Below are 72089 nucleotides of genomic sequence, written 5' to 3' on the forward strand. Positions count from 1 at the left end.
CAAGCCTACCGGCGCAATAGGCGTAGATGTAAAAAAAAAAAAAAAAAAAAAAATTATTAAAAGAAACTTAAAAAAAAAAAACTATTTCATTTGACATTGCCAAAGATTTTTCCAAACCTGTAAGATGTAATGTGGGCATATCTGCATTATATGGGGAGGCAGTGGCTGAGTGGTTAGTGTGACGGCCCCGCGTTCAGGAGCTCCAGGAGGGAGGCGGGTTCGAATCCTGGCTACCGCACAGCTGAGGTTTTTCTGTCACTGCCGAGTGGCCTAAGACTACCCACATGCTGGCCTGAAGACCACCCATCAACCCAGGCTCTAGATAACCTCTTCAAAGAGAGGCTCAAAGATGAGTTCCGGGGGGTGGCATGAGCCAACACAAGATGGCGCCACTATAAACACTCGCCTGCGCCAGAACGGGCTGGGCTGACCATCAGGCCCCACCGGGAAGAAGCCTTGGACCGACCATCAGGCCCCACCGGGAAGAAGCCATGGGCCGACCATCAGGCCCCACCAGGAAGAAGCCTTGGGCCGACCATCAGGCCCCACCGGGAAGAAGCCTTGGGCCGACCATCAGGCCCCACCGGGAAGAAGCCTTGGGCCGACCATCAGGCCCCACCGGGAAGAAGCCATGGGCCGACCATCAGGCCCCACCGGGAAGAAGCCTTGGGCCGACCATCAGGCCCCACCGGGAAGAAGCCATGGGCCGACCATCAGGCCCCACCGGGAAGAAGCCTTGGGCCGACCATCAGGCCCCACCGGGAAGAAGCCATGGGCCGACCATCAGGCCCCACCGGGAAGAAGCCTTGGGCCGACCATCAGGCCCCATCGGGAAGAAGCCTTGGGCCGACCATCAGGCCCCACCGGGAAGAAGCCTTGGGCCGACCATCAGGCCCCACCGGGAAGAAGCCTTGGGCTGACCATCAGGCCCCACCGGGAAGAAGCCTTGGGCCGACCATCAGGCCCCACCGGGAAGAAGCCTTGGGCCGACCATCAGGCCCCACCGGGAAGAAGCCATGGGCCGACCATCAGGCCCCACCGGGAAGAAGCCTTGGGCCGACCATCAGGCCCCACCTTGTAAAAGCCTGCCGGCGCAATAGGCCACAACGAAAAAAAATAAATAAAAAAAAGGCATTATATACACAGTTACTTCAGGTCTTGCAGGGAGCTCAGAGCCTGTATCTTTGGGCTAAAATCTGTATGTAGTGCAAGAACTCATAAGAACATAAGAACATAGGGAAACTGCAAGAGGCCGGGTGGCCTACACAGGGCAGCTCCAGAATCCCCCCCACTACTCACGGTGGGTGAGGTGTAGTTACAGGGGTTACAGGTAGAGGCTTGATCCTCGTTATACCGGCGGTACCCAGGCACGCATCCAGCACCCCTTCACCTTACTGCACCCACACCTCACTGCCACCTGTCGTCCTCGTCCATGTAGCCATCCAGTCTACTCTTAAAACAAGCTATCGTCCCTGCACTAACTATGTGATTGCTGAGTCTATTCCATTCCCCCACCACCCTATTACTGAACCAATGCTTGCCTATATCTCTCCTAAATCTATACTTTTCTAATTTAAATCCATTACTGCGAGTTCTATTCTGCTGGCTAATTCTCAGTACTTTACTTATATCGCCTTTGTTGTAACCCTTGACCCATTTGAATACTTCTATCAGATCTCCCCGCACTCTTCGTCTCTCTAGTGAATGTAAGTTTAAATGTTTCAGCCTATTTTGATATGGGAGGTTCCTCAGCCCCTGAATCATCTTGGTCATCCTCCTCTGAACTGATTCTAGCAAGTTGATGTCCATTCTGTAGTGTGGGCACCATAACTGGACAGCATAATCTAAGTGTGGCCTAACTAATGCTAAATAGAGTCTGAGGATGACCTCTGCACTCCTGTTGGTTACCGTCCTGTTAATAAAGCCTAATACCCTGTTAGCCCTATTCCTCGCACTAATACATTGCTTCCTTAGTTTTAGGTCAGAGTTCACTAACACTCCCAAATCCCTTTCACACTCAGACCTGCCTATCACTGTGGAGTCTAAACTATTCCCGTGTAATGGGTTGCGTGTTCCTACACTAAGTACGCTACACTTGGTGATGTTAAAATTCATCTGCCTTTTCTCTGACCAAGCTGACAGTTTGTTGAGATCCTCCTGCAGTGCTCTAGCGTCCTCCCCTGCCCTAATAGTGCGACCTATTTTGGTGTCATCTGAAAATTTACCTATGTCACTAGTTATCCCATTGTCTATGTCATTGATGTAGATAATGAATAGAAGCGGGCCTAAAACTGAACCTTGAGGAACCCCACTGGTAACATTACCCCATTCGGATTTTTTACCGTTAATGGTAACCCTCTGTTTCCTGTCGGTAATCCACGCCTTAATCCAATCAAATACCTTCCCTCTTATCCCATGAGCCCTGACTTTATTTAACAGTCTCTGGTGAGGTACCTTATCGAAGGCCTTACTAACATCAAGATAAACCACATCATAGCTCTCATCATTGTCAGCTGCCTCGTATACTCTGTTGTAAAAGGATAAAAGATTAGTGAGGCACGACTTTCCTTTAATAAACCCATACTGTGAATCGTGAATTAAATTATGTCTGTCAATATGGTCCCTAATACTATCAGCTATTATTGGCTCAATCATTTTACCTATAACTGACGTCAAACTAATCGGCCTATAGTTCTCCATAGAAGATTTGTCTCCCTTCTTAAATATTGGAATAACGTGTGCCTGCCTCCATGAAACAGGCACCACCCCTGTGTCTAGTGACTTCCTAAATACTTCTGTTAACTGCCCACTTATTTCAGTTTTGCATTCCTTTATTACCCTGGGGAAAAGTTCATCTGACCCTGGCGCCTTAGTGACTTTAAGTCTATCTATCTGTCTAATCACGAGCTCCCTACTTATGTTGATGTCGGTTAATTCTTCTACCTCTTCTCCCCTCTAGATCTGTTCTCCCTCAGGTATATCATCTAATCTTTCCTTGGTAAATACAGTTAAGAAATATCTATGTAACGCCTCGCTCATTTCCTCATCACTATCAATCCGTGATTCTCCTGACTTAAGCGGCCCTATCTTATCCCTAACCTTGGTCTTATAAAGCTGAAAGAAGCCCTTTGGATTGGTCTTTGCTTCCCTGGCAATTCTAATCTCATAATTACGTTTTGGCATACGTGTGTTTTTCTTTACTGCTCTAGCTAAATCGTTGTAACTATCCTTTAGGTGAGTTTCCCCCCTTTTAATTCTAACATATAGTCCTCTTTTCCTTCCTATTTCAGTTTTTAGCCTGTCTGTCATGTCATGTCATGGTGTTGACCTGACTTCACTGTGAGGTATAAACTGTTTCTGTCCTAATTTAATCTCCCTGACCAGACTATTGTACTCACCCACCTGACTAGTGACCTCACCGGAGATTAACGCCCCTCCCTGCTCAGATCTCTTCCTTCTCCTGCAGAATCCACCACAACCAATTAAGTGTTACCAAGTGAGGCGAGGATGGCCCAGGGCACCACCACCACCATCTCCACCACCACCATCTCCACCACCACCATCACCACCACCATCTCCACCACCACCATCTCCACCACCACCACCACCACAGTCACCTCCAGAAAGCAACACGTACCGCATCAATTTTTCTTTTTTTACAGCTAAGGAATCAGCTCAAGGGCAACAAAAAAGGTATAAAAAAAAAGCCCGCTAATCGCTGTTCCCATAAAGACAATAGCGAAAAGTGGCCATAAAAAAGAGGTCATTTTTGGGTGGAGAGGTGTCTTGATACACTCCTTGGTTTGGTCTTCCCTTATACACTAATGTTTTGTTAGGTTAGGTTTGTTTAATTTTAGCCCGGTAGCAGCGACAGGCCAAATTTATGGCTTTACCGTGTAGCAGCAACGGGCCAAATTTGTGGCTTTTCCGTGTAGCAGCGACGGGCCAAATTTGTGGCTTTACTGTGTAGCAGCGACGGGCCAAATTTGTGGCTTTTCCGTGTAGCAGCGACGGGCCAAATTTGTGGCTTTTCCGTGTAGCAGCGACGGGCCAAATTTGTGGCTTTACCGTGTAGCAGCGACGGGCCAAATTTGTGCCATGATATAAACCCCTCAAAATAGATGATACATAAACTGATCACAAATGCTTTGATATATATTATGAAATGGTTTGTGTGAGGGGTGATTTTTTTCTCATTTTTCTCGCCATTAAGAAACATGATCCCCGCTGCTACCGGGTTAAGTTTAGGGTATGTTCAAACACATGATGGCCAGCACTTTACAGTACAAATCAACAAAGAATTATCTCACTTAGTTGTATAGAAAATCTCATTAGTAAGGAAGCATATATGAATTTTACGAGTCAAGACATATGGCTACTGTTTTGTTTTTATGTTAAGTTAGGTTAAGTTTAGGGTATCTTCAAACACATGATAGCCAGCATCTAATTGTATAAATCAACAAAGAATGACCTCATTTAGTTGTATAGAAAGTCTCATTAGGAAGGGAGCATATATGAATTTTCTGAGTCAAGACCTATAGTAACTGTTTTGTTTTTGTTATGTTATGTTATGTTAAGTTTAGGGTATCTTCAAACACATGATAGCCAGCACCTAATAGTATAAATCAACAAAGAATGACCTCATTTAGTTGTATAGAAAGTCTCATTAGTAAGGAAGCATATATGAATTTTCTGAGTCAAGACCTATAGTAACTGTTTGGGGTTTTGATAGGTTATGTTAGGTTAAGTTTAGGGTATCTTCAAACACATGATAGCCAGCACCTAATAGTATAAATCATCAAAGAATGACCTCATTTAGTTGTATAGAAAGTCTCATTAGTAAGGAAGCATATATGAATTTTCTGAGTGAAGACCTATAGTAACTTTTTGTTATGTTAGGTTAAGTTTAGAGTATCTTCAAACACATGATAGCCAGCACCTAATAGTATAAATCAACAAAGAATGACCTCATTTAGTTGTATAGAAAGTCTCATTAGTAAGGAAGCATATATGAATTTTCTGAGTCAAGACCTATAGTAACTGTTTAGTTTTTGTTATGTTAGGTTAAGTTTAGAGTATCTTCAAACACATGATAGCCAGCACCTAATAGTATAAATCAACAAAGAATGACCTCATTTAGTTGTATAGAAAGTCTCATTAATAAGGAAGCATATATGAATTTCTGAGTCCAGACCTATAGTAACTGTTTAGTTTATGTTATGTTAGGTTAAGTTTAGGGTATCTTCAAACACATGATGGCCAGCACTTTACAGTATAAATCAACGAAGAATTATCTCATTTAGTTGTATAGAAAGTCTCATTAGTAAGGAAGCATATATGAATTTTCCGAGTCAAGACCTATAGTAACCGTTTTGTTTTTGTTATGTTATGTTATGTTAAGGTTAGAGTATCTTCAAACACATGATAGCCAGTACCTAATAGTATAAATCAACAAAGAATGACTTCATTTAGTTGTATAGAAAGTCTCATTAGGAAGGAAGCGCATGAATTTTCTGAGTCAATCCCTATAGTAACTGTTTGGGGTTTTGATAGGTTGTTAGGTTAAGTTTAGGGTATCTTCAAATACATGATAGCCAGCATCTAATAGTATAAATCAACAAAGAATGACCTCATTTAGTTGTATAGAAAGTCTCATTAGTAAGGAAGCATATATGAGTTTCTGAGTCAAGACCTATAGTAACTGTTTTGTTTTTGTTAGGTTAGGTTAGGTTAAGTTAGAGTATCTTCAAACACATGATAGCCAGCACCTAATAGTATAAATCAACAAAGAATGACCATTTAGTTGTATTGAAAGTCTCATTAGTAAGGAAGCATATATGAATTTCTGAGTGAAGACCTATAGTAACTTTTGTTTGTTATGTTAGGTTAAGTTTAGGGTATCTTCCAACACATGATGGCCAGCACTTTACAATATAAATCAACAAAGAATGACCTCATTAAATTGTATAGAAAGTCTTATTAGTAAGGAAGCATATATGAATTTTCTGAGTCAAGACCTGTAGTAACTGTCTTGTTTTTATTAGGTTTTGTTAAGTTTAGGGTACCTTCAAACTCCCTTCCTTGCCCATTCCCTTGAGGTCATTTCCAGCAATATTTATTTAGCAAGAGAGCTTATAATATGGCCATAGATAAGTGCTTGCTTGTGCTTGTAAATTGTATGCTTTTCACTTTTTCTTCCTTCTTTTCTTTTTAACCCGGTGGTGGTAGCTGCGGGGATCATGTTTCTTAATGGTCCCTCCAAGCGAGAAAAATTAGAAAAAAATCATCACTCACACAAACCATTTCAAAATACATGTCAAAGCATTTGTGATCAGATTATGTATCATCTATTTTTGGGGGTTTATATCATGGCACAAATTTGGCCCATCACTGCTACACGGTAAAGCCACAAATTTGGCCCGTCGCTGCTACCGGGTTAATCTCTTTAATCTCTTTCCCCTCCTCCTCCTCTTCCTTCCTCCCTCCCTCCTCCTCCTCCTCTTCCTGTAGTATGTTGATTTGCCTGCATGAATCTCGCTATATGTATACTGTAAGACCTGCATATAAGATTTGGTTTGGCATGTTAATAAGTAGTCTGATGTCCTTCCTCTGTACCACACCTTCTCCCTCAGTATGTTATGTGGACTCTTAACCTCCTCCTCCTCCTCTTCATTCTGCCTACCTTCCTTTCCATTCATCTTTCTCCTCCTCTTGCCTGCTTTTCTGTTTATCTCTCTCCTCATCCTCCTCCTTTTTCTTCTCCTCCTGCATTCCTTTCAATTATTTCTTCATCCTCCTCCTCCTGCATCAGTTTGAATTTCATGCCTCTCTCTCTCTCTCTCTCTCTCTGTCTCATTCTAATTATGTCTTTCCCTATAAATTTACATGACCCACTCCTCTCTCTATATCTGTGATCAAGGTTGCAAGGATCTCTCATTCTTACCCTCTCTCTCTTATTCTCTGGCCTGGGCATGCTGGTTATAGTGGTAGCAATCTGCATTAACCCGTCCACTGTGATTGGCATGGATTTGCCTTTCACTGGTAGCCTGGTAACATACACTCCCAGGTCTTTCTCTGGCTCTGTGGTGGATAGTGGAGTGTTTCCCATGTGGTATTGGTGTGCTGGATATCCTTCACTGGTAGCCTGGTTACATACACTCCCAGGTCTTTCTCTGGCTCTGTAGCAGATAGTGGTGTTTCCCATGTGGTATTGGTGTGCTGGATATCCCTTCACTGGTAGCCTGGTAACATATAGTCCCATGTCTTTCTCTACCTCTGTGGTGGATAGTGGAGTGTTTCCCATGTGGTATTGGTGTGCTGGATATCCACATACATTCCCAGGTCTTTCTCTGCCTCTGTGGTGGATAGTGGAGTGTTTCCCATGTGGTATTGGTGTGCTGGATATCCCTTCACTGGTAGCCTGATAACATATAGTCCCAGGTCTTTCTCTTCCTCTGTGGTGGATAGTGGAGTGTTTCCCATGTGGTATTGGTGTGCTGGATATCCCTTCACTGGTAGCCTGGTAACATATAGTCCCATGTCTTTCTCTACCTCTGTGGTGGATAGTGGAGTGTTTCCCATGTGGTATTGGTGTGCTGGATATCCCTACACTGGTAGCCCAGTAACATATAGTCCCAGGTCTTTCTATGCCTCTGTGGTGGATAGTGGAGTGTTTCCCATGTGGTATTGGTATGCTGGATATCCCCTCCCAAGGTATAAGACTTTACATTTTTCTTCATTGAATTGTAGCAGACACTTTTTGTTAAATTCCTGTAGCTTGGTGAGGTCTTCTTGTAGGAAATCTAGTCAAGGGGTTAACGCCTCCCTCGACACCATTTCCTCAGCTCATATTTTTCTCTTTTCCTCTGGCTAATCTTACTCTATTCCTTATTACCTTTATCTGTTCCTCCTTTCTTCCCTTACTTTTGTCAGCTGTATCTCCTTACCTTTATTGATTCCTCCTTTCTTCCTTACCTCTTTCAATTCCACCTTTTTCTTCCTTCTAAAACTCCTCCTTCTTCTTCCCTTTTTATTTTCTCTTCTCCGACTCCTCCTCCTCCTCTTAATCCTGCATACCATTCACTTTTTTTTAGTTCCTTTCTCTTAGTTCTTTCTCTTGCTCTAGCTAGTCTTAACCTATTCTACCTTTTTCCCTAATAACTTAAGGTCTGACATCCCTCACACACACACACACACATAAACGAACACATAGATTAATTAACTCTTTATTAACATTTTCCCAGTACAAGACTAAACATAAGGTTCCATGGTGTAGATATTACCTGGCTCTTATGTTGCGGAAGGGGGGGTTGTAGGTAGCATGTGACCCGTCCGCTGCAATTGGCACGGATTTAGCTTTCACTGGTAGCCTGGTAACATATAGTCCCAGGTCTTTCTCTCCCTCTGTGGTGGATAGTGGAGTGTTTCCCATGTGGTATTGGTATGGTGGATATCCCCTCCCAAGGTGCAGGACTTTACACTTTTCTTCATTGAATTGTAGCAGCCACTTTTTGATCCATCCCTGAAGCTTGGGGATGTTGTCTTGTAGGAAATCTGCAGTCAAGAGGTTAACTATATAGTAGTGGGCTTTGTGCTGTAGTACATTATATCTATCTATCTATATTAGAGAGAGAGAGAGAGAGTCGGTCACAAATCTCTCTCGTACTATAATAATATCTCTGTCCCATACTATAACAATATAATATAATTCTTTCCTTAGGTAACTTCCTTAATTAATGCCTTGTGCTTTACCTGTCTATTTGAACGTGTGTGTGTGTGTGTGTGTGTGTGTGTAAGGCTGTCAGCTCTCTCTCTCTCTCTCTCTCTCTCTCTCTCTCTCTCTCTCTCTCTCTCTCTCTCTCTCTCTCTCTCTCTCTCTCTCATATTCACAGCACACAGGAGCACACAGGATGTCACCACACAGTATGTTTATATCTCACACAGTCGCAAGCCCCCCCAGTCACACATATATACAGCATTCGTCAGACAGCCTCGTCACCCTGGTCAAAACACGCTATCCCCAAGGCCCAAGGCACCAGCGAGGCAGCAAAGGAGTTCCCTGCGGTCATTCACAGAGGGATGCATCTTACCCCTTTGATTTAAGCAGTTATATTTGGACTTTGTATGCATGTATATTTTATTAATAAAAACATAATAACAAAATGTGTATAATTTCAACTCTACTTTAGAGATACGAGTCAAGTCTATAGCTGTGAAAAGAGGAAGCAGAGACGGATGTGATTAGAAAAACAGAAATAAGGTAACAACAGTAAAGACAAAAAGCATGAGAGACCCTTTACCATAGTCGCCATACACCAAGTTGGTCCAGAAGCCTTAAGTCCCCTCCTCTGTGTATCTAAGAGACCTGATTTGCTAGATTAACCCCTAAAGGTCGGCAGGTTTGAGCTTGTACGAGTTTTCCCCCCCACCTGCCCGCTACGCTAGAGTACGGCTGGGTGAGTGGAAATTGCTGATTGTCACTATTTCACACCGTGCTCACTCTTAACCTATATACTGTACTGACTTAGCAACACATTATTAGTTACCTTTAAGTCTTCCTCTTTCAAATGAGACCCACTAGAAGTCTCTGTGCTGCCTGTGTGCTGAGCTCAATGTTGCTCAATTGGGCAACAAATATATATTGACAGTATACCATGTCAGCCGAGCTTTACGGGTTGACGGTATACCACGTCAGCCGACTTTTAGGGGTTAAAGGAGGTCAAAATTAGCGGTCAATGTTACCTTGGAGGAGGAGGAGGAATATATATATATATATATATATATATATATATATATATATATATATATATATATATATATATATATATATATATATATATATATATATATATATATATATATATATATATAAACATGTCACACCTTTTTTTTCTACAGCGATGATGGCATTATTATTATTATTAGATTTATATATAATGCTCCTAAATAAATTAATTCATTAAGCATAAATGATAATATTAAGATATCTTAGACAATAACAATTCAGTACAAGATATACAATACATAACAAACAGAATTTCACAAATAAGTATACATTCAATACATAACAGTTAAGTTTTTTTTTTTGCAACCCTTCTTGAACTAGCCATGTAACAAAACCTAAAAATGTGGAATTGTTGCTACCTTACTGATCACTATACACTTAAAAAAAAAATATAAATAAATAAATAAATAAATATATAAATATATATATATATATATATATATATATATATATATATATATATATAAATATATATATATATATGTGTGTGTGTGTGTGTGTGTGTATATATATATATATATATATATATATATATATATATATATATATATATATATATATATATATATATACATATATACATATATATATATATATATATATATATATATATATATATTTATATATATATATATATATATATATATATATATATACAGACATATATATATATATATATATATATATATATATATATATATATATATATATATATATATATATATATATATATATATATTTTTTTTTTTTTTCAGTGTATATTGATCAGTAAGGTAGCAACAATTCCACATTTTTAGGTTTTGTTACATGGCTAGTTCAAGAAGGGTTGCCAAAAAAAAAACTTAACTGTTATGTATTGAATGTATACTTATTTGTGAAATTCTGTTTGTTATGTATTGTATATCTTGTACTGAATTGTTATTGTCTAAGATATCTTAATATTATCATTTATGCTTAATGAATTAATTTATTTAGGAACATAATATATAAATCTAATAATAATAGTAATAATAATAATAATGCCATCATTGCTGTAGAAAAAAATGGTGTGACATGTTTATAAATTAAGGCCGTAACATTCACTCATCTATATAGTTATGTGTGGACATACTGAGAATTGTAGCCACTAAATCATTAGCATTATCTCTCTCTCTCTCTCTCTCACACACACACACACACACACACACACACACACACACACACACACACACAGGCCTACCTGGATCTCAAAGGGCTTTCCTGAGGGTGGACGGACAGTGACAGGTGACAGTGAATCACCTTGCTGGATCAGGCACTCCTCCTCCTCCTCCTCCTTCTTCTCATCCTCCTGTCTTCTCCCCTGAAATAATGATAATGGTAATAAGAATAGTAATTAATAAAAATAATAACAATAATAATAACAAGAAGAAGAAGAATGAGGTTTAGTATGAAAGGGAAGGAAGGAAGGAAGGGGTGGAGAGAGAGAGAGAGAGAGAGAGAGAGAGAGAGAGAGAGAGAGAGAGAGAGAGAGAGAGAGAGAGAGAGAGAGAGAGAGAGAGAGAGAGAGAGAGAGAGAGAGAGAGAGAGAGTGTGTGTGTGTGTGTGTGTGTGGGGGGGAGGAGATGGGTGTTGAAACAAAGAGGGCCATTGTGCTCCCCTGTCTACCCTACAATCTGGCAGCGTCAACAAAATTTCAGGTGTCAAAACAGTGTAGCGTTGCCGAAAGTTGTTAATCTGCTTCCTTTTAATTATTGTGGGAGAACGGCAAATGTTTATAATGGAATTAAAATACCTGTAACTTTATTTTGATCTTAGAGGTGTACCAAGAAAATCTCAGGTCTCAAGCGTGCCTAACCTGTGAGTACTTTTGGGGCCGAAATAGACTGTCCTCCCTTGCCCTAGACCGAGGGAGCGAACTCACTCTTACATCAATTACCATTTACCGTTGATGAGGTTTGAGGCCCTGCTGCTCCGCTGCTGATGCAGCGCTCTACATCAACAATTACAACGTTAGCCTCAATAATAGTCTTTGTTGCACTTATTCTCAAACATCGTAGTGACTGTGTCTTAATTGCTTTCACGAATAATATCACATATAACAACTAGTTCAGTGTTCATGTCTAATATTTTCAAATAGTATCACAATTAAATATCCAATGATTATTTCCCACACACTGAACATCCATCACACACAATTTATCTTTGAGTATAAACACTAGTAATTAATAGCCATGATCGGTCATTATCATCATCATTCATCATTTCATGGACGCCTGCTCCTAGGAGCTCCCACCAGGGGATGGCCACAGCAGAAGAGCTTCCAACTTTCTCTATCCAGACACTCCCTCTTTGCCTGCTCAAAGTTTCTCAAAGATCTTTCCCCCCTCTCCCTAACGTACTCTTGCACCCTATCCCTCCATTTCACTGGAGGTCGTCCTCTAGCATTCCCTCCCTCTATCTCACTCACATACACCCTTCTGGTCATCTTACTCTCCTCCATTCGCTCCATGTGGCCAAAGCACTTTAAGGTCTGTCGCTTCACTTCTTCCACCACTCCACACTTCTTCCCTTCACCCCTGTGACACATTCCAAAATGCTTGTACACACTTTCATTACTCATTCCATCCATTCTACTCACACCAAAAGCACTCCTCAAATAACTCATTTCCACTGCCTGCACTCTAGACCTCTGACTTTCATTCCTGGCCCACGTTTCATTTGCATATGTGAGGGTTGGTACTATTATTGTATTTCTCAAATCTCCCTTTACCTCCATGCTCACACTTCTGCCATTCATGATTCGTCCCAAAGACCCTGCCACCCTTCTTCCTTGCAATGCCCTTTCTCTTATCTCACCCTCCATACCACTATAGTCCAAGAGCCAGCAAGGATTTATTTACCCCAAAGAGTGCAAATGGTTTGCAATTATTTTTTGTTTCTACATGGTATTAGAGTCTCAGAAAGGTGAGTCTTACAAAATTCCAGTGGTGGGTGTGGGTGTGATGACGTCATCAATATGGCGGCCGGGCTACCGCGAGCTTGCCACATTCTATAGAGCATAGCTTCTCAATGGTTTGTGATAGGAGGATAGGATTTTTTCCATAAGGTTGCTAATGAAATTCCCAATATCTTTTATTGATATGCATTTTTACCCAACTTTGATAGTTTTGTTGGAAATTACATTAAAACAAGAAAAAATGGTAATCTCGTTTACTCATTGTCTAGTTTAGCCTCTATGTACAAAGAAACCATAATACTTATGAAAAAATTGTCACGAACAAAAAAGTTTCCTTCTTTTGTAAGGATCAACATGATATATAACAATATATAATTTTAACAAAGGTTGATGGTAAAGAAGCATAATTCCTAACACAAAAATAACATCAAGCATCGAACATAAGCCCATATTGGATAATTATGGGAATTTAGCGTAAGTTATTAGTTATTAGTTTCCTTCTCAAAATAAGCTGAACACAATATTATATTAATACGTAGATTACAGGAATAGAGAATATGAACTGATTTAGAAATCACTGAAAGAACCTAAGTTTTATAGATTTTCCTCCTCACAGCTTTCATCGAACTGCTATCATCGGAACATGAGTCACTTTCTTCATTCTCTGCGGCTGGGTCTTTTCTATGATAGTTTCCAGGTTTTCTGGTAACATTGGACCATCATACCAATGTATGCGATACCTGTCATTTTCTACATGCCATCCATGTTTGCTAGATCAAGACCCATATCCGGTTTCCGACAAACTGCTCGCTTCCATATCCATGACTGCATTGCTTCTTCTAATTTTTGCAGCAAAACAGCTTTAGATGGAGGTATCATTGTTGGGTCCATTCCTTTCACTTTAGATGAAGATTGTTTGTTAGGGGTAGTTTTTCTCAAAAAGAAGCTGTATCTCACATCAGACACAGAAGATGATCCAGGCTTGCCTTACATTGCACATACAAATTTCTCTATCCCAACAATGACTTCATTACTTATAAGTGATATAGATTCACCAAGGTGACAGAAACATTTTTGGTATTTAGGATGTTTAAGCATGATTTCAAAGGGTTTCACCTTTCCTTGTCTTGCAAATGCTGCTGTGTAGTCAGATCCTGTAAATGCATGATAGGCAGGCAATGCATGAACAAGATCGTGCCCGAGTTCCTGTTTAATGCAAGTTACATCAATCATCCTTCTGCTATTATTTGAAGACACACCACAATCAAACCAAATCTGGGAGTTCTTGAAATGCTTTTGATGGTAGATTAATAGTACTAGAACATCAGTGTCATTTGACCGAACCAAAATATTTTTTTCCTTATCATTAAGACTTGATGCATATTTAATGTGCCATATTATCTTTGTGTCCGCCTCTTGATGATCACAAGCAAGATCAGGTAGTTCTGAAACTTCTAAATTATCTTTGTACATGTATTTGTATCATTTAGAATTTACTCCAACATAGAGAACTTTGTCTCTAAGAAGGGGAGCATATTTCTGACTTTTCCATTCTTTTTGCAGAAAACATATTAGTGATTCTTTAAAGTGCTTACTTCTGAACGCATCCAATAACTTTTTGGGAGTTTTCTGATCTGCTCCTGTTACTGTTATGTCTCCAGTTGGTACAGATGATCGCCGGTCATGCTCACAATCTTTAATAGTTTTATAGTCATAAGTGTCAAACAACATAATATGTTGTTTGACTGGAACTGCATATTATGCAGTTCCTTGGCTGATGTAGAACGAACAGCAATCTCCAATAATTTATATGCCAGATTTCCGTACGTTTCTGGCAATTTCAATGTATGCAGCAGAAACATAGCATCATACACTGCCACGTCTATGTAAGGTTTACCCGTGTTTGCACTTTGCTCAAAGTCCATACGTTGATACTTTTCTAGCTTGTGCATTAACTTACTTTTATCTGTTTTGTTCATAAATCCACCAATATCAGATAGAGAGAATGGCACAGGTGTGAGAGGATACTCCATAACTTTCATTACATTATAGTTATTAATAGCAGCCATATGAAGGATTCTTCCGAAAGCATCCACTGTGCATTTGGTGACTACTAGCTTCTTTTCTTCCCTATTCCTCTGACTTGATGCAATGGAGGATGCACAGTTCTTTACCAGAGTCCGAGGTATAGGCTTCTCAATGTTTTTCGGATCCTCTACGTACAATTCTTTAAATTTTCTAGCTGCGTTTTCCCCTTTGGAAGAAAATGAAAGAAGATCCGCAGTGACAACCTCATTGATTGCCTGTCCATTTGAAATATTCCTTAGAGGTGTATTAGGATCCAAATTTTCGAAAGGATTTGAGAAACTATTCAAGGCTGAAATAATTTTATCAATATCTCTGTGATCTTTCTTAATTCGACCTTCTTGCAAATCATGCTTTGTATCTGGAGTTTTGTGATTCCACTGCTTTCTAGCAAGCTGCTCACAATTTCACTTACTGACCTAGTGATCATCCATCGAGACCTTGCAGACTCAGAGTTTAATGCTGTGATACCTGTGAACCTTGAAGCAGCATCAGCATTGATAGTCTGCTCAAGTGCCATATCGACTGGTACTCTAGAAAAAGAGTTTGTAGCGCCTTATGCTCAATCCTCCTTGAGAAAGTGCATGCTTTATATCAGGGCTTCGTTTTCTATATTCAGAAGCTTTAGCAGGTAAACTGTCATCCATCGAGCATAATTCAGTCTTTTACCTGAAAAAAATGCTGGTATCATTTTCTCCAAAGCATGTGTGTACATTTCAACGTTATTTGTTCTGTAGGCTCTGCTAGCATTTGTATACATTGACAAGGTCAATGTATTGTTGATAAAATTGAGCAGTTTTACCATGAATTCTGATCTTGTTTTCTTGGAATGCTTTGAAACCATGATGTATTTGTATTATGTTTGAGCTATTTGCAAAATTCTTGAAACTTTCTTGAGATAGACTTCTGTTTAAATTTCTGACCTGGTCTTCAAGTTCCTCCAGTTCTGCTGTTTCTGGAATGTGTTCTATAAACTTATGAAAAAGACACCTTTCAAGGGCCAGAGATAACAAGATATGTATTCGCACATCTATTAAAGTGCTTTCCTCTTAAAATCCTGGTATGGATCCAGATGCCAGCACCTCACTCTCTGAGAGAATATTTTCAATCCCTGAACCTTGAAGATAATATCCAAGCACCAAAGTAAGCAAGCTCAATATGGAAAGATCCAAAACAAATGAAAATATTGTCAGAGCGAGGGCTTTCTTGATTTTGAATCATGAGTGCTGGTTTAGCCACAGCTAGATCATAATGTACTAAATTGAAGCTTCTCCACACTCACTGGCTATCTTCTGGGATACCTTAAAGTTTCCATCACCACATCATTTCGTGTTGGGGAAAAGTAACATTTCTCATGTAGCCAATGCACTGTTTCATAGATGTATCTTCTGTAACTCTCGCATTCCAGCCAGACCACATTGGTGTCATTTTAGACCATTCAACTGAAACCATCCATATAAAATCTTTCAGCAAAGCATATTCTAAGTGGTATGTTTCAGGACAGGATTTCACCAAAGAAGGTAATGGATTCACTAGTTTTGGTTTCTTGGGATAAGGCTCAAGAATCTTTGAATCAATATCCAATGACCTCACCTTTTTCCGAGACTTGCAATCTGTCATGGGATGATGTAAAGAATATTAGCATCTTGTTTATGATTTTCATCATTTTCCTTTGGGGTTCTATTTCTGTCGCCTGGTTTCCTAGTTCTTCGTATTCCATATGTTGGTAGCAGATTCCAAATGTGTCATGTAAGCCTCCTTTCCCTGACAGTGTTTCCAGATTGAGTCAAAATTATCCCAAGCCACCCCAGTGAAAAGCCCAGGTTTTGATTATGTTTTCAGGTGTTACTCAGGTCGTTCCATGAGAGACAAAGCAATCAGTCTCGAGCTCTTCAGAGGTGTGATACCCAATACTGTGGCCCCAGTGGTTAAGAATTTCTAGTACCTTTCTGCTGCCGGTTATACTTTTTCAATCCTAAGCCCATCAAAATGTGCTTCTTTGGTTTCAATCTTCCATTGCTTGCAATGAATATTGCATCTTGTGCAGAAGACACGACGCTCAACCTTTTCAGTAGTGGGTTTTGCTGTTCCACTGTACAGAATTCTGAAAAATTTTACAACCAATTCTGGAATACTATTTTTTCCTGATAAAATCTCTTGTATATTCAGAGGTTGTGTAAGGTGTGGGCATACTGATTGTGTGAAAATCTGCCTCCATAGAAACAGTGCCACCTCCTCAATGCGTGATTCAATTCCAGATGCATATTCATTTGCTAAGGTTTCAGCATCAATTGCTGAAATCTTGTGTGAATACAGAGTCATTCCTTGTTTGTTGCTTGACTTGGCTGTTTGCAAATGACCACCGAAATAAGTTTGCAGCTTTCCAACCAACTTTTGAGCTGAATAAGTAGAATCTTCAATTCCTTCCTCAGCAAGGTACACACAGTGTCGTGAATGAACTGATTTTAATTTTTGTGCTTTCTTTGGTTTTATTATGTGTTCATTGACGTAATCTGCCGTCTTACTAAATGCTCTGTCGTGTTTCCCCTGCTTAATTCTTGGGGATGTTTCGTTGGTTGTCTCCCTTGTATTCTCTATCTCTCGTGATGTTGCTGTCTTGAGGTATATTTTCCGACGAGTGATGGTAGCATACTTTCTTTGGCAACGAAATCTTCATGTATTTTCAACAAAAGCTTATGGTCTTGAAGGACATTTGCTGCATGCTTGATACTCTTCTCTGCATCAAGAGTTTCACACTTGCCAAGTACTTCTTCCTTCCCTTTGATTTTCTTCCTTTTAAGTCCACAAAAGATACAAAGGTCTTCAAAAATGCTCTTCGTTGTTGATTTCGGAAAGGATTTTGTCAGAATGTTGGTTCTTAAGGTGTACCCGGGGTCGTTTCCTTCTAAAGCTTTTGATGTTTTCTTGACTGCAGTAAAATTTTTATAGCAATTTCTATGATATCCATGCTTGGTTTCATCATACCTTTTTGGAAGGGATTTGCAGATTAAACTGTATTTTGAATCTTTATACATTGATAACCTTTCAGAAGACACATTCAGTATTTTCTTCCATGCTGAATCATTTAATTCCAGGATTGGTTCTTGAATATTTTCTGTATGGATGATACATGTCTTGTCCTCAGCACTCATTCTGAATTTTTACCTGAAGTAATAATAATGATAATGTGTGTTACAATCATGATGACGATGATAATAGTAGTAATAATAAAATAATAATTATCTATGTCAATGCAACAGACTGTGTGTGTGCGCTCTCACCGTAATGCTCCAGCGTGAAGTGAATCCTCTTTTATTATATATGCTTTAAACTCAACCGTTGTTCCCTGTCTCCCGCCTCAGTATAGTTAGCATCAGCTAGGATTTGGAACAGTCTAGATGTTACACCTTCACTACTTGTCTTGAAGTTACATCTTCACTATTAATAGATAGGTAGTCGAGTTATTTTTAATCAATAATTGAACAAGTGAACAAAATACCCTAAGAGAATGTATATGATGTACACTTGCAATACAGATAGGAATACAAATGAGAATATAATCATTGATCTCGATATACAATTGCTTATGACTTAACATTTGGTATCTCACTAAATCTCACTGGTTGCACACACAACACTCACAGACAGACAGACGTGTATATATGAATCGTGTAAGGGTCCATTTCTCAAAATTTTCCTATACTAAGAAATTCAAAGATAAGTCACTTAATTTTAGCATTCATCAGAACATGTTATATATCATGTTAATCCTAACAAAAGAAGGAAACTTTTTTGTTCGTGACAATTTTTTCATAAGTATTATGGTTTCTTTGTACATAGAGGCTAAACTAGACAATGAGTAAACGAGATTACCATTTTTTCTTGTTTTAATGTAATTTCCAACAAAACTATCAAAGTTGGGTAAAAATGCATATCAATAAAAGATATTGGGAATTTCATTAGGAACCTTATGGAAAAAATCCTATCCTTCTATCACAAACCATTGAGAAGTTATGCTTTATAGAATGTGGCAAGCTCGCGGTAGCCCGGCCGCCATATTGATGACGTCATCACACCCACACCCACCACTGGAATTTTGTAAGACTCACCTTTCTGAGACTCTAATACCATGTAGAAACAAAAAATAATTGCAAACCATTTGCACTCTTCGGGTAAATAAATCTTGTACTGGCTCTTGGACTACTATGCTTACACATAACTGATCCAAGGTACTTAACTCATTGACCTCCTCCATTTCTTCGCCATTCAAAATTATTTTGCATTCCTTTTCACATTCAATTCCCACTATATGGGCATACAAAATCTACAACCTCACTTCTACTTCACTCACAAACCATCACTTTACTTTTGTTGACATTTACTTTCAGCTTTCTCCTATTACAGACACTATCAAAAACACTTACCAAATTTTGTAGGTCACTTTCATTTTCAGCAATGAGCACCGTGTCATCAGCAAACAGTATCGAATTTAGTACCCACTTACTTCCCTCATCGAACAGTCTTACTCCAACTTCTCTAACTTTGCCCTTCGTTTCTCTAATGACACCATCCAAATAAATATTGAATAACCATGGTGACATGACGCACCCTTGTCTTAAGCCCATTTTTATCTCAAAATGTTCACTTGTTTCTCCAGTAATTTTGACACATGCAGATGCATCCTCTTAGAAAGACTTTATTGCACTAAGCAGTTTTCCTCCCACACCATAAATCTTTAAAACATCCCACAATGCAATCCAATCGACTCTGTCATAAACTTTTTCTAAATCCATGAAGGCAGCGTATAGTTTCTTTCCTTTTGCTATTATTTTTTCTACTACCATCCTGAAGGCAAATATCTGATCCACACATCCCCTTCCTTTCCTGAAGCCTCCTTGCTCTTCACTGATTTTCTCTTCTGTAAGTCTTTGCACCCTATTATGATCGGTCATGTTAGGAATTCTCTCAGTTTCAGTCTGGAGAACTACACAACACTGGTCATTCGCTGAGTGGTTGGCTTCTTGTACCTCACACAGCTTATGCATTTCTTCTCAGCCATGGTGCAATCCTGCGATTTACGATTACCAGCGCATTTGAAACATTTTGGGGCGTCTCCATTGGTCTGGGCAGTACAGTTGGCCTCAAGATGGCTGTATCTCTGACAATGACAGCATATAATTGCATGGTATCTGTCTCTCACTGTGTATATTCCCCATTGTAATTTCATCTTGTCGTGATACTTGTGAATCAGCTCTCTCACGGTTGGGTCGCACCTCAAAATGTGGTGCATCATGCCGCCAGCCGCAGGCTTGCTAAAGATCAGCTCAATCTTATCCTCAACACCCCCAATTGTGCGTAAGAACTCATCGTGGTTCAAGATGGTCTCCTTTATCTTTTCCTTGGTCTCCTCTTTATGCACATTGCATCTTTGGTTTCATCTTTCCAACACTCTTGGTACTAATTTGCTCAACAGACTCCAGTTTTTTAGCAGCCTCAGCCCTTGTGTTCTCATTATCAAAGTTCATGACAATATTGCCTCCATTAATCTTGAATCAGTTATCTGAATGCCGTTCAATGCCTGGGAGGTATATATATTATTATTATTATATATTACACAATATATTATATTATTATTATACGAGGTATTGCCCCATACAGTGGTGTTGAAGCAAGGCTGAGTGGTGGCAGGTCCCCAGCCAGCATGTTGTGTGCAGCAGCAGTGTGCGGGAGGAGGAAAGAGTGGTGTGTGTGTGTGTGTGTGTGTGTGTCATTCTCAGGGGTGACCACGGTGGAGCGCAGACACTCACTAATTGTATTAATTAAGTTGGTGGGTGATGTTAATTAAGACAGGTTACGTGTTACCCCGTGTTAGTGGAAATATTTGACAGTTTTTCTTGGTGTGTTGGTGCTACTCATTCTTGTGTTTGCATGTTAGTTTGGTAAATATGGAGATTCACTACGTGCCTCCCCCCCCCGAGAATAATAACCTTTCCAAGGTACTGTTGTACTTCTCTAGTTTTGCCGGCACATCATACATGTGGAGGGGGGTCTGGGGGGTGCTGCGAGGTTAGGTTATGTAAAGTTTGGTTGGAGGAGCTTAAATCTGCTCCCCCACCAAAAAACACTGACGGGTCCCTCAAAATGGTTAGGGGAAGGGGACTGGGCCTCTTTCCTTACTTCTAAGTACTTCATGTTATGGTTGAGGGACATGTATTTCGTCTCTTAACTATAATATGGAGGCGTAATATCGCATTTTGGAGGCGCGGAGTCAATCTTGACAATTACCGTTGGTTTAAAGTGATAGTGTGTTTGTGGTGGTTTTAATCAGACTAAATAAGCTCTAAGTGTTACGAACGACACAATTTAGTCTCATAAGGCTGGACCCTGTCCCTTGACCCTTAGTTCTCTTAACAAATATATTTACCTCAAGTAACATTCTTACGGTCATGCTACCTATATTATTTGGCAGATGATAGCCCTGTGTGGTGGTGGGGGAATGGAATAGAGGGTGGTGGGGGAATGGAATAGAGGGTGGTGGGGGAATGGAATAGACTCAGCAATCACATAGTTAGTGCAGGGACGATAGCTTGTTTTAAGAGTAGACTGGATAGCTACATGGACGAGGACGACAGGTGGCAGTGAGGTGTGGGTGCAGTAAGGTGATGGGGTGCTGGATGCGTGCCTGGGTACCGCCGGTATAATGAGGATCAAGCCTCTACCTGTAACCCCTGTAACTACACCTCACCCACTGTGAGTAGTGGGGGGGATTCTGGAGCTGCCCTGTGTAGGCCACCTGGCCTCTTACAGTTTCCCTATGTTCTTATGTTCTTAAGACTTGCTGAATAAACTACTAATCTTACTCTCTCGTTTAAATGATCAACAATTAATTCTACTTTGTGGTATACTGAACCCACATAATTGCCCATGCAAGGCACGACACACACTGTGACCAAGGTTTGGGCCGAAGGTGAGGGCAGGATCTACTTCAGGGGCAGGGATGGGGTGTGGGGGGGCCTGTGGTGTGTGGCAGGGTACTTACATCACCAGTAGGAGGAGGGAGGGAGGGGGTGCTGGGTGGCAGGGTACTTACGTCACCAGTAGGAGGAGGGAGGGAGGGGGCGCTGGGTGGCAGGGTACTTACGTCACCAGTAGGAGGAGGGAGGGAGGGGGCGCTGGGTGGCAGGGTACTTACGTCACCAGTAGGAGGAGGGAGGGAGGGGGCGCTGGGTGGCAGAGTACTTACGTCACCAGTAGGAGGAGGGAGGAAGGGGGTGTTGGGTGGCAGGGTACTTACATCACCAGTAGGAGGGAGGGAGGGGGCGCTGGGTGGCTGGCAGGGTCCACGTCCTCCGGGGCATCACCTTCTTCTTCTTCTTCTTCTTGGGTGTTTTATGGGTCTGTGGAGGCTGTGGGGCCACAGCCTCCACAGCCCCGTCAGTGGTGGTTGGTATCAGGTTTTGTTTGCCGTTCTGTCACCAGGTTAGATCCTGTCGAGTTGCCGCCCCGCCTTCTGCAGGAAGGTACACTTGGAAGGCTTGGGTGTTGGGGCTGAGGGTGTGGTTGCCCAGCAGGTCCTCCAGGGTTGGCCTGTGAATGCGGAGGCTGGTCAGGGATGCCTTGAGGTTGGTGCATGGAATCTTGGGCAGTGGAGGAGGAGGTGTTCTGGTGTGTGTGGGGCACCATGTGGGTCCTGGACAGTCTGTGCAGGTGAGGCGGGTGTGGCCAGTCCTCAGGCGGGTGTGTCCAGGGGACGGCTGGTACTGGGCGGGGGTGTCTGTATCGTGAGCTGTCTGAGGTCAGCCGTTAGTCCAGTGTCTGTTGGAGGACTGTCGGAGGAGGTCAGTGTGGTCTGTGTATTGGTGTGCCAGGTTGTCCACCACGGTGTTGCCCACGATGTCGATATGGCTGATGGGTCCAGCCCGTGTCCACCAGGCTGGGTTTGTTTACGTTTGGGTGCTGCTGCTGCTGCTGATGATGATGGCTGCCCTTTGCAACGGCGCCTCCTGACACTGTTTTAGGAACCTCGCTGTCTTCTCCCCAGAATGAACACCCTCCTTTTCATGATGGTGCAAGGAAACAATTGGCACAACTGTTGGAAAACAATTGAAAAAAAATATCAAGGCATACTTTACTGCATTTCAATAGTATGGGTTTACAATAATAAGTATTTGTGAACATAGCTGAGGAAAAATTTCTGTAAAAAACAAATCGCATTTCTATGCATTATGAAAATCAAAAAAACTTTTTTCCAAAAAATGCTTTACTCCACTTAAAATTTTACTTAAAAAAAGTGAATGAATTATATGAAAAGCAAGTCTTGTGTATTGAGAGGTGTCCAGCAGTGCCCCCAATGTTACAGGAAATATACCGTTGATACCGTTGATGAGGTTTCAGGCCCAGCGCTCCACAGGGCCGCCGCTAACATTATAACAGTAATATTAGCACCTAAAGTTGTCCTCAATCCTCATATTTGTTAAGTCGTAGGATTTAGTGAATAAGTGAGTCTTGAGCGCTTTCTTGAAGATTGCCAGACTGTTCTTACCGGGTAACTCATTATAGAGCCGCGGGGCACTCTTCTCAAATGATGATGATGGCTGCCCTTTGCAATATGTCACCGCAGGAAACATACTATGTAAAACACTCATTTTACGTGCGTAGATTTGGCGGTACTGATACATCATGGTGAACAGAGGCAGCAACATACTACTGTAAATTTGCGAGTGCAATATAAAACGTTAGCTATCATTCCAATTTCTGGCCTTCATCACACAGCACACTTTGGACACGCTTAGTGAAGTGAAGTCCTGCTGGTCTGGACACAAAAAACACCTCTCTGTCTCTCATGTCATGTCCAAGCAAGACAGAATCGCTGAGCTTACTTATAATATGGAAAATATTGAAAAAAGAGGACATTTATATACTGATTTTTTCACAATAGCACTGATACAGGAAACCATGCACCAAGTGACACAATGGCGATTCTCCTGCTTGATGAAAGTACTCCAGTGAAAGCCCTCAGACCAAGGAAATGCTGCCAACTCGTACTCGTTCAACGATCCGACTCTCGTAACATGGACGTTATCACACATCACCGAATAAAAAAAATCACTAATGTATACAGTTTTTTCGTGAAGTACAAAGGCTAATGTATACTCACACACCCCAAGAAATCCTGCATGTCGTCACACCTGGCTCAAAATGGCCACTTACAAAACTTTTTTTGACAACAAAAATAACGTTACTGGAAACGCTGTGCCGAATGTCACACGGGGCACTCATACCAGAAAAGTGAGAAGGGACTGTGACACTGGCACCCGAGGCACTAATACATGCCCAGGAGTGTCACACGGGGCACTCATACCAGAGAATACATATATATATATATATATATATATATATATATATATATATATATATATATATATATATATATATATATATATGCACGCAAGGGATGGGAAGGGAAAGGAAGGGAAGGGAAGGGAAGAGAAGGGAAGGTATGTGAAGGGAAGGGATAGGAAATGCAGGAAAGGGAAGGGAAGGGAAGGTTTGTGAAAGGAAGGGAAAGCAAGGGAAGGGAGGGTAAGGGAAGGGAAGGGAAAGGAAGGTTCGTGAAGGGAAGGGAAAGCAAGGGAAGGGAAGGGAAGGGAAGGGAGGGGAAGGGAAGCGAAGGGAAGGTTTGTGACGGAAAGGGAAGGGAATGGAAGGGAAAGCAAGGGAAGAAAAAGTTAGGGTAGGGAAGGGAAGAGAAGGGAGGGGAAGAGAAGGAAAGAGAAGGAAAGGGAAGGGAAGGGAAGGGAAGGGAAGGGAAGGGAAGGGAAGGTATGTGAAGGGAAGCGAAGGGAAGGTTTGTGACGGAAAGGGAAGGGAATGGAAGAGAAAGCAAGGGAAGAAAAAGTTAGGGAAGGGAAGGGAAGGGAAAGGAAGGAAAGAGAAGGAAAGGGAAGGGAAGGGAAGGGAAGGAAGAGAAGGAAAGGGAAGGAAAGGGAAGGGAAGGGAAGGGATAGGAAATGCAGGGAAGGGAAGGGTAAGGAAGGGAAGGGAAGGGAAGGGAAGGGAAGGGAAGAGAAGGAAAGGGAATGGAAGGGCTAGGAAATGCAGGGAAGGGAAGGGAAAGGAAGGGAAGGGAAGTGACTTAAAAGGAAGGAAATGAAATGGAAGGGAAGGAGAGGAGGAGTAGGTGGGAGTATGGAAGGAAGGAAGAACATAAATGGAAGGATAATATTGGAGAAAAGGAATTAAATTTGAGGAAAAAGAAGGACAAGAAAAGAAAGAAGGAAAGATTTGGAAGGGGAGAAAAGGAGAAAGGAGAAAGGGAAAATAAAGGAAATAAAAAAGGAAGGAAAAGAGAAAAAAAATAAAAAACTTAGACTAGGAAATGAATTAATAAAGGAGGAAATACGGAAGGAGGAAATGCAGAGAAAAAAGAAATAATGAGAAAGAAGGAAAAACAAGAAGAAAGGAAGAGGAAAGAATAAGAAATGGAAGGAAATCTGATAAAAGGAGTTGACAGAGGCAGAATAACGAAGGGAGGAAGAGGAGGAGGGGAGAGGAAAGGAAGGAAAGGAAGGAGAGAGAAGGAAAACGGAGGCAAAAAGGAAAGGGAAGGGATTGGAGAGGGGAAAAGAGGGAGGGGAGGGAAGGAAATGAAGAGGAGGAAAGAGGGAGGGGAGGAAAGGAAATGAAGACGAGGAAAGAGGAAGGAAATGGAGAGAAGAAAAGATAAAGGAGAGAAAAGGAAAAAAAGAATGAAAGAGCCGAAAGAGAAAGAAAAGAGAAGGAAATGAGAAAGAAAAAAGAAGGAAAGGTCATAAAAGGAATTGATAGAAGTAGCGATAGGCAGAAATAACGAAAGGAGGAAGAGAAGAGAAAGGGAATAAAGGAGAGGAAAGAGAGAAGGGAAAAGGAGGTAAAAAGGAAAGGGGGAGAGGAAAAAAAAGAGAAGGGAAAGAAAGGAGAAGAGAAAAGGAGGTCAAAAGGAAAGGGAAGGGAATGGAGGAGAGGATAAAAGGAGAAGGGAAAGAAAGGAGAAGAGAAAAGGAGGTGGAAAGGGAAGGAAGGGAATGGAGGAGAGGAAAAAAGGAGAAGGGGAAATGAAAGGAGAAGAGAAAAGGAATAAAAACGTGAAAGAAAGAATTAAAAAAAACGAAGAAATAAAAGGAAAGGTGAAGGAGGGAATTAACAGAAGCGATAATAAGCAAAATAACGAAAGGGAAAGGGCGATAAAGGGCAGGGAAGGGCAAGGCGAAGTCTCTCTCTCTCTCTCTCTCTCTCTCTCTCTCTCTCTCTCTCTCTCTCTCCTCCTCTTTTTCCTTTACCTTCTTCTCTTCTTCCTCCTCCTCCTCCTTTATTTCAAATTATGTCTGTATGGATAAATAGGCCCTAAATTCAGCTATGGTGCTATTTTTTCTTCATGTAAAATAGTAAATGTGGAATAAAATATGAATTAAAGTTGAGGAAAAATCACGTGACCTGGAAGCGGGTGCTGATTGGTCGTGACGTCACGATGCAGTCAGCAGGCCGCCAACTTTGTGTTACTCCGAGATTTCGTGTTGTGGTGTATGTTTCTAGTGGCTAGCATTGCCTGGAGACGTAACCCGCAGTCGTTGGTGATTCGTGCCAATGTGCAAGAGTATATATATACGGACAAAAGTACTCCACGTAAGATATTTGTGTCTGTGCTCGTGAATCCTGCAGTAATTTTTTTAGTTTCCCCTCGGACTAACTTTTCATCGTGAACTCAACTATTCTCTCTACTGTCACGTCCTCTGATTATAGAATATTGGTCTGCATTCGTTTTCTTCTTATTCATCTTCAGGCGTTGATTCTCTCTCTCTGACGTTCCAGAGCCATTGTTTTCTCTAGGTTAGGCTAGGTAAATTTCCATAATACTAATATAAATTCAACCTTGATTATTCTCTATAGTTCCCCCTCGGACTAACTTTTAATCGTGAACTCAACTATTTTCTGCAGAGCAGAGGCGAATCGGTTGATTTCACTCCCATTTTAATAATATAGCATATTTCCAACACTCTTAAGGTGTTCTGTAAGCACCTATAACATACCTGTTGGGCGCAGTTTGGAGCTGGAGTGGCCATAGCTGATGAAAAAAACAATGTGCACAACACTGGTATTGTCGTCTGCTGTACTGCGCTTCAGCCTGATGACGTCACGAGCTAATGGTGGCTTCTCCCCGTGAGATGAGAAGAATTTGTGATATCTCTCCAAAATCCAGTCAACTAGCGATTTATAGGACGTAATAATTATGTGCACTACGTTATCATTGGTACATGGCACAATGCATTTCAAGGCTCTTCCCAGAACCGGAAACATGTCCATTGCCAGCAGCGGCCTCATGCCCGTCCGTATTCTATTGTTTTTGTGAGTCCAGGAGCATACACGAGTCGCCTCATGAGTCGCCTCGTGAGGCCTAGTGTGGACGCGGCTTAGGCGTGGTTACCACTATTCCGTTTTCACGAATCCGTCGACCGTCAGTGACGGCGGGGACAGTGGGAACCGGGGTTCACCCGGGCCCGCGCGTGGAGCTCCGTCGGGCCAGGCAGAGATGAATCCATGTTTACTTTTGGGTTCGTGACGGGGGCGGTGGTGGCCCATCCAGTGATGTTGAATATTCTACATATGAAAATATGAAATGGAAGTACAGTCAAGTCGCGTATGACGCGGATTCGTAAGGCGCGGTTTCCTATGACGCGGTATGCAGAACCGTATGTTCAGTTCACGCGCATAAAACCATCTATGACGCGGTTCGTGGTCTTCCCTGGCCAAACGAGTGCAGAGTTGCCAGGTTGGATTTTTTTCCGAGGGGGAAAATCTCATGGTGGCGGTTGGGTAAATATTCACTTCATTCAGTGGGGAGAGAGAGAGAGAGAGAGAGAGAGAGAGAGAGAGAGAGAGAGAGAGAGAGAGAGAGAACACCGAGATATCTACTCATGCACTGAGTCTCAGCCTCTCACTCGTGTGAGGAAGAAATGAGGGACATCATGAGCGACTGGCTAGTATTGATACCGGTACCGAGCTGTCTGGTACTAGTACCTGCCCACCCCTAGGTTCCAGTACCGACCTGACGACTACACAGTACATAAATTATAAGGTGTAAGGTACAGTGGCGTACCCAGAAAATTGAAAAGGGGGGGCGCCAATATATATATATATATATATATATTTATATATATATATATATATATATATATATATATATATATATATATATATGTATATATTTTTTTTTTACAACAAAGGAGGCAGCTCAAGGGCACACAAAAAAAGAAAACAATAAGAAAAAAAAGCCCGCTACTTGCTGCTCCTAAAAAAGAAACAAAAGAGATGGCCGAAAGGAAGATCAAATACGGGAGGAGAGGTGTCCTGATACCCTCCTCTTGAAAGAGTTCAAGTCGTAGGCAGGAGGGAATACAGATGAAGGAAGATTGTTCCAGAGTTTACCAGCGTGAGGGATGAGTGAAGATGCTGGTTAACTTTTGCATAAAGGGTTTGGACAGTATAGGGATGAACATGAGTAGAAAGTAGTGTGCAGCGGGGCCGCGGGAGGGAGAGAGACATGCAGTTAGCAAGTTCAGAAAAGCAGTCAGCGTGGAAATATCGATAGAAGATAGAAAGAGAGGCAACATTGCGGCGGAATTTAAGAGGTAGAAGACTATCAGTAAGAGGAGGAGAGCTGATGAGACGAAGAGCCTTAGCCTCCACTCTGTCCAGAAGAGCTGTGTGAGTGGAGCCCCCCCAAACATGAGATGCATACTCCATACGAGGGCGGACAAGGCCCCTGTATATGGACAGCAACTGTGCAGGAGAGAAGAACTGGCGGAGACGGTACAGAACGCCCAACCTCGAGGAAGCTGATTTAGTAAGAGATGAGATATGAAGTTTTCAGTTGAGATTTTGAGTTAAGGATAGACCGAGGATGTTTAGTGTTGAAGAAGGTGATAGCTGGGTGTTGTCAAAGAATAGGGGATAATTGTTTGGAAGATTGTGTCGAGTGGATAGGTGAAGAAACTGTGTTTTTGAGGCGTTGAAGGACACCAGGTTCTTCTTGCCCCAATCGGAAATAATAGTAAGGTCTGAGGCTAAGCGTTCTGCAGCCTCCAGTCTTGAGTCGTTGAGTTCCTGAAGGGTGGGTCTTCTATTAAAAGAAGTTGAGTAATGCAGAGTGGAGTCATCGGCGTAGGAATGGATAGGACAGTTCGTTTTGGAAAGAAGATCATCAATGAACAACAGAAAAAGAGTGGGAGATAGGACAGAACCCTGTGGGACACCACTGTTAATAGATTTAGGGGAAGAACAGTGACCGTCTACCACGGCAGAAATAGAACGGTCAGAAAGGAAACTGGAGATAAAGGTACAGAGAGAAGGATAGAAACCGAATGAGGTAAGTTTAGAAAGCAAAGATTTGTGCCAGACCCTATCAAAAGCTTTTGATATGTCCAGCGCAATAGCAAAAGTTTCACCGAAACGGCTAAGAGAGGATGACCAAGAGTCAGTTAAGAAGGCTAGGAGATCACCAGTAGAACGCCCCTTGCGGAACCCATACTGGCGATCAGATAGGTCAGAAGTAGAAAGGTGCTTTTGAATCTTCCGGTTAAGGATTGATTCAAAAGCTTTAGATAGACAAGAAAGTAAAGCTATAGGACGGTAGTTTGAGGGATTGGAGCGGTCACCCTTCTTAGGTACAGGCTGTATGAAGGCATACTTCCAGCAAGAAGGAAAGGTAGATGTTGACAGGCAGAGGCGAAAGAGTGTGGCCAGGCAGGGTGACAGCACGGAGGCACAGTTTTTAAGGACAATAGGCGGCACTCCATCAGGTCCTTAAGCCTTCTGAGGATTGAGGCCAGAGGGCATAGAAAACATCATTTTGAAGAATCTTTATAACAGGCATAAAGGAGTCAGAGGGGGGATGAGTAGGAGGAATATGCCCAGAATCGTCCAGAGTGGAGTTTTTAGAAAAAGTTTGAGAGAAGAGTTCAGCCTTAGAGATAGATGAGACGGCAGTGTTGCCGTCAGGACTGAGGAGTGGAGGGAAAGATGAAGAAGTGAAGATGGAGGAGATGTTTTTGGCTAGATGCCAGAAGTCACGGGAAGAGTTAGAGAAAGCAAGGTTTTGGCATTTTCTATTAATGAAAGAATTTTTGGTTAGGCGGAGAATAGATTTGGCACGATTTCGGGCAGAAATGTAAAGTTCATAATTAGCATTAGTTTGAAGGCTCTGGTACCTTTGTGAGCTACCTCTCTATCATTGACAGCACGAGAGCAAGCGTGATTAAACCAAGGCTTTTTAGCGTGAGGAGTAGAGAAAGAACGAGGAATGTATGCCTCCATTCCAGAGACAATCACCTCAGTGATGCGCTGAGCACACACAGAGTCTCTATCCTGGAAGCAATAATCATTCCACGGGAAATCGGAAAAGTACTTCATCAGGTCATCCCTCCGAGCTGAAGCAAAATGCCAGAAGCATCGCCTCTTCGGTGGGTCCAGAGGGTGTACAGGAGCGATAGGACAGGATACAGAAATAAGATTGTGATCGTGATGTGATATATATATATATATATATATATATATATATATAAATAGATATATATATATATATATATATATATATATATATATTTTTTTTTTTACAGCTAAGGAGACAGCTCAAGGGCGCAAAGAAAAAAAAAGAAAAAAAGGCCCGCTACTCACTGCTCCCGAACAGAGGTTAAAGGAGTGTCCAAATCAGAGGTTAATTTCGGGAGGAGAGGTGTCCTGATACCCCCCTCGTGAAAGAGTTCAAGTCGTAGGGAGGAGGAAATACAGATGAGGGAGGGATGAAAGAGTGAAGATGCTGGTTAACTCTTACATAAGGTGTTTGGACAGTATAGGGATGAGCTTGATCAGAAAGTCGAGTGCAGCAGGGGCCGCGGGAGGGGGAGGCATGCAGTTAGCAAGTTCAGAAGAGCAGTCAGCGTGGAAATATCGATAGAAGATAGAAAGAGAGGCAACATTGCGGCGGAATTTAAGAGGTAGAAGACTATCAGTATGAGGAGGAGAGCTGATGAGACGAAGAGCCTTAGCCTCCACTCTGTCCAGAAGAGCTGTGTGAGTGGAGCCCCCACATGAGATGCATACTCCATACGAGGGCGGACAAGGCCCTGTATATGGACAGCAACTGTGCAGGGGAGAAGAACTGGCGGAGACGGTACAGAACGCCCAGCCTCGAGGAAGCTGATTTAGTAAGAGATGAGATATGAAGTTTCCAGTTGAGATTTTGAGTTAAGGATAGACCGAGGATGTTTAGTGTTGAGGAGGGTGATAGCTGGGTGTTGTCAAAGAATAGGGATAGTTGTTTGGAAGATTGTGTCCAGTGGATAGGTGGAGAAACTGTGTTTTTGAGGCGTTGAAGGACACCAGGTTCTTCTTGCCCCAATCGGAAATAATAGTAAGGTCTGAGGCTAAGCGTTCTGCAGCCTCCAGCCTTGAGTCGTTAAGTTCCTGAAGGGTGGGTCTTCTATTAAAAGAAGTTGAATAATGCAGAGTGGAATCATCGGCGTAGGAATGGATAGGACAGTTCGTTTTGGAAAGAAGATCATCAATGAACAACAGAAAAGAGTGGGAGATAGGACAGAACCCTGTGGGACACCACTGTTAATAGATTTAGGGAAGAACAGTGACCGTCTACCACGGCAGAAATAGAACGGTCAGAAAGGAAACTGGAGATAAAGGTACAGAGAGAAGGATAGAAACCGTAGGAGGGTAGTTTAGAAAGCAAAGATTTGTGCCAGACCCTATCAAAAGCTTTTGATATGTCCAGCGCAATAGCAAAAGTTTCACCGAAACGGCTAAGAGAGGATGACCAAGAGTCAGTTAAGAAGGCTAGGAGATCACCAGTAGAACGCCCTTGCGGAACCCATACTGGCGATCAGATAGAAGGTGATAAGTGGATAGTTGCTTTTGAATCTTTCGGTTAAGGATTGATTCAAAAGCTTTAGATTGACAAGAAAGTAAAGCAATAGGACGGTAGTTTGAGGATTGGGCGGTCACCCTTCTTAGGTACAGGCTGTATGAAGGCATACTTCCAGCAAGAAGGAAAGGTAGATGTTGACAGGCAGAGGCGAAAGAGTTTGACCAGGCAGGGTGACAGCACGGAGGCACACTTTTTAGGACAATAGGAAGCACTCAATCACGTCCATAAGCCTCCTGAGGATTGAGGCCAGAGAGGGATAGAAAACATCATTTTGAAGAATCTTTATAACAGGCATAAAGGAGTCAGAGGGGGATGAGTAGGAGGAATATGCCCAGAATCGTCCAGAGTGGAGTTTTAGAAAAAGTTTGAGAGAAGAGTTCAGCCTTAGAGATAGATGAGACGGCAGTGTTGCCGTCAGGACTGAGGAGTGGAGGAAAGATGAAGAAGTGAAGTTGGAGGAGATGTTTTGGCTAGATGCCAGAAGTCACGGGAAGAGTTAGAGAAAGCAAGGTTTTGACATTTTCTATTAATGAAAGAATTTTGGTTAGTCGGAGAATAGATTTGGCACGATTCCGGGCAGAAATGTAAAGTTCATAATTAGCATTAGTTTGAAGGCTCTGGTACCTTTGTGAGCTACCTCTCTATCATTGACAGCACGAGAACAAGCATGATTAAACCAAGGCTTTTAGCGTGAGGAGTAGAAAGAACTAGGAATGTATGCCTCCATTCCAGAGACAATCACCTCTGTGATGCGCTGAGCACACACAGAGGGCTCTCTATCCTGGAAGCAATAATCATTCCACGGGAAATCGGAAAAGTACATCCTCAGGTCGTCCCACCGAGATGAAGAAAATGCAAGAAGCATCGCCTCTTCGGTGGGTCCAGAGGGTGTACAGGAGCGATAGGACAGGATGCAGAAATACGATTGTGATCGGAGGAGCCCAACGGAGAGAACAGTTTGACAGAATAAGCAGAAGGGTTTGAGGTAAGGAAGAGGTCTAGAATGTTGGGCCGATCTCCAAGACGGTCGGGAATACGTGTAGGGTGCTGGACCAACTGCTCTAGGTCGTTGAGGATAGCAAAGTTGTAGGCTTGTTCACCAGGATGGTCAGTGAAAGAGGATGAAAGCCAAAGCTGGTGGTGAACATTGAAATCTCCTAGGATGGAGATTTCAGCGAAGACAGAGTGGGTCAAGATGTGCTCCACTTTAGAATTCAAATAGTCAAAGAATTTTACATAGTTGGTAGAGTTAGGTGAGAGATAAACAGCACAGATGTATTTAGTAATAGAATGACAGTGAAGTCTTAACCAGATGGTGGAAAATTCAGAAGAGTCAAGGTCGTGGGCACGAGAGCAAGTGATGTCGTTGCGCACGTAGGCGCAACATCCAGCTTTGGATTGAAATTTAGGATAGAGATAGTAGGAGGGAACAGAGTAGAGATTGCTGTCAGTAGCCTCAGAAACCTGTGTTTCGGTAAGGAAGAGAAGGTGAGGTTTAGAGGAGGAGAGATGATGTTCCACAGAATGAAAATTAGAGCGAAGACCGCGAATGTTGCAGAAATTGAGAAGAAAGAGGTTCGAGGAGTTATCAAGACACCTCTCGGGTCGGCAGCCAGAAGGGGAGTCCTCCCTGGGGGAATTTGTGGTCCCCCCCCCAGACGGGGACTCCGAGGCTTGGTGTATGTGCGCCAATTTGAAATTTAAATTTTGGGAAAAGGTGTATATGTTGTGTGAATGCAGTGTGGTGTGGATAGAGAGAGGATCTGTCTTTAGAGAGCATGCTGAACTACTCTCCGGTGTTGGTGAGACAATAGGGAAACGGTTAGTGAGGACATGGGAAGGGTCTTTGGAGGGCTTCAGCTCCCTTCTCACCTCCCATATACACCTCACCGGGAGTGGCTTGCGCCCGCTCGGTAGGTGTCTTCCTACCTACTCCAGCCATGTGGGTAGTTTTAAGCCACTCGGCGGTGACTGAAAAATCCGAGTGGTGGAGTGAGGATTCGAACCCGCGTCGTCCATCACGCGGCGAATGTGGGTCCAGTACGCTATCACATCGGCCACCGCCTATATATATATATATATATATATATATAAATATATATATATATATATATATATATATATATATATATATATATATATATATATATATATATTCACCGCCGAGTGGCTTAAAACTACCCACATGCTGTCCTGAAGACCACCCATCAACCCGGACTCTAGAGGAAGCCGTCCAAGCGAATCAAGAACGAGTTCAGTGGTTCAGCATGAGCCAATCCAAGAAGGCGCCACTATAAACAATCCACAGATCCAGAACGGGCTTGGACCACCAACAGGCCCCACCTGGAAGAACCCTAGGTCCTACCATCAGGCCCCACTGGAAGATGCCTACCGGCGCAATAGGCAACAACAAAAAAAAAAAAAAAAAAATATATATATATATATATATATATATATATATATATATATATATATATATATATATATATATATATATATAAAGAGAGAGAGAGAGAGAGAGAGAGAGAGAGAGAGAGAGAGAGAGAGAGAGAGAGAGAGAGAGAGAGAGAGAGAGAGAGAGATTTTCTGTGTCCTGTATTATTGCAAGCGCAGGGATCCCATACAGCTTGAGGATTCGGGTTAGATCGCTAGGGTAAATTTATTATTTTTTATACATACATGCATTGATACATACATATACATACATTGTACATTTTAGAAGTTTGTTGGTAGCATTTAAGTATAACATAAATCTGGGAGATTTAAATAATCTTAAAAGTACTAATTTTATGTTACTTGAGCGAACATTACTTTTAAAATCTTGTTCATTTCTGTAATTTGGACTGCAAAAATTTACCCTCGAAACAACACTACTTAGTTTAGAAGTACATGTTCTGATAAAAAAAGTAATATACTGGCAAGGAATTTTTTTTTTTATATTCATATAACATGTATAATTTTCGTTTATACAGGCTGCTGCTGTAATACATATTTTTAAAGATATACGGAAACTGGGTCAGGTATTTTATGAATAGAAAATAAAAATTAACTAGATGAATTAGATTAGTTACTGTTAAAAACAATACATTGAAACTGGTTTACCTCAAATTTATGCGTCTGTTCTTACGTGCAAATTCATCAAGGACTTCATGATCAAGATTTGTGTCACAATAGACAAAATAAGGTCAGTCCATCTAAACGACTTTCACTTATTGCGTTCCTAAGGTATGTTTTAAGCAATTTAAGGGCACTTAATAATCGCTCATTGGTGGAAGTGCTATGAGGTAGGGTTGAAAAAATTGCAATAAGGTGGAAAATTTTGTATATGTGCCCAATTTTTTTGGCAAATGCCAATGTCTTAACAACTTGCTTTGACCTCTCATGAGATTAACGACGCTTCCAATAACTCTGCCCCCGTAGATATTCATCTTCAACGAGATCTGCATCTCCATCAAGAAATTTTCCATAAAATTCAACTGCCTCCTTCAGTTCACTAAAATCAGTATCGACTGAAAGAGAGGGAACAAGATTTCCCAACAAAAAACTCCTAATGTGTTCAGATGCAAACCTTTCCCTGAGTTGTGCTATAGCAGTGTCCGAAAATGGGAGAAAAATAGCTCTTCGATAGTACTCCTATGGAGTTGCTGTTGGAGGGTTAGCCTTAATTATGTTTCTGATGACCACTGATTGTTCAAGGCTTCTGGATGATATCTCCGTACCTTTCCTCAGCTTGGGCAAAAGGTTGGTTGAACTTATTTCCATCACGATAGGACTGAAGTGCATCTATGCAGGTCTGTGTAGCTACACTTCCAAGAGCACCCATCAGTTCTTGTTGTGACCCCTGCAGCTTTTTCGGAAAGGGTTTAGTGACACTTAGAACTGAGGTGAGCACTTCCATACTCATGAGAAAACCTGGGTCACTTATTGCTTTAGATTAGGCTTGGCTACTGATTCTTCACCTAACGTGTTTTGCAGTAATTATTCTTAATCATTATTTCATTATTTACCTACTTGATTTACTGAATTATCCGGGGCATCAGCCGAGTCAGTGGTGACTTTCCTACACCAGATAGAGTAAGTACGTGAAGCGTTTTCTGGCGTTTCATGGCCAAGGAGGAGACATGTAAAGAATGGAAAGGATCAAATCCCAAGCCTGCGTGAATTCAAGAAATGACACACGCTATAGAAAAAAAGTACTACATAAAAAGAAAGTGAAGTCTTTCAATCATAATTTTCAGAAATTTGGAATTTGTGGTCAGAAAAATATACGGATAACATGAATAGGCTACGGCCACGCGAGCCTACGTCGTCAATGAATGTTTCTCAAAATAGATCACCTGCTCTTATTCAACTCAGCAGCTCCATTGTTCAAGTGCTGAACATACAATAGTCACTCAGCCACTCTACACTATCCACTGTCAAGCCGACCAAGTCGGTCTGTTGACGAGGACTAACAATCCTGGTTCTAAGATTCATCCCCTTAAGGGAAGCGGGCCTTTGTGTTAATTAATTATTTTAATTATTACAACCCTGTTTTCGTTCGTTTCAAGGATTTACCCCCTAAGAAGGGGGAACGGGCCTTTGTCTGTGCATTCCTAGGGCACCGTACTCACACCGTGAGAACGCCGGTGGGAGAAATTATGACCTGGTAAAGGCCGATACGCGTCCGGCAAGAGCCGGTACGTGCACGGTGCTTGCCCGGCAGAGACACGGTAATAAAGAACATTATACGGTGTCGGCACGGTATCTCGTGATCAAAAATTCTGTCGGGCCGCTCTCGGATAAAGTTATTGTCGACTGCGCTAGCTGGTGCGTGCCGGCGTGGAAAGATGTGCTCTCGTTGACCGCCGACCAGTGCCGATTTTTCCGTTGGCGTGCCGGAGTAACCCAATTCGGCGTGATTCGAGATGTGCCGGGCGTTGGTGGGACAGGGCCTTAATCTAGCTAGCTGATATCCCTTCTTCTCCAGCAGCAAGCACAGCGACAGCAATCAATAAGTCGTGGTTAATGCTGGCCATGTTTGTCAGGGAAAGCGCACGACGGAGGGACGGAGTCTATCTCATCCGTGCCGGGCGGCTGCTGTTTTGGTGACGTAATTTTTAAGTCATTAACGTGAATAGTTAGAGTAATGAACATAATTATTTTTCCATACTTTCATAAACTGAATAAAAAGGGTTGAATTAAATAAATGCCTAAAATAACAATTTAAGATAACTTTTTTTTTCTTTACCATGTCCTATATACCAAAAGAAAGAGGAAAAAATATTTATAAGCAAATAATTAACTTATTACTTATTTGAAATTATTATGTAAAGAACGCCTAAAATAGTTTTTTATCATTATTTTATAAAAAAATAATAAATATCATTATAAGTTTTAATGATCGGATGATCGGAATGATTAATCGGAACAGCAGTACTAAAAAAAATGATCGGATGATCGGAATCGGATCAGTTGCCCAAAGTGATCGGATGATCGGGGATCGGAACAGCTGGAGTAGGTAGGAAGACACCTACCGAACGGGCGCAAGCCACTCCCGGTGAGGTATATATGGGAGGTGAGAAGGGAGCTGAAGCCCTCCAAAGACCCTTCCCATGTCCTCACTAACCGTTTCCCAATTGTCTCACCAACACCGGAGAGTAGTTCAGCATGCTCTCTAAAGACGGATCCTCTCTTTTTCCACACCACACTACATTCACACAACATATACACCTTTTCCCAAAATTAAAATTTCAAAATGGCGCACATACACCAAGCCTCGGAGTCCCCGCCTGGGGGGGGGACCACAAATTCCCCCAGGGAGGACTCCCCTTCTGGCTGCCGACCCGAGAGGTGTCTTGATAACTCCTCGAACCTCTTTCTTCTCAATTTCTGCAACATTCGCGGTCTTCGCTCTAATTTTCATTCTGTGGAACATCATCTCTCCTCCTCTAAACCTCACCTTCTCTTCCTTACCGAAACACAGGTTTCTGAGGCTACTGACAGCAATCTCTACTCTGTTCCCTCCTACTAGCTCTATCCTAAATTTCAATCCAAAGCTGGATGTTGCGCCTACGTGCGCAACGACATCACTTGCTCTCGTGCCCACAACCTTGACTCTTCTGAATTTTCGACCATCTGGCTAAGACTTCATTGTCATTCTATTACTAAATACATCTGTGCTGTTTATCTCTCACCTAACTCTACCAACTATGTAAAATTCTTTGACTATTTGAATTCTAAAGTGGAGCACATCTTGACCCACTCTCCCTTCGCTGAAATCTCCATCCTAGGAGATTTCAATGTTCACCACCAGCTTTGGCTTTCATCCTCTTTCACTGACCATCCTGGTGAACAAGCCTACAACTTTGCTATCCTCAACGACCTAGAGCAGTTGGTCCAGCACCCTACACGTATTCCCGACCGTCTTGGAGATCGGCCCAACATTCTAGACCTCTTCCTTACCTCAAACCCTTCTGCTTATTCTGTCAAACTGTTCTCTCCGTTGGGCTCCTCCGATCACAATCGTATTTCTGCATCCTGTCCTATCGCTCCTGTACACCCTCTGGACCCACCGAAGAGGCGATGCTTCTGGCATTTTGCTTCAGCTCGGTGGGACGACCTGAGGATGTACTTTTCCGATTTCCCGTGGAATGATTATTGCTTCCAGGATAGAGACCCCTCTGTGTGTGCTCAGCGCATCACAGAGGTGATTGTCTCTGGAATGGAGGCATACATTCCTCGTTCTTTCTCTACTCCTTACGCTAAAAAGCCTTGGTTTAATCACGCTTGTTCTCGTGCTGTCAATGATAGAGAGGTAGCTCACAAAAGGTACCAGAGCCTTCAAACTAATGCTAATTATGAACTTTACATTTCTGCCCGAAATCGTGCCAAATCTATTCTCCGACTAACCAAAAATTCTTTCATTAATAGAAAATGTCAAAACCTTGCTTTCTCTAACTCTTCCCGTGACTTCTGGCATCTAGCCAAAAACATCTCCTCCAACTTCACTTCTTCATCTTTCCCTCCACTCCTCAGTCCTGACGGCAACACTGCCGTCTCATCTATCTCTAAGGCTGAACTCTTCTCTCAAACTTTTCTAAAACTCCACTCTGGACGATTCTGGGCATATTCCTCCTACTCATCCCCCCTCTGACTCCTTTATGCCTGTTATAAAGATTCTTCAAAATGATGTTTTCTATGCCCTCTCTGGCCTCAATCCTCAGAAGGCTTATGGACCTGATGGAGTGCCTCCTATTGTCCTTAAAAACTGTGCCTCCGTGCTGTCACCCTGCCTGGTCAAACTCTTTCGCCTCTGCCTGTCAACATCTACCTTTCCTTCTTGCTGGAAGTATGCCTTCATACAGCCTGTGCCTAAGAAGGGTGACCGCTCCAATCCCTCAAACTACCGTCCTATAGCTTTACTTTCTTGTCTATCTAAAGCTTTTGAATCAATCCTTAACCGGAAGATTCAAAAGCACCTTTCCACTCTGACCTTCTATCTGATCGCCAGTATGGGTTCCGCAAGGGGCGCTCTACTGGTGATCTCCTAGCCTTCTTAACTGACTCTTGGTCATCCTCTCTTAGCCGTTTCGGTGAAACTTTTGCTATTGCGCTGGACATATCAAAAGCTTTTGATAGGGTCTGGCACAAATCTTTGCTTTCTAAACTACCCTCCTACGGTTTCTATCCTTCTCTCTGTACCTTTATCTCCAGTTTCCTTTCTGACTGTTCTATTTCTGCCGTGGTAGACGGTCACTGTTCTTCCCCTAAATCTATTAACAGTGGTGTCCCACAGGGTTCTGTCCTATCTCCCACTCTTTTTCTGTTGTTCATTGATGATCTTCTTTCCAAAACGAACTGTCCTATCCATTCCTACGCCGATGATTCCACTCTGCATTACTCAACTTCTTTTAATAGAAGACCCACCCTTCAGGAACTTAACGACTCAAGGCTGGAGGCTGCAGAACGCTTAGCCTCAGACCTTACTATTATTTCCGATTGGGGCAAGAAGAACCTGGTGTCCTTCAACGCCTCAAAAACACAGTTTCTCCACCTATCCACTCGACACAATCTTCCAAACAACTATCCCCTATTCTTTGACAACACCCAGCTATCACCTTCCTCAACACTAAACATCCTCGGGCTATCCTTAACTCAAAATCTCAACTGGAAACTTCATACCTCATCTCTTACTAAATCAGCTTCCTCGAGGCTGGGCGTTCTGTACCGTCTCCGTCAGTTCTTCTCCCCTGCACAGTTGCTGTCCATATACAGGGGCCTTGTCCCCCCTCGTATGGAGTATGCAGTATGAGTATGAGTGGGGGGGCTCCACTCACACAGCTCTTCTGGACAGAGTGGAGGGTAAGGCTCTTCGTCTCATCAACTCTCCTCCTCATACTGATAGTCTTCTACCTTTTAAATTCCGCCGCAATGTTGCCTCTCTTTCTATCTTCTATCGATATTTCCACGCTGACTGCTCTTCTGAACTTGCTAACTGCATGCCTCCCCCCCTGCGCCCCGCTGCACTCGACTTTCTACTCATGCTCATCCCTATACTGTCCAAACCCCTTATGCAAGAGTTAACCAGCATCTTCACTCTTTCATCCCTCACGCTGGTAAACTCTGGAACAATCTTCCTTCATCTGTATTTCCTCCTGCCTACGACTTGAACTCTTTCAAGAGGAGGGTATCAGGACACCTCTCCTCCCGTATTTGATCTTCCTTTTGGCCACCTCTTTTGTTTCTTTTTTAGGAGCAGCGAGTAGCGGGGTTTTTTTTATTTATATTTTATTTTTTTGTGTGCCCTTGAGCTGCCTCCTTTGTTGTAAAAAAAAAAAAAAAAAAGGCGCGTGAGCAGTGGTCCACTGATCAGCCAACTGGACGGCTTCATCCAGAGTGGACACTTTACGTTCCTTCAGGAACATACGGGCTTCTGCGGAAAGAGAAGAGGTAAATTGGTCCAACAACAAGAACTCTTTCAGAGACCCGTAGTGCTCAAGGACGTTGCAGGACTTTAACCAATAATCAAAGAGTCTGCCTAGATGGATGGCGAATTGTTGAAAGTTTTCCCCGACCCTTATCCTTGCACGTCTGAAGTCCGATTTGTAGGCGTCTGGGGTTTTATTGAAGCCCTTCAACAAAGCCTGTTTAAGGAGGTCATAATCCTTTATAATTTCTGGCGAGAGAGAAGTATAAATTTCTACAAGCTCACCAGGCCAACAACGTAGGTGTCCTTGGAGATGTTTAGTAACTCTGCCACTTGCTCAAACCTTATGAAGTAGGAAGTGATGTCTTCTCCATCCGTATACGTCGGTAGTCTTGGCCTGGCTACCGGGTCGGCGAAGTGGAGAGTACCAAAGGATGGTACCCCGTGGATGGCTCGAGCTTGAGCTAGCTCGGTCTCAGCCCGGAGCTTAGCAAGCTCAAACTCTCTTGCCTCTCTATCAGCAAGCAGCTGGTGTTCCCTTGCTTCCTTCTCGGCTTGCAGCTCGGCTTCCCTTGCTTCCTTCTCGGCTTGCCTTGCTTCTTTCGCTTTTTCTGCTTCTAGCTTGAGTATTGAGTAGTGAAAGTTCTGTCCTTAGCTCGATCCTCTCTTGCTGCATTTTGCCTGGAGATAACATAATGGCCAATGTCACTCTCCGCAAGTCCGAGACACTTTGCTTCCTTCTTTAGGTTCTCAGTAGAGACGTCCGCCATCCCCACTTGAAAGAAGACTATTACTAGGCAACGAGCAAAACATCCGTAAACAACGAGCAAAACAAAACAACGAGCCACTGATACTCTAAAGTAATCTAGAGGCAAATCAACCAAAGTTTTGGTTCAGAGGCTAGAGGAACTAGTCGCACCTAGCTTACAGTACTCAACAATGAAGGGATCCAAAACCCGCACCCATATGAGCACGAACAATACCAAAAGACTACTAACGTGACGTCACAGAACTAAGTCTCAAAATAGTCAACCATGAAGGTCAAGACGACCGACAACAAACAAAACTCGGCAACAACTACTTACTTCTGGGCATAGAGACAGCAAGTAGCGGTGAGTACTTCGACCAACTTGTCACCGATCCAAAACACGCAACCACCACTCAGAGGTCAGCACAAATCCTGGCGAGGTCGCCACAATGTAAAGGTTGTGCCAGGGGCGACCTATGCTGAGGGTGGAAGCCAAACAACTTGTAAGGGACACCAGGTTTAATCACAAATAAGGGCGGTGCTCCTAGGGAGGACAGCGACGACGGCGGGAGACAGCCGGAGCAGGACTGCAAGGTGATGTTGACCTCCGATCCCTTCAGGTAGACGGAGGCAGACGTCGGGTACGGTTCCAACACACCTCACGGGACGATGACACAGTTCATCCGCTTCCGGCTTGAAAGTCAGGTGGAAGACGCCCTCTCGGTCTTGCAGGAGACGCAGGTAACGGCCGACGGCGTAACAGGTCCACCGCTGTCAGCTCCCCGAAGTGCCCAGCCGGTCGGTTCACCGGCGGAATCGTCCCTCCAGACAGGAGACGATAAGGGACTGCCAACCCTGCTCATCCCAAGGCAGGAGTGTGGAGTAGAGAGTGGGTCAGTCCAGTCTGCTTCGGTGACGAGCAGGATAATCCACGTTACCTTCGTTGAAGCCGTGGAGTAGCGAGGCGGTGAAGGAAGCCTCGGAGCGTGTCGGCAGCTTCGCTTCCATATCCACGTTCGTTGAAGCCGGGAGGAGCGTGGTGGTGAACGAAGCTGCGGAGCTAGTCGGCAGCTTCGATTCCTCACGAAGTAATGATGAGGTTGATCCAAACCTTGGTCCTGACAATATATATATATATATATATATATATATATATATATATATATATATATATATATATATATATATAATCATACGGAAAATCCTACATCAATATTGGCTTTTCTCTGACCAGACCTCACGAACGCGTTGCGTACGTCATGGGGATGACGCCTAAGGCGGTGAAGATGGTGGTGAAGCGCGGCAACTCGTCTCGGGTCTCGGCCTGAGACAGCGGCAGTACCCCCAGCACCGTCAGTCATCGATAACTTCACTGTGGGCACCATTCGTCGCTTCGTTCACGGCATGTTCGCTGCCAAGCAATATTTCACGGTCGGCACGCTGACGGAGAATCTGAAGAGGCCTGGAATCGTCTCGGAATTTACCTCGGAGACGTCGGTGTGGCGGCTCCTGCACAACATGGGATTCCGGTACAAGACTTCTCAGTGCAAGGTCTACGGAAGGAAGGAATCCCTAGACATCGTTTGCCGTCGGATCGACGCTCTCGTGGCTCTGCAGCGTCACAGGGGAGAAGGGAGGGAGGTGGTATACCTCGACGAGACATGGATCGCCACCAGGATGAACCACAGCAGGGAGTGGGTGGACACCACGCAGGCTGTCACCAGTGACAATTATAGTCGGCAGAATTATAGTCGGCAGATGCCGCCTGGGGAAGGGGAACGATTCGTGGTGGTCGCAGCTGGCACGGCCAGTGGCTTCGTAGAGGGCTCATTCCTCTTCTACCCGGGAAAGAACACCAGCGGCGACTACCATGACGAGATGACGGCCGACCTGTTCCTCCGCTGGCTGACAACGCAGCTCCTCCCGTCGCTGACTGAGCCATCGGTTCTGGTGCTGGACAATGCGCCTTTCCACAGCAAGCTGACTGCGGAGAGTCGCTGTCCCACTACAGCGACCAAGAAATCTGACCTAATCAACTGGTTGGAGAAACGCAGACTCCCCTTCCCACCTGGCGCTACACGACCTGAGCTGCTGCTCATCTGCCACCAAAACCGGCCAAAGCCCCAATACACGGTGGACAACATCATCCGTGAGTGGGGCCACGAGGTCGTCCGTCTGCCACCTGCCCACCCAGAGCTCAATGCCATCGAGCAGGTGTGGGGGTGCATGAAGCGCCACGTGCGTTCTTCGCTGCAACGCTTCACCAGGGTGGACCTGCAGACCAGACTGGCTGAAGCCAGGCTGTGTGCCACCCAGGAGGTGTGGGCGGCTGCTGTGCGACGATCCCGAGACTTCGAGGACGGGTACTGGACGTCGGACAACATCCACGAGCCTGTGGGACCCATAATTGTTGACCTCGCAAGCGATGCGGAAGACACAGAAGACCTGTACCTCGATAGTGATGTTGAATAAAAGTTAACATGTGCTAAGTATGTTACTGTTTACATCATTTGTATGCTTATCATATTTCTAGCTTTTGTCGCCGGCTATATTCTTCCTGTAATCTCTGAACCAGAAGTACACAGCATTAGATGAGGCCGATTAGCGTCACATAACTTCAATTTTACTTCAGGGGCCGTATCCTCGTCAAATATTAATACTAAACTTGGTATTAACTTTCGACTTTACTATTAACTTCACTCTCAAAGTGTATCCTCACCAAATATTAGCCTAATACCTACTATTAACTTCGGTATTAACTTGGGAGTGCTGGCGAGGACTTCTGAACACTTAATAGGAAAGTTAATAGTAAATCCGAGACCCAGACCCATATCAACATGGCCGCCGGAGTTCCTTGCCCAGCCCAACTCCGCAATTTAGAGTTCGAAAGGACTCTTTGGAACTGTATAACGATAGTGAACTTGTCAAGAGATACATATTAGACCGTGCAGGAATGGAATATGTGACTGATTTATCCAGTTCAAAGATTCCCTCACCCCGGGGTTGACAGTGATTTTGACTTAGAGATACTTGGCTACAGGAAAAATGCTGCAGTGTTCAAGTGATGAGTTTGGGGTAAGCCAGAGTAGTGTAAGCAGGGTGACTGCGGAAACTCTGGCCGCCCTCAGTGCCCCGGAGGTAGTCGGGAGGTTTATCCAGTTCCCCTTGATAGGACGGAGATCCGTGAAAAGCAAGCAGAATTTTACCAACTTGCCGGTGTTGCGGGAGTGATAGACTGCAACCATGTGAAAATAATGGCACCAAAGGAAAACGAAGCAGTTTATGTGAACAGAAAAAAAAAAAAAACTTACATAGCTTGAACATACAATTAGTGTTTGATGCCTTTGTTATTAATTAAAATGTGAAATATTTGAGTTAAGGAAAACGAAACATAGGAAAAAACTTTGATTTGTAGCAGAAAGGTACACACATGCAAATGAAAAAGATGACATTAAAATTGCATTAAAATGTAATTTAAAATATGATTTACAATTATTGTTGCTTTAAAATAAAGGCAGAAAAACAAATTACTCCTGCCGGTCATTCGTATGGAGATAATGGTGGTAAGAAAGCTTGTTAGTGACGTCTGCGAGTGTGAGGAAGGAGGAATGAAAGATCGACATACAAAGCCATGTCTCTGTCAGTCGAGCCAATAAAGGAACACTAAGAAACACAAAGAAAGAACAAACAACAGCAGACCTAATGGTCCTTACGAGGCTGTTTGTTACAAGCTACACAAACTATCTAATCAAAGGTGGAAGATGAAGGAGAGTAAAGGCGCAGGCTCCCCACCCCCATCCCTCCAGCCAAAGCTGGCAGGAAAGGAAAAAGAACCATACAGCATGGAAAAACTGCATGGAAATTATGTAGGAAAGAGGAAAGAACTACCATTACTGCTACCACTAACCAGGCGATAAAAGTGGACAAGGACACCAGTATTCAAAAGAACTTAACGTTATTACGACAATGAGTTATATCTTAGCTGCTGGTTGGATTCAAAATACTTCCCTAATCTATTCTTGAAGGCCGTAACTGTTGCACTATCAACGATATCACAGGGTAGAGAGTTCCAAACATTAACAACTCGATTGAAGAAAAAGTTTTTAGCTTCGTACGACGAGAATCTTTTACCACTTATCTTCAAATTGTGATTTCTTCTTATTCTACTTGATCGATCAATTGTAAAGTAATCTTCCGCATTAATATCACTGAATCCTTTAAACATTTTAAACACTTCTATTAGATCGCCTCGCATTCTTCATTTTGATAGGCTGAATAAATTTACTTCTTTAAGCCTTTGTTCATATGATAAATTTTTCAACCTAGGAATCATCTTTGTTACTCTTCGTTGAACCCCTTCCAACTTTTCTATGTTTTTTCTGTAATAGGGAGACCAAACTGTACACAATACTCTAGACGGGGTCTAACCAGTGAACTATACAGTTTTAATATTACTTTTTCCGATTTATTATTAAAGACTCGTCCAATGAAGCCAACCAATTTGTTTGCAGTTTTAACTACCTCTGAACAATGCTGACCGGGCTTTAAATCGCTTGGTATAGTGATTCCAAGATCCTTTTCTTTATTTACTGCAGAAAGTTGTTGGCCATTCATTACGTACCGAACGCGATTGTTATTTTTTCCGATGTGCAACACTTTACATTTGTCAACGTTAAATTTCATTTGCCATTGATTGGCCCAAAGTGCAAGTCGATCTAAATCTGATTGTAAGGCTTCTTCGTCGAGTGTCACAGTTACATTACTAGGAATTTTTGTGTCATCAGCAAATTTTGATACTTTGCAAGTGAGCCCATCATCGATATCATTAACATAAATTAAGAAGAGCATGGGGCCAAGCACTGATCCTTGAGGTACGCCGCTTCTGACATCGAGCCAGTTAGATGTAACACCGTTTAGAACTACTCTCTGTTTCCGCTCAGAGAGCCAGTCCACAAGCCAATTGTGAATGTTAACCGAGATACCGTGCGCCAATAGTTTGCTGAGCAATCGTTGGTGGGGGACCTTACCAAATGCCTTTTGAAAATCCAGATATATGATATCTACTGATCTGCTTTCATCTAACACCTCAAAATATAATGAAAAAATCAAGTAAGTTAGTTAAACACGAACGTTTACTACGGAAGCCATGTTGCGAATTATTTATTATATTATTTTCTTCGAAGAATTTCACCATATTGTCGCGAATGATAGTCTCCATTAACTTACAAACAATCGATGTCAGGCTAATTGGTCGATAGTTTCCTGGATGAGACTTGTCCCCCTTTTTGAAAATTGGTGTGACATTTGCAAGTTTCCAATCCGACAGAACTTTTCCAGCTGTTAAAGATTTATTGAATATGATACAGAACGGTTTACAAATTTGATGTTTGATTTCTTTTAAGACCCTAGGGGTAATTTTGTCTGGACCAGGAGCTTTGCTTACTTTAATCTTTTCAATTGTGCGTAAAATGTCACTTTCTACGATGAGCACGCCACTTAACATCTTTTCGGTCCTTCTAACCTCCGGCGGTTGAAGTGATAAACAATCTTCGTCGGTAAATACGGATGCGAAAAAGTTATTTAGGATTGTAGCCATTTCATTTTCATCGTTCGTGTGGTTACCGTTATCATTAGCAAGCGGTCCGATACTACCAGTGAGTGACTTTTTATTATTTACATAGCTAAGAAATTCTTTAGGATTAGATTTACTCGTTTCTGCTATAATATTCTTCAAAAATTTTCTTGCTTCTTTTTATTAATTTCTTGGTTTCGCGGCGAATTCTGTCCAACTCTAATTTGTCAGCCTCACTCTGAGTTGATATGAATCTACTATATACGAGTTTTTTTAAGAGATAGGCTATTTTGAATTTCGTTATTCCACCATTTGGGTTTCTTCTTAAAAGCTGAACGTCGGTTACGATAGGGTACGCATATGCTTATGGCATTGTTCAATATTGTGGTGAAGGCCCCCCAAGATTTATCAATATCTGTTTCCGCCGAGATTTTAGTCCAGTCAGAATTATTTAGAATTGATCGGAGTCTTACGAAATTCGCTCTCTGATAATCAGGCACCTTTTCTTTACTTGGAGTTACTTTACTTTCTTTCATATTGATACTGAATGTGATTGTTCGGTGATCGCTAGAACTAAAAATTGGACCAACATTTACTTCGTTAACTAGATCAGCTGTCGTTGAAAAGATAAGGTCAAGTATATTATTTTCCGAGTCGGTTCTTGAACGTGTTGATGTAAATCACTTTCTAGTAAATTTGTGTACAGGTCGAGCCCTGTATGACAGTTCAACGGTTCACCCCATCTTTTCACTGGCAAGTTAAAGTCCCTAACAATTACTGCCTCGGAACTGCTACTTGTTTCTAATATTAATTCACTTAATGCGTGGTCGATATCAAGAGTCTGCCCTGGCGGTCTGTAGATAAGTCCAATTACTATTTTACGAGATTTATTTTTAATTTCAATGAAGACCGTGTCTACATTGGTTATAATATATGTTTTCACGGATACTGGATGGAGAGAGTTGTGGATATAAAAGATAACGCCTCCAACCCGTCTGTTCTCTCTTTCATGACTAAAGATGGTATAACCCGGTAATCTATATTCCGCAATGAAATTTCAATTTGAAGTGTCTATCCAAGATTCTGTGACTCCGATGATGTGATAATGATTTGTAGCTGCGAGGACTTCTAAGTCTTCAAATTTGTTACATAGGCTACGAGCATTTACATACATAGCAAGCTTTAATGTGATTCGAGTCGGGGGTTTCGCGGGTTGAGTGCTCCCTTACGGTGGAACTGCTGGTGTTCTCGCCTCCGCGTTTTTTGGCTTTCGAAGAGCCACTTGGTCACAGAGCAGCCTCCCGAAACGGGCTGCTCCAACAGGGTTTAAGTGGATGCCATCAGCAAGGAACAAGTCTGAATCGTAGTTAAAACTGTTCCACAAGTTAGCGAACTGGACGTTTTCTTGTGAGCAAAGGGACTGAAATCTGTTGTTTGTGCTGAAGGCCTTACTGTAAAAGCTATATTCGGCACCGACCCTCGGGAGAATTCCTGATATTATGATGTTACTGGCATCCGTTTTACGTTTATACTGCTTGATCATGCGGCGGTATTTCTCAAGCAGTTCCTCAGAACGGGTTGTCTTTACGTCATTTGTCCCCGCGTGAATGACAAAGAGGGTGTTTCGGTCGGCATTTCTCGTGACATCATCGCACGCTGCGGTGATGTCGTTCAGTCTGGCACCTGGATAGCAGTAACGTTTTCTGCGGGCGTTTGATGAACGACCACAGAACTCAACCAGCTGGCCCCGCACCATGGAGTCCCCAACTAGGCGAGTCTCAAACTCATCCTCCATGGTGTCTGCCAGCACCTGGAACCTATTGAAGGTAATGGGGGTCAGTAAATCCTTGGTTGCCTGCTTCGGTTTGGCTCCATTCCTTACAGGTTGGAACCCGACATCCTGTGAAGCAGGAAGAGAAGCGTTAAGTGGGGCACGCTGGAAGTTGTCCTGTGAGGCAGGCTGGGAGTTAGCCTGTGAGGCAGGCTGGGGGGTCAGCCTGTGAGGCAGGCTGGGGGTTAGCCTGTGAGGCAGGCTGGGGGTTAGCCTGTGAGGCAGGCTGGGAGTCAACCTGTGAGGCAGGTAACACGTCCTCCCGTGAAGCAGGAGATTCGTCTGGAGAGGGCACAGTCTCGGTGGAGGGCCTTCCCACCATCGATGGTGGAGTCACTTCCACATTATTTGAAACAAATTCCTGAAGGGCTTCGAATTTCTTTTCAAGATCATTATGTTTGACTTTCCATTCAGTCACAGCCTTCTGAAGTTGTAATCTTTGAACGCAGAGGCGGCAAGTTCTACTCAGCTGGAAGTACTGAGCTGCAAATCGTCCGGGACAGACGTCACACTTAAGGTTCGAAGGCATTGTTAGAAATTTAAGCGAGTTAACAGTTTGGGCAAATATTAAAAGCGCTTTCGAAATAACTTAAAGTGTGACCATAAATTGAATTGGATAAAAATTGTGCATGAAAATTAGATACTGCTGTCTCAGATGCCTCCAACACTGGGAGTTCACTCCCACAGGGTCTTGAAAGCGCCTCAAAGACCAATCTCTTGTCCTGAGCCTCGGTCACGAGAGATACTATCACAACCCGGCGCTTTTCAGCTATTGTCCTCGAAGTTTTGTCCCATAGAACGGGGCCGGCGTAGTCACTCAGAGCAGAGCTGGCAAGGGAGGAGAGGAACCAGCAATTCGTTCCCACTTTCCGAAACGTCTAACCCAACTCTGCGACCCTTTCGAGGCCTGGCCAGTGGCACCTGTCACCAGGTGCTCTCCACCAACTCTAGAGAGTATCAGACGCCCTTCCTGAGAGACCAAAAAGCTGAAATATTCCTTGAGTATAAGAAAAACCCTCAGAAACATCACCTAGAAACCGGGAGGTACAACCTCAAATGGCCCACGGAAGACATCTCTTTCAGGAGAAAACAAGAACCAGCTGTTATGCAGAATAGGGATGGGAGTACCGTCGATAGAGGGGAGGGACGGGGATCTCACACCAACAACTGGTTCCCAGGGAGGCTTTTTTAGTGTACAGGTCGCCACACTCCTCTACACCGCAGGCCTAAATAATTAGGCACGGTCCAGCTGACTAGGACCCTGGAACTCCAGCCATTGTCTCATAAAGAGATCCTCTGCCTGCAGTCCAATCCACCACTGCTACTGCCCAGAGGCTTCACCGTGACCCTGGCACGGGAGACAGATCAGGTATTACACCTTGTCCAAGGGTGACCTGAGACATTGCAGGGCAGGGACGTCTAGTTCCCTGAGGTGAAAACACTTCACCCGTATACCAGGGTAAAGGTAAAGTTGGGGGCATACGCTGTAGCAGCGCGTGGCCTCGGTGCTCATCTCCTTAACATTGGCCCTTGAGCCTGTGGTGGGAGGGAGCCCATTACCCCGGGACACAGGGCCAGTGTGACTTCCGGGTTACCACAGTTTACCCAGGTTTCCCCAGGTACCCATTTATCGACCAGCCCGAGAAGGAGGATGAACACCTGGGTGAGCAGCACGCCGACTGCCCGGGCCGGGATTCGAACCCGGGCCCGCGGAGTAGAAGCCAGGCACGCTGATCGCTAGACCACGGAGGCGTATTGGCGCCCAATCTCAAGTGAACCCACTCACAATGGCACACAATTTTTTTTTTCTGGTAAATTTCGTGCTAACCATTTCTGTTGAAAAACAGCAGATTTTTTTCTTTCACCCCTTCCACCCTAACCTCCTCAGAAATAAATAAAAAGTGACAAAATCATAGCCTTGAGGCAGTAATATTCAGCCCCAGCATAAAAAAAACTATACTGCTGCCCTATGAAAGGCATCTTTTAACTCTGATGTGGTAGGTGGTGACTGTGGTGGAGCAGCTTCATTGTCATCCCTTGCAGTGACAGGTGTCATAGGGCCAGCAGATGATGAAGCAGTGGCAGGTGTCATAGGGCCAGCAGATGATGAAGCAGTGGCAGGTGTCATAGGGCCAGCAGAGGATGAAGCAGTGGCAGGTGTCATAGGGCCAGCAGATGATGAAGCAGTGGCAGGTGTCATAGGGCCAGCAGATGATGAAGCAGTGGCAGGTGTCATAGGGCCAGCAGAGGATGAAGCAGTGGCAGGTGTCATAGGGCCAGCAGATGATGAAGCAGTGGCAGGTGTCATAGGGCCAGCAGATGATGAAGCAGTGGCAGGTGTCATAGGGCAGCAGATGATGAAGCAGTGGCAGGTGTCATAGGGCCAGCAGAGGATGAAGCAGTGGCAGGTGTCATAGGGCCAGCAGAGGATGAAGCAGTGGCAGGTGTCATAGGGCCAGCAGATGATGAAGCAGTGGCAGGTGTCATAGGGCCAGCAGAGGATGAAGCAGTGGCAGGTGTCATAGGGCCAGCAGATGTTGAAGCAGTGGCAGGTGTCATAGGGCCAGCAGATGTTGAAGCAGTGGCAGGTGTCATAGGGGCCAGCAGATGTTGAAGCAGTGGCAGGTGTCATAGGGCCAGCAGATGATGAAGCAGTGGCAGGTGTCATAGGGCCAGCAGATGATGAAGCAGTGGCAGGTGTCATAGGGCCAGCAGATGATGAAGCAGTGGCAGGTGTCATAGGGCCAGCAGATGATGAAGCAGTGGCAGGTGTCATAGGGCCAGCAGATGATGAAGCAGTGGCAGGTGTCATAGGGCCAGCAGATGATGAAGCAGTGGCAGGTGTCATAGGGCCAGCAGAGGATGAAGCAGTGGCAGGTGTCATAGGGCCAGCAGAGGATGAAGCAGTGGCAGGTGTCATAGGGCTAGCAGATGATGAAGCAGTGGCAGGTGTCATAGGGCCAGCAGATGATGAAGCAGTGGCAGGTGTCATATGGCCAGCAGATGTTGACTGTTGCCGGAGCAGCTGATGGTATCCTTTCCACAAGTAATGAACAATGTGCTGGGATGGTCTCTAGCAATACAGCAGCGGGGCTGAAAAAAAGCGTCATATATTAGTCATGATTAATGCATGTAACTTAACACCTTAACTGCGGATTTCCTACAAGAAAACATCACCAAACTACAGAAATGGAACAAAAAGTGGCTGCTACAATTCAGTGAAGAAAATGTAGTCCTGCACCTTGGGAAGGGATATCCAGCATACCAATACCACATGGGAAACACTCCACTATCCACCGCAGAGGCAGAGAAAGACCTGACTATGTTACCAGGCTACCAGTGAAAGCCAAATCCATGCCAATCGTATCGAACAGGTTAAATAGGCAGTTGAAGAAAAAGGGTCTTAAAGGTGAAATATTACTTATTAACAGAATTATTCCACTATTTGTTATTGGTTGTAAAGTAATTGACTGATAAAGTGTGTATCTACAAAGAATATGAATTTAAGAGTGATTAATAAATTGTTTTAATGATAATATAAAAGTTTTTGCCACAAACAAACAGGCCAGTCAATATTTCTCTGCTGCTTGACTGCTGCTGTTGCTGCTGTCCTATCCCTAGCACATCATGTCAATGCTGAATGGCTCTGGTACCCCTTCAAATACATGAGACGAGCACCCTATGATGTCATACACCAGTTTATCTACCACAGTTAATTTCATAGTTAGGTAGGCGCCTGTGTATCTGTGGTGCCACAAGTGTAGGGCACTCAGGTGCTGGGGGAAATGTCATTGTTATGAAAGGGCAAGGGTAAACCAGTGTATGCTGTGAAGCCTTGGTGTGGAGGTTCCCTGTCTGAACTGTGCAGCTAATCCCCCATACAGTGAGGGCAGTGAGGGACTTTTTTACTCCCTCAGGGGCTGTGCAGCTGAGAGAGTGGTGTACATGAGTGTGAATGTGTGAGTGAGTGTGTGGCTGTCTTGGCTACCACCCTTCATTGGGGGGAAGACAGCCAAGGTATTTAGATAGATTGATAGTCATTGACAGATGAACATTAAAAAAATTCTATATCAAATATGCAGTTCACTGCTATGAACTTATTAACTTTAAGCTGAAATAAAGGCATTGTGGCCAGTATAGCTGCATTCTGTGAGCACATAAAAAACTAACTAATATAAGTTTTACATTTAAAGACATAACAACTCAAAAAAATTACCAGTCTGCCGCTGCTCATTCTTGCACTTGGCAATGCGAGGCTTCGATTTTTGTTGTACGTTGTACCAACGCCTCTCACAGTCATCCTGCGTACGGGGTCCACTCCCAGGGAAGGCACTGTCAGGGTATAAATGTGAGGCAAGTTTCTTAAATCGTTTCACTATGGCATGCTATTTATTTCCCATACCTTCTCCAATAACATTTAATACATGCTGTGATGGAAAGCTAAATCAGTACCGGCATTTTATTTAAATACATCATAAGACATTACCTTTTTAGTTGTTATGAACATGGCCATAAATACTACTTTTCATTACCTACTTTTCTAAAATGCTTTTCTCTAAGTAGGATGATATTACACAATACAGCTATACAAAAAAATTCAAAGCATTAATCTTAATTCCATTCTTTTGAGTACTTCTAACCTAACATTATATCACCATAAACTGTTTGACCAATGCTATCAAAATAATATTTTAATCTTACTTTACCATTCTCATCAAATCTACCTATTCCGATATAGTCTTAACATAAAATGCTGGTAAAAGTGTTGAGAGTTCTGTGCCCCCCAAAAAAAAAAAAAAATCTAAATAAGGAATAAATAAAATAACAGGTAAATATGACTTGACTCTCTTATACTAACCCCCTTTCCACCCTATCAAACTTGGGGACCTACTATGTTAGGTTAGGACGTGTTAGGTTGGACAGGTTTAGCAGGAGTTGGTTTAGTTATGTTAGATTGTTGAGGGAGCGGGGGTTGCAGCAGAAATGGTCATGATGATGCTATTCACGTGGAGCAGTAGGAAAAAGTATGTTCTGTTTAGAAACTCTGTGGTTGTGTTCGTATACAAAAATACCCATTTGACGAGGTTAGGTTAGTTTGCAAGTTACTTGAATCATGAATATGTGAATATGTAAAAAAAAAAAAAAAAAAAAAAAAAAGCGTTAACCTTAATTTCATTATCTTGAGTACATTCCAATCTAACATTATATCACCATAATCTGTTTGACCAATGCTATAAATATCCTATTTTAATCTTACTTTTCCATTCTCACGAAATCTACCTATTCCCATATAGTCTTGACATAAAGTACTTGTAAAAGTGTCCATAGTCTGGCATGCCCAGCACCCCCCCCCCCACCCCCCCAATAAAAAAAAAATAATAAATTAAAATAAATAAAGAATAAAAAAAAGGGCAAATATGCCTTAACTATCTATACCAACATACCATACCAACAAACTTGGCATGTTAAGTTAGAATGTGTTCGGTAGGACGGGGCAGGTTTGGCATGGTTAGGTTTAGTTATGTTAGGTTGTTGAGGGAGAGGGGGTTGTGGCAGAAATGGTCATAATGAAACTATTCAGATACAGAATGAAAAGGTATGTTCTGTTTGGAAGGTCAGTGATTGTGTTATTATGCAAAAAATACCCAATTGATTAGGTTAGGTTAGTTTGTAAGCTGATTGAACCATGAATATGTGATTACCAACCTTGTTACAGCTTCTGCCACTTCAGTCCACGCTCTCTTCTTATCCTCAGAGGTGATACTCTTCCCACAACACCCTCTGATTATACGTTTTTTTCATGAATTTGATGTAAGAAGACCGTTTCATCTGTCGACCAATTAAACTTACTCCTTTTCTGCGCTGGTTCTCCGGCCCGTAGATGTCCTCATTGTGGCAGATGACGTGGTTATGGTGCGGTAATTTCAGCAGAGCAAGTTGTGACGAAGGAGGGGAGATAAAGGTATTGACGAGTGACGAAGTAAAAGCAGCCTTTGAGGCTGCTTCTATCTGCCACAAAACTCAACATTTTCTTGTGTTTGCCATTTATTATGTTTTTGTTGTACATTTATACATGTTTTCTATCAGCAAACCTTTATTTTTTTATTATTTCTTTTGAAATATTTACTTAATTCATGTCAGATGTTTACGTTTTGCACGGAGGCGTCCTTAGCAACGAGCCCGCCATAAAGATGAAGAAGAAGAAGATAATAGTAGCCATGATTTGCTAATACTTACACTCAAACTTGAAGAGGATAGCTATTACTCTTAATAAATTGAAACTATTAACTTTGATAGTAACTTTAAGGGTAAAAAATAATAGCTCGTGAGGATACGGGTCCAGGACTTGTATTTTTAACTCTCCTAAACATGAATCCTAAGATAAGATTTTTTTTTACTTCTGATCTCTATGATTACTGTGTGAGCACTTCAATTAGTGCCGTCTGGTGAGTGTTGTACATTTGCAGTATTGTCTCTCCCACGAAACAAATGGGAAGAAGAATCACGAATCTATATCTATTTCAGACTTTATGACGCATCGTTTTTCGCAAATAACTTTTAAACAAATAGTTGTTTCAATAAGCCATTTTAGCACAGCTTGTTTGACACAGTCCTCTAATTTCGGGGACTACAGTGCATTGCAAAGTGTATTTCATTAAGGAGCTTATTCTTGGGTTTCAAGGCCATGCTGGTAAGAGCCGAAGGGACATTTGGACAGGGGACGGTTTTACGTGACGAAGTTGTGACGTGTATCACACAACCACCTCTTCCTCCACCTCAGTATCCTCCTCCCTCCCTCCTTCCCCATATCCTCGCCTTCCCCCAAGCCCTCCCAATTTTCTCCTATACTCTCTCTCTCTCTCTCTCCGATCAAAAAACGACCCTCAGCCACGTCCTCCACCCGCCCGTGTAAATAGACGCCGTGCATCGCAACAAACCCGTAACCGTGATACCTCAAGTACCACCACCTCTATTACCAAGCCTCTAGATAACTTAAAACTCCTTAGTTTCAATGCGCGTAGCCTAAGAAACAAATTTGATGAACTGAGATGTCTTGCTCTAACAGAAATTTTTGACATAATTGCTATAACCGAAACATTTATCAACACCACAAACATTGATTTAAGTTCCGAATACAACATAGATGGCTACAGACTCTTCAACAAAGATCGTTTAAACCGTAGATGCGGTGGCGTCGCCCTTTTTGTCAAAAGCTATTTGCAACCCACTGACAAAACACCAAGAAACAGTAACGTTGAACATTTGTGCGTGCGAGTAAACATTGCAAAAGTCAATTTAAATATATCTGTCACCTACAGACCTCCCGGGCAATCACTCGATGACGACCTTGAAATGTACAGCGTTTTAAGGCAGTCACTTAATAACAACGACTCACTGATATTAGGAGACTTAACCTCCCCCATATCGACTGGGTGACACTGTCAGGTACAGAAGGCGAGTCACATAGAATGATCGAATTTCTAAGAAAATTATCTGCAAATGGTTTCTGAGCCAACTCGACAAAATAATATACTCGACCTTGTTATAACGACCCAAGATAAAACTAGTCAGTAAGGTAAGGGTAGGAGAACACCTCGGTTCTTGCGATCGTAAATTAGTTCGCGTCGACATTAGAGCTAAAGCATCAGTGACTGAAAATAAAGTAAAGGTGCCCAATTTCAAAAGAGCTAACTTCGTAAAATCCGACAAAACTAACAGAAATACAACTATCAGATGACGGCAACGTTGAGGAAGCCTGTAAGCTTTAAAATCCCTTACTCACTCAGCAGAACACATTCGTCCCCTTGTGCGAGAAGTGAATTAACACTAATAAAGAAGCCACCGTGGTTTTAATAGCGAAATTAAACAATCAGTCAATAATGAGAGAAAATTGTTTTACAGGTTAAAGAAAGAACAAAGCACACCCGAAAATATTAGGACTTTATAATGATGCCAGAGCAACAGTAAAAAAGACTAGTATGTCAGGCAAAGCGTAGATATGAAAGAAATAACTACGTAATGGTGCAGCCAATAAAAATAATCCGAAATCTTTCTTTCAGATTACATAAACAACAGAGGCGATCAAAAGTGGTATTGGACCTTTAACAAACAGCGCGATGGTGCACTAGTGACTGACAGCCAACACATTACAAACCTCTTAAACAATTACTTTTCCTCGGTGTTTAATACTAACAGTCTTCCTCCACTACCACCAACACCAGTACTATTGTAAATCTCGAGCATGCATTGCCTAATTTTGAAATAACAACCGATGGAAGTCCTTAAAGCTCTCCATTCATAAAACAAATAAAAGTCTCGGACCCGACAAAGTATATCCTATATTGCTTAAAGAAACAAAGAGCGAAATGCTCTCCTCCACTGCTACCGTATTCAATGTCCTTGCGACAAGGCATCGTCCCTTCGGATTGGAAAAAGGCTAACGCGACACCGATTTTTTAAGAAGGTGACAAAAAATTTCAGGTAACTACCGACCCATTAGTCTAACTTCAATTGTGGTAAGCTACTCGAGAGCATAATTAGAGACTAAAATTGTTAGAGTTACCTCGAAAGTCACTCATTAATTTGGGGATTCACAACATGGCTTCCGTAACAAAAAGATCCTGCCTGTCAAACCTACTGACCTTTTATAACGATCTCTTCTCTTTAGTTTATGATGTAACCAAGTCATTGGACGTAGTCTATCTTGATTTCAGGAAAGCGTTTGATAAGTCCACATCATAAATTACTTTATAAATTGTCAAAGCAAATAGGCATTGACGGTCAAGTAAACCAATGGATCGCGAATTGGTTGAGCAACAGACAACATATAGAGTTGTGGATTGACGGATTTAAATCAGAGTGGGCGCCGGTCACTAGTGGCGTCCCCTCAGGAGCTCAGTTCTTGGCCCCAGTGCTCTTCATTATTTACATCAACGATGTGGATGTTGGACTCAATAATCGCATTAGTAAAATTTGCAGACGACACAAAGATTGGTAACTCGGTTCTCACTGACGAGGACAGGCCAAAAGCCTCCAAGAGGATTTGCACAGAATTTCAACTTTCAGTCCGGATAAATGCATGAGGAGATGCCTTTTAACGTAAACAAGTGCCGGAGTCCTTCAAGTTGGAACAAAAATAATGAAGTTCGATTACGAAAATGAGCGGCGTTAAACTCACAGAAAGCGTTCAATGCGTTAGGACCTGGGTGTCAAAATCGCGTCAAACCTCAAATTCTCACATCAATGCATCGATGCAGCAACAGTGCTAAAGCCGTAGAAGAATGTTGGGCTTCATTAAAAAGAAACTTTTATTCAAGAATAAAGATGTAATACTTCCGGCGCTCTACAATAGTTTAGTCAGACCCCAATTGTAATATGCGAAGTATACAGTTTTGGTCTCCCCACCATGCAAGGACATTGCTAAACTAGAAGGTGTTCAGCGTCGAGCAACAAAATGATCCCTTCTGCGCAACAAATCCTACGAAGAAAGGTTTTGCACCCTTAACATGTTCTCTCTTGAGAAACGTCGCCTCCGAGGAAAACTGATCGGAATGTTTTAAAATACTTAATGGTTTCACGAATGTAGACAGAACAAAATTGTTTATGATCGATGACACTTTGCGAACGAGGAACAATGGCATAAAAACTCAAATGTAGATGGGGTAACGTCAGGCCACTACCCAATTTTCTCCTTTCACCAACGTTTGATGTAGTGCGAGAATGGAATAAGTTCCCACCATCAGTGTACGTCCAGTGTAACACGATTGACTCCTTTAAAACAAGCTCTCTCTCTCTCTCTCTCTCTCTCTCTCTCTCTCTCTCTCTCTCTCTCTCTCTCTCTCTCTGCGTTGTGCATGAGATATGAAGCTATGCACATATCACTTGTCTATAATGGCAGATAGCTCGAGTATATAGTTATGGCAGTTTTTTTTGCAAACGATAGCGATTGTTGTACCAGCGTAATTGGGTGTTTCGTAAGTGCTGTATGAGGATTGTTTGGTTATTGTATAAATGTTGACGGTTGTATATGACCCTCTTCCCCAAAAGGCTTGATCGTTTATAGGAGACTGGGTAGAAGTGGGTTGTTGGGTGGTTGGGTGGGGATGATTGTGTGAGGAAGGAAAAGTTGGGTATGGGAGAGGTTGGTGAACCAACAAAGAAACTACTGCTCGCTTACATACATGCAGCATGTACTACCAATAGTCACATTTTCCATGTATAGGATAATTAATTTCCTTCGAGTAAAACTGTGTCTCCCCAACTGATAGTCCAACTCAATTTACTTGGTGTTTGAATTCCTTCAAGTTATAAATTCCATGGGTTTAAATTCCTTTGGGTTTAAATTCCTTGGTATTTGAGTTCCTTAGGGTTCAAATTCATTTGGGTTTAAATTCCCAAGTATAAATATCTTGGGGTTTAAATTCCTTGGGGTTTGAATTCCTTGGGTTCAAATTCCTTGGGGTTTAAATTCCTTGAGGTTAAATTCCTTTGGTATAAATTCCTTGGGGTTCAAATTCCTTGGGGTTCAAATTCACTTGGGGTATAAATTCCTTGGGTTTAAATTCCTTTGGGTGCGAATTCCTTGGGGTTCAAATTCCTTGGGGTTTAAATTCCTAGGGTTTAAATTCCTTGGGGATTAGGGGCGACTACGTATTTTTGACGAATATATTGATTAAATTACATGTTTCGCCCAGCGGTGAAACTCTAAATTACCATGTGGTGAGGTTTGTTTTCGTAGAATTAAACCCCTCCCCTGGGGGCTTTGCGTCACATCGGACATGCTCGTCATAAGACGCTCATGTCAACATATGCAGTATCATTCGTATATAGGTAAAAATTGCATTAGAATATTTTATTTCTTTGTAAATTTTGTCATCTGTTATCTCTTCTTCGCGCGGAGAGGCAGGGGAAAAAGAGAGGTGCCACCGCGAAGCGAGACAGACTTTTAAAATAATTTCACAAAATCGGTAAAAGTCTGATCGACTTTTTATTGGGTATCATTAAAATTACAACAAGGGCAATTTTTGTTGGAAATAGATTTTCAATAATGTCAAAGAAAACAGGACACAGAGAGGAAAATAATAATTGACAAAAGATTGTAATTTTTTTCTTCAAAGACAAAACAAAAATAAGTTACTTCCAACAAAATATAGATAGTTAAACAAAGTTTCTATGGTATTTACAGTAACAAACAACATACTAAGATTTCAAAGCTATTGGACGTACCATATGCGCAGGAGGACCTCCGTAGTCGCCCCTTCTAAATTCCTTGGTGTCTAAATATAATATGGCTGAAACATCTTAGTGGTTTAATGCTTTGTGGTTTAATTATCTTTGTTTATACAAATTTATGAATATTAGTTTAGCTTTTCATACCTACATTTCTTTAGTTAATATTTATCTCTATGTAGCAAAGTTACGGTTTAGTTTACGTTTTATTCATATTCATACAATTTATCTTGGTTTTGCCTTTTGTCTTTTCATTAGAGTGTCACTTCTTAGAGTCTGCCTTTCGTCTTTTCATAAGTGTCATTTCTTAAAGTCTGCCTTTCGTCTTTTCATGAGTGTCATTTCTTAAGTCTGTCTTTCGTCTTTTTCATAAGGAAGGAAAATAATTAAAATAATCTAAAGGGTGATAAAAGTTATTAGGAAGATAGTTTTGAAATGGTCCATTCAGATATAGCACTAATTTAAAATATAATAAAATGTTTATTAAAAAATGCATTAGTAAAATACAAAGAACTTTCTATGAAGAGACCCTACAAGAGATGGAGATGCCCATCTCCTGCAGATACCATGACGTCATGTCAGGGGTGACGCCTTTCTCCCAGCATTAGGGAAAGGGAAAAATTCCCATGTACATCACGACACCGGGAGAGGTACTGGTCTCGCAGATCACACTGGGGCACTCGACCAGCAAGTGCCGGACTATAGTAGGATATCACTGTATTATTATTATTTAATATCACCACATTGGGCATACAATTGTCGATGGATAAACGCCCGACTGATATATCACGCCACCTTATTGGTATTTCTTCCGTCAGTGTTTACGGTCCGAGTTTTGTATACTTCGCACTCCGATTGTGCGTGGAGGTCACCTTGACATGACCAATTGTAACAATTATTTTCCAACCTGTAACTCGCCACTCCTTTATAATTCGCCTTAAGGAAGCTGAAGTCTTAATCAACACCCTTTAAAGCCCGTTACATTTGGTTGGCAGCGGTCACCCCGCGCCTGTGCCTTCGCTTCCTCGTTCTCCTCCAAGCCACGAGAACTCACCAACAAACTCCGGGGACAGGCGTACCCGCGGCAACGCACCAGCCGTCCGCGGCATCTCACAAGGCGCCAGCTACGTGCAACTCACAAGGCGCCAGCTACAAGCATCTCACAGGCGCCAGCTACGTGCAAACAAGCATCTCACAAGGCGCCAGCTACGTGCAACTCACAAGGCGCCAGCTGCAAGCACCTCACTAGCGCCAGCTACAAGCACCTCACCAGGCGCCGGCTACAAGCAACTCTACAGGCGTCAAGCCTCCAAGCCTCGAGCACACCAGCTACAAGCACCTCACAAGGCGTCCGCTACAAGCAACTCTACAGGCGTCCAGCCTACAAGCCTCCAGCACACCAGCTACAAGCAACTCTACAGGCGTCAGCCTACAAGCCTCGAGCACACCTTCAAGCAACTCTACAGGCGTCAAGCCTACAAGCCCCGAAGCACACCCACAGGCCTACGCAGCCAAAGCGAGGCCACAATCTACAACCCGCTCCCCCGCTTCAAGCCAGCACTGCTACGAACCTGCAAGCCACTCCACGATACGGCAGAAGTATTCACCAGCAACGAGGGACATCTTCCGGCAACCAGTCAGCTATCTGCCACTACACGGTCGTCTGGCAAGATGGTTCTTAACGATCCAAGCATACAATCCGGAGATAAAATACATCACCGGGAAAACAAATGTGGTCGCAGATGCCTTATCTCGGAATATTCCGATAGGCGCGATTACCACCCCAGAGGTCATCCACAACTTCACTTCACCTGAGCTACACACTGCTCAGCGAGACCACCCTGTGTGGAAGAGGTTAATTTACGCCCTCGAGTCGGGAGACGAATCAAACCTTCCTGAATTGCCAGTTCCTTTTTCACAATTCTTCCTATCAGAGGACAACCTCCTTTGTAGGTCATGGCCGGTACCTATAGACCAACTGGTCATCCCAGACATATACGTCCCCGTGACGCTTAAGCTGGTCCATAACACACCCATTGCGGGTCACCCAGGAAGAGACAAGACGCTATCTGTCACCAGACGAAAATTCTACTGGCCCACATTACGGGTTGATGTAGAAAAACATGTCGCACATTGCGTCGTTTGTGCTAAGCACAAGGGGTCCGTCAAAGGGCCAGCACCTATGTTGCAATACCCAGTACCAGAGGCGCCATGGGATGTTGTTATAGACTTATTACAGCTCCCCAGAGCCAACATGGTTCGCGCTACTTACGTCGACCAGTTCTCTAGGTTTCTAGTTCTAGCGCCTCTCAAGGACAAGACAGCCACACGCGTGGCCCATGCCCTCGTGACTCACGTGTTGTGTCCACATTCGTCTCCTCGAATTCTCTTGGTGACAATGGCACCGAGTTTAGGAACTCAGTATTGAGCGAAATATGCGCTCAGTTTAACATCACGCAATCCTTCATCACAGCTTACCACCCAGCTGCTAATGGGTTGGCGGAGAGGGCTAATAGGAAAATCTTACAGGTCCTCAGGCCTATCGTGAACGATCTCCACGATAACTGGGAGGATTGGCTATATAGCCGCTTCCATAAATACGTCGGTAAACGACTCTAAGTCTACATCTTTTATGGGGTGGAGAAACGTCTTCCGTACGAATTCCTAACTATCCCACAACAACCTCTCTACAACATTGATAGGTACGCACTACAGCAGATGCATATGTTTTCCAAGATACACTCAGAAGTTAGGTGTACGTTAAAAGCTACGAAGGTTGAAATGATGTCAAAACAACACAAACAGGCCGTCCCGGTGAATTTCAAAGAGGGTGACACAGTCATGATTAAGCAAGCGGAAAGGAGTTCGAAACTGGGGGCTAAATTTGTGGGTCCTTACCGAGTTGTTCGGAATGTCAGGGGAAATCGGTTCGAGGTTCTCGAGTCGAATAGTGGAGTCAGTCTAGAAGTTCACAGTGATCGTCTGAAAGTAATTCCCTCACCTTTGGACCTTGATATTGGTACTTCCCCCTCAGAGTCAAATGTTCAACAAGATAATCCCAACACCCATAGCTATAACTTGAGACCACGGGTTTAAATACTTCATTCCCACCACTTTCAGATCATGATGTTGCGTTTTCTGACCATCTTGTTGTCCCTCGGCTCCCTGCTTGCAACAACACCCATCCACCTGAAGCCTGGTGCCCTCACGGCACACATAGGAGAGGTCTTCCTCATAGAAGATGTGCTCCTCGTAAAATATCCATATACTTCCTTGACCAACACCACGGGCACAATCAGCCAATCGGGCTACCAAGACTAGGGAATCAAAGGCACCTTCTAGTACCAACTCTCTGACTCTTTTTCAACTACTGGAGGATAGGATTCTGTTCTTACGGGGAAAAGTTGATGAGGTAAACATGGATTATAGTTTTCACTCAGTTCACTCTCAACATCGTTGGGTCCGCCTCAAAGCTCCTTTTCAGTACGGCTACCGACGAGGACGTTCGCGACTTGCGGGACCACTACGCTCATGTACTTTCCTTTGCTGCCCGAAATCGCAGGGTGATCAACGCCAATTGTCGAAAACTTGCGCAATTGCATACTAACATTGAGAACTGCTAGAGCAGACAAATATGATGGTAGGGGTTATCAACATAGTTGTCAAACAGATCGACCAGGTGAATCAGTTTCTCCTCCTAGATCAGGCCTTGCATGTATTGAGAGAAAATTGCTCTCCGTCGCAAGAACCGTCAGCGGAGTTGTGTAGTAACGTGGTTGACGCAGCGCACGGTAGAGTCCACCTGCTATTCCTCTACGATTTGAGAACGGCTGTCAGATCGGGTATCAAAAGTGCTCAGCCTAACACCTTTATTCACCCGGACGAGTCAATATTTTTTACCTTGATTGAGTCCCAGCCTCACCCCTGATGCCACCAATCATTTCATGTTCCATTTCTGGACAGCGGACGTGCTGAGGCACACAGGAATTGTCCCGTTCCCTTTTTCAGCTAAGGGACGGTGTATTGTACCGTCTCTTGTTCTAATCGCGAAAGTTTCGCTCATATTCAACAGGTGGCTACTCACTCTTTGCAGTATTGCAAGGAGGCTGGGCGATTCTGTGCTCTGCGTCTCTTTGCCTTCCTTCCAGTTCGGGGAGGGGGTATGCGAATCGCCCTCACCCGCGTGGTGCGTCTGACGCTCTTACAGCCCGCGCCTGGCGGCTAACGCAACGCCTGGCACCATAAGAACTTTCGGGGTCTTGTTATTTTATTTCCCTCGGTCATTTATGTATCGGTCTCATCTGCCCGGGTACCATTTATCAACAGATTTGCCAGGTCGCACTATGCCATGGCAGGCATGCTGCATCCGCTCACTAACATAACCTTTATTATACCCGTCCGGTCCGTCTGGTTTTCACGTCAATATCTCATCAGGTGTTTCTCTGCGGTCTCTCGATGACATTCACTTCTCAGCATCTCGTATGTATTCATTCCTTAATTCATTGTCTTACTCGCAAACAAAACAGAGTTTGCGAAACCCTGGAGGAAACGCTGCCTGATTATTTTGCATCTCCCCTACCTGTACCCTGGATTTTTTGGTACCAATGTTTCTGATGTTCGTCCAGTCTCGTCGTCATGTGCTACCTTATTAGGCTTCCTCTGTCCTGCACGATTATTTGGTTTATTGCAGACGGCGACTGGATGCAGGAAGGCCACTATGGCAAAGGTAGTTTGTCCTTTTCTCCAAACAGAGTCAGGGGACAGAAACCTGGCTGCTCCTATACTTAACAACATTGTTATTACTGTGTTTCACTACTGCCATTTTTTTTTAGGAGCTAGATCAACGTTTCACTGTGTACTAGTAACTGCTGATGCCAGTTGATAACTTCTTATACATGTGTCCTTATATTTATCTTTTGAGAGGTTTCTTATGTTTCATGTCACATTTATTGGTTTCCCCTCTCACTATTTATATTATAACTCCACATCTGTTTCTTACATAGCTTAGTGTTTTAATGTGATTGTATCTGTGACAGTCTGTGACAAACTCCCACTATGGCATATTTCACTTAGTAGCTAGACTGCTATTTAGATTTTTATATATCGCGAGGTCGCGATCACTGATGAGTGACCGAGCAGTGTTATAGTAGGATATCAATGTATTATTATTTAATATCGCCCACAATTAGGCATACAATTGTCAATGGGAAAAAAACCACGACAGATCGATCACATACTGCCCATAGAATATGATCGTCAGTGTTTACCGTCTCAATTTCGCTTGTACTTCGCCTCCGATGTTGGTGCGCGGTCCTGTGACATACGTATTGTGACCAATTGTAGCAATTATTTTCCAACCTGTAACCGTACTCCTTCACGAAGGTCCGACTGACACTAACGACAGTCACTCTCGCTCGACCTTCTTGTACATAAAAAGGTGCGAATATACGTCGCCTTAAGAGCTGATCTTAATCAACACCCTTTAGCACTTCCCCCGACAAACCCGTTACAACATTGGAAGCCGTGTGTGTGGCGTGTGTGACCCGTCCTCAGGCAGGCCAAAACGGTTTCCTTTTGCGACACCTTATGTGGGAGTAAAACCAGGGACGTACTGCCCTGGTCGTGACTTCCCCATCTTGGTGGTGGCGGTCACATTCTCCATCTGGCCTGCCACGCGCTGTCAGCGTGGCCCGGATAATGAGGTAAAAATCTCTGCAGGGAAGTGGGCAGGTTGAGGGGAAACAGCGGGGGCAGGCCGGGCAGCCGCCGCTTGGCAGCTCGTTCCCTGAACTCCTACATGGGCGGGACCCAGCAAAAAGCCACCGACTACCCCGACGGTTTAGTAAGTAAAGCCATTCTAAAATTGCTCCTTAACAGCAACAGACTGCAATGTTGGGTGAAGCTATAATGGGACATAAGGGATATCACAGCGAACGAATGTGGCGGTGCCACCATGGTGAGCCCTGTCCAGGATTAGGGGTACTGTAAACGGCACGATACCCAGGAAGGACTAGAGTGAGTGTAGTCTCGAGCATTGTCTCCTGTAAACAAGACCAAGCAGGAGAAAACCGAGATATCAATGGAGTTCCTCCCACGCGGCTCGTAGGCCTCTCTGAGATTCCACTGGGAGTAGGAAGATGTCTATTTTTCGAGGTGCGTTCCAGGCGAGCCCCTGAAAGAGACTGCCTTTTACCTACCTGATTCAGTGCAGTAATACAGCGAGAAGAAGGAGACTGGGACGAAGAAGCCGGGTCGAGGACTGGCTTTCTCCCAACAAAGACCTGCGCCCCCCTCGAACGCCACACTACTAAAGCCAGACGCACACCTCCCCGAAGCTACATGCTCGCGGGAGGATTCTAACCTACTATGTCAAAGGTTCCTCAGTTTCCATCGATCAGGAAAAACACTAAACAACAGGAACTGGAACAGAGGGGGTCTCTTTGAGCTCAATATGAGCCTCCGCATCTTCCTCCATAGGCTATCACAAGAGACCCCAGAATCATGTATACCTACAGTGATAACCTTAGATTGGCGGAACGGATTCAACCGAATCTGTGAAACCGCGATGTCGCTTCTTCATACCTCTGGCGGACTTCGGCGAAACAATGTGAGATGCATGTACATCAACATGCATCACCTGGGACAGGCCGGAAGCCCCATCAGAACCTGGAGGTGACTCGACAGAATCACAGGACAAAAGGGAGAAAATCTATTATGGGACATGTCATATTAGTAGCTTCAAAGGGCCAGGAGGAGAGCAGAGGACACCTGAGCAGCAGGCTGGGCAGAAGAGCGAGTGCCTAGCGATGGGGTGCGTCTTTGCTCCAGTACCAACCTTCTGGCGGTAGAGGTAAGATTCACAGCCTTTCTCAGGGCTGATAAAACTGACTATTTTACAAGTTGCAAAATATCCTGTTCAGAGCGATATCTGAAACTTTCTCTGGAGAAGACAACTGGTGAGCATCCCACCAACCCAGCGACAGTGAGCAGCTGGCTCACATTCCGCCGTGGAGTGTGAGCCTAATGCCAGAACAATTACTACCGAGAGGCTCAGTGCAGTATTTCTTACCATGATCAACCCCGTAACATGAAAAACACTGTAGAGGAGCGGTCAACAAAAACTTTACCCGAAGATGGAAGACCAATACACTGACCAGGTCAGGAGGTAGAACCAAAAGGTGAAGTATCATATTAGCTGGACAACGCTGCATCTTGGACACCTTATATGAACAGACTAGGGCACATCCCAAGTGTTTCACCTCAGAGAACTCATAGAGGTCATGATTATATATACTGCCTTTACTATAATTGAAGGTATGGTGTGTTTTGACCGTTTCAAACATGTTGTCAGCCAGGAGCATGGTAGATGTTGCAGCATTGCTGGCAGGTAATATCTTTAGCCCTGACTAACACTCCCTTCCCATACTTTTTCAGATTCCCTCAGGGATCGTGCCAATTTCTTTGGCGGGAGTACCTAGCAGCATGAATGAGTTACCACGCCCATTCCTATATTATGCAAAAAACCAGCGGTGAGGACCTGGCTGTCCCTGAGTTGAAAGCTCTAACAAAGCGTCTTCGAAGAGGTTCAGGACATAGTCCATGTCACTGTCAGAAGCTATTGGAAAAGCTGAAAAGGAAGTTTCGGCGAAATCCAGCACCTGCGATAGGCAGAGTCGCAACAGCATCACACGCCGACTGAGCCAGCGCTGGAAGCAAGATGCATAGCATATGTCTGACTTGAAGTCTCCATCATAAATGAGACGGATACGAGGACTGTAAATGAAGCTGGTAAGGAGTGCAAAGGCACGGTAGGAAAGTGATGGATCGATATTCACCATCTGAGAAGTGCGTCCGGCTTGGAAGAGGATGCACATCAGAGTTACTCGGAATGGGAAGCGAACATCAGACACACGTGGACTTTGTGTCGCACGGACTTGTTTTAGTCAGCCCCTCTAGGAGGTAGGGACTTTCCAGCGGCACCACCAAGACGGTAAAGAAAGGCTCCAAGGTGGCGAGCGAGAGAGGGACCGTGTAGGGTAATCAGGGACAGGCGGACGTCAGGGAGAGAGGCAGGCCGAGGCAAGTGAAACTTACCCATACACAGGAGGTGTTCCTCCCCACCCCCCCACCACCACGGGGCCCAACAAGGGGAGGCTGAATATTGAGGCCAAACCACTTAACAGCCCCCAGGGTGGGAAGTATGCGCATCCACTGCCAGGTGTTAACGGCAGCCGCAGGACCGTTGCGACCGCCCACCCGGCAATGACCACTTGACCCTAGCCATGCATGACCAGCCGATTGATTCAGTAGAATACGCGCTGAACCACCCGTCTTACCCCAACCCTCCACCAAGGCGTGTTGCTTACCGAGGGGAACTACACCTTCCCCCGCGATGGACTCAACCCCCCCCAGATGAAAGGGGCACGGGGAGTATGCAGGACGCCACGCACGGCAAACACGTGGGAGACGATAGCCCTACCTGGGTGGTAAAAGGCAGGGCAGGAGAAGGTAACATCGCAATGGGCCTCTACCACGGTGATGAGAACACTTGGTCCACAGCGAGGCCAACGGACATCGAGCCCTATCAGGTGGGTAAGCACCACCACGGTGGTGGTGCCGACCTCCTTCAAGCTCCGTGCCACGACAGGTGACTCCCCTTCGACAGGGCCAAGGCACTGGACGTCTGGAGAAAGTGGCCAGACGTCTTGGGGATTATATATATTTATGCCGAGTGCAGTGGTAAGTAAATTATACACACCCTTCATCAATGCAAGTCATCTACAGACCTGCAGTGGAACTCAGCTGCATGAAGAGTTATAATCTGCTCTATCTACGCCAGCATGGGAGGCGAAGTGCGTGGTTCGCCCTTGGCTGACGATAAGACAATAAAGAGTAGTCACTTCATATAAGTTCAGTAAAACCTTCCAGTTGAAATCTAAAATAATATTAAAGACACACAAAGACACAACAATAACCGTAAAATACCCGTTTGACTATGGAAGTGCGTCATATCCAGAATTAAAACTCCCAATTCCTCATCCTCTACGAAGATGCCAGCATTACACCTCGAGGTTTAGCCAATTTTGATCTCCCAAAGTGGATGACGGCCATTGACATCGCCTAGTAAAAAGGGAAAGGAGGCAGGAAGATCGGCAAGTAAACAGTCAAAAGATCCCTCCTCTCTACACTGCTGAGGCCTTGGAGAGGAGGTATAGGCTACAAACTGTGTACTGTCGGAGAGAAGAGCTGGATGCCAAACAGCCTGGAAGGGGAGCTGATAATCTTAAGCGTGAAAGGGGACATCATGGCGGACTAGTATGGCAGTACCATGATACCCTTGGTCTTGCGAGGATGAGAATATAAAAATGTGGTGGCCAGAGGGCCCCAGAAGGAGTACTTTTCTCCAACCATGAACTCCTGATTTTAAAATACATACTGGGGAATAACAGGCAATAAGACTAAACAACTCTTCCCAGAGGCGAAAGCTCAAGGGCACTAAAAAAAAACAATAAAAAAGCCCGCTAATCACTGCTCCCATAAAAGAATCAGAAGGAGTGGTAAAACAAGGTCAAATACGGGAGGAGAGGTGTCCTGAGACCCTCCTGCCCAGAAAGAGTTCAAGTCGTAGGCAGGAGGAAATACAAATGAAGGAGGAATTGTTCGGGAGTTTTATAGCGTGAGGGATGAGAAAGAGTGAAGATGCTGGTTAACTCTTGCATAAAGGTTTGGACAGTATAGGGATGAGCATGAGTAGAAAGTCGTATGCAGCGGGGCCGTGGGAGTGGGGGAGGCATGCAGTTAGCAAGTTCAGAAGAGCGATCCCAACGTGGAAATATCGATTGAAGATAGAAAGAGAGCAACATCGCGGCGGAATTTAAGAGTGAAGACTATCAGTAGGAGGAGGAGGCTAATGAGACCCGAAGGCCTTGGCCTCCACTCTGTTCAGAAGAGCTGTATGGGTGGCCCCCACACATGAGATACATACCTCCATACGAGGGCGGACCAGGCCCTGTATATGGATAACAACTGCGCGAGGGAGAAGAACGGCTGGAGACGACACAGAACGCCCAGCGAGGAAGCTGATTTGATGAGAGGAGATGGGGCAGTTGAGAGATTTTGAGTTAAGGATAGACCGAGGGATGTTTGAGTGTTGAAAGGTGACAGCTGGAGTGTTGTCGAAGAAGAATGAGGGATAGGTGTTTGGAAGATTGTGTCGAGTTGATAGGTGGAGAAATTAAAGTTTTTGAGGCATTGAAGGACGAGTTCCTTCTGCCCCATTGGAAATGATAGCAAGGTCTGAGTTAAGCGTTACTGGCGCCGGAGGTTGCAACTTGGTGGGAAGAGTCTCATCGAGAGAGACTCCTCACTGCATCAGGCTGTTCTGTTTTGTGATTCAGGTAGGGCAGGGCACGATTCAGACGCTGGCCTCAGATGAAGGCGTCGACACTGACGGGACAGGGCTGCATGGCTTTGGCACATCCTGGGAGACTTTGAGACGGCGTTGAGCGTGTGACTGGAGGACTGAGGCAAGGTCGTACCAGGACTAGAAGAGGAGCCTGGTAAGGGCAGTCGCTTTGGTTCTGCGAACACCTTCTCACTTTGTATTACGGATGGTAGCTGCCCTCTCGAATCTAAGATCAGTCCACCTCTTTCGATGAAGCTGCATGGGGCTCCTTTTAATGATAGCACCAGCGAACAGGGCAAGGGCACTCTTCACCATGGTCATCCCTGCCACGTGACGCATACCTTGGGGAGACCGTTCTGGACAGCAGCATGTTCAGAGTGCGTGACCAAATGACTGGCAATGGAAACATCGCCTGGGGTTTTAACGTAAATGGCTTCGTTGAATTTAACCAAGCCAATTTGACTGTTCTGGGGAGCTCCAACCGATTAAAGTTGCTAGACAGTGTGGGTGTGGGTGTCAGTACTCCACCCTCTTCCATAGACACGTCTCACTGAAACCAACGTTATATCCTCTGGTTCCTTTACCAGGCGCTCCTCCGGAAGTAACGAAGGAGCTCTCTTTACCAAAGCAACACGCCGCGCGACTGGTTCCAGGTAGCATGGGAGCACATGATACTGCAGCCCCAGGGACTGAGGTGAGGGCACAGAAGTCGTTCCTCTCTTCAGGAGAGGAACTTCCACAGACTGCCCTTCCTGTGGAGAGTATCTTCGGCTCTCTGCCGCAAGTCTTGATCAGTGCAGTGGACTTAAAAAATGTCAGGATCATTGACAGATCAGCCATCTAGGGACGGCAGTGATGTATTTCTCGTAAGATATAAGACCAATGAATGACAGGACTTCTTAACGAAACCCTGCAGACCGGCTCATTCTTTGATCCTACTTGCGGCTCTTGGTGCAGAGCCACTGGGTCAAAAGGGATCAAGGAAGAGGGACAGATGCCCGTTTGGTGCCACTCCGGAGCCTGGAACGGCTCAGAGGTGGCGATGAGGGAAGAGCCGAGAGGAGGAGTCAGGGGACGGTCGGAGGTCAGGCAGGAAGCAGGCCGGGGCCAAGCAGGTTCACCCTTGCAGAGACAAAAAACTCTCACTTCCACCCCCACCACCCACGGAGCCCAAAGGGGGCTGGGTGTTAGGCCGACCACCAACAGCCCCATGGGTAATGGAAGATATACACCCTGCCAGGTGTTTAACAGCAGCCGCAGGACCTGCAATCAACTCTCACCCAGCAGTGACCCTTGACCTGCCATCCACATGACCAGCCGATTGATTCAGTGGGGCCCACACTGAACCGCCCGTCTTACTAGCCCTCCCCACAAGGGCGTGTTGCCCACCGAGAGAACTACACCCCTAACACAGTGGACTCAACTCCCAGATGAGAGGAGCACAGGGGAACCACAGGACGCCCGCACAACAAACACGTGGAAGACTATAGCCCTACCTAGGTTGTAAAAGGGCAGGCTACAACCTTTACCAAGGCCTCACTGCCGGTGATGAGGAAAGCACTTGGTCTGAGGTCCAGCGGACATCGAGCCCCTATCAAGGTAGACAAAGCACCACGGTAGAGT

The 72089-nt window shown here is 43.7% G+C and overlaps 2 long non-coding RNA genes across 30 annotated transcripts; one reads left to right on the forward strand and one right to left on the reverse strand.

Moving 5' to 3' along the window:
* Positions 1-8209: 8209 nt before the first annotated feature.
* LOC126984067 (uncharacterized) lies at positions 8210-22779 on the reverse strand. Of its 6 annotated transcripts, none has more exons than XR_007736378.1 (3): positions 22099-22779; positions 11004-11123; positions 8210-8553 (listed from the first exon to the last, which is right to left on the reverse strand). It is a non-coding gene; the product is annotated as an uncharacterized LOC126984067 (long non-coding RNA). The 6 variants fall into 6 exon arrangements; XR_007736393.1 differs by lacking the exon at positions 22099-22779 and adding an exon at positions 22048-22065; XR_007736390.1 differs by lacking the exon at positions 22099-22779 and adding an exon at positions 21997-22014.
* Positions 22780-50849: 28070 nt separating this feature from the next.
* On the forward strand, positions 50850-51841 carry LOC126984081 (uncharacterized). Of its 24 annotated transcripts, none has more exons than XR_007736402.1 (5): positions 50850-50953; positions 50990-51061; positions 51098-51169; positions 51277-51420; positions 51458-51729. It is a non-coding gene; the product is annotated as an uncharacterized LOC126984081 (long non-coding RNA). The 24 variants fall into 24 exon arrangements; XR_007736448.1 differs by having other exon boundaries at positions 51098-51133; positions 51349-51420; XR_007736445.1 differs by lacking the exon at positions 51098-51169 and having other exon boundaries at positions 51277-51312; positions 51349-51420.
* The last annotated feature ends 20248 nt before the right edge of the window (positions 51842-72089 follow it).

Source organism: Eriocheir sinensis, chromosome 5 (genome assembly GCF_024679095.1).
Source record: "Eriocheir sinensis breed Jianghai 21 chromosome 5, ASM2467909v1, whole genome shotgun sequence".
Taxonomy (NCBI): domain Eukaryota; kingdom Metazoa; phylum Arthropoda; class Malacostraca; order Decapoda; family Varunidae; genus Eriocheir; species Eriocheir sinensis.